A 72,089-nucleotide genomic window follows, 5' to 3' on the forward strand; every position below is an offset into this window, starting at 1 on the left:
GTGGTGCCACTTAAGTTGTCAACGCACGGGAGGGAAAGAGTCTACAGTCATCGGATTAGGATAGACAGTGAGCTGGAAATGTCGGTTCGTGCCAAAAATTTTAAATCACTTGTCATAAAAAAGACAGTGAAAGGAGGCCTACACTGGCAGTTGCCGAATTTCAAAAAGATAGCATGGAAAAGAACCTCCGTCCACTAGAAAGGAAGAAAAGCGGGTGCCGAAATCAGAGCAAACTTGCCAGGAATCCTTTGTTGAACGCAACGCCTATTGACAATAAATGCACAGGCCGGGAGACCAAACGCACAGTGACCAATTTTTATTGTAGTCACCAAGAAGATGAAACCCTCACTGGAAGATGGAAAAGGCGGGGCCAAAAGTTTTAATCATTGCGCGGGAGGTAACAGTCCATTGCTGAAAAACCAAGTCTGCGGGCCAGTAAAACCTGCTTGTCGATGGAACAAAATACACCCACCGGAAAAAGGTGAAGCATGGGTCGAGACTTATTAAAATAAATCCCTCATAGTTGTTGTGGTGAGTCTGCAGACTCTTAAAAGGAAAAAGGGTCGTGGCTTAAAACAAGTGAAGCCCGCGAGTGGAAATGAAAAGGGCAGTTGTAGGAAGGTGAATTCAGCCGTTAGTCCTAGTGTATGGTCGTCGAATTTTGTACTGCTCCCTCCGGTGAAAGGTATATGGTTCTTTGCGATTGTAGTATGGCCTGTGCACCCAATGTTTGTTGAAGCCCTATGAACACACAATACCCTCCAAATGGCAGATTTGGGGTGTCATTGCCTGGGTCTACTAAAAAAATATTTCTCTGTTGGGTGCCCAAAAGGGTGAATTTTTTTTGAAAATTTGTAGTTGAAAATAAAATTGCAGAGAAAGATAAAAAATGCAGATCCAAAAATAAATTAACAAGATTTGCGAATGACCATACCCGATCTGCAAATTGGGGCCTTTGAGTTTTGATTTGCAAATTTTTTTGCCTCACGGTCAACTTTGGGCCAAAGTAGGCATGTTTATGTTGATTTTCATCAGTTCAGCATTCCAGACGCAATGGCGAGGTCAGATCTGGCTCTAGACGCTTCCAATTTTTGCAATACTTCGAATTCGAGTTGAGGTGCTGAAGCAAGCGTGGTCTCGAACGACTATGTGATGAGAAAATCTCCAAAAAGCTCTAGTACCATGTAAGAATTTGCTTGAGGGCAAAATTCACCCAAGAACTAAGAACTCAAACACAAGCACATAATAGACCTAGAGAGAGAGTATGATGAGAATGATGATATATTCAATATGCCATTTAAGAGTACACTAGGAGTGCCTGTATATAAAGGCCTCTCAGGAAGCACCTAGAATGTTTCTAAAAACAACTAGGAGATAAGACAACTAAGCACCTTATCCAACATTCTAGATGAATGGATAAGAATGACAAAGTATCATATGTGTGTAGAAGATTCCTGTGTTGTAGACAACATGTGCTTAAAAGAGGTGCGGACCCTTGTGATGTCATCATGACAACTCACAAGAGTGCACATGCTCCTAGGTGCCTCACAAATAAAAATAATAAAATAATTTATTAACCTAAGTAAACTTAAGTGTCTTTTTTTTTGGGGGAGGTTTTCTCTCTTTCCTCACTTTACAAGAGATTGCATATCATTATATACATGGGTACCTACCATGGCCTAGTAGCCGGGACCCATTATGCATCTTCATCTTAGTTTTGTAAGCTTAAGGGCATTCCCCTAAGTTGCACTTAAGGGGGGGGGGGGGGGGTGTTGGTGTAAATAAGTATTTCACTTATTACACTTACTTAAGTTTACTTAGGTTAATGCATTATTTTATTATTTTTATTTGTGAGACACCTAGGAGTATGTGCACTCTTGTGAGTTGTCATGATGACATCATAGGGGTCCGCACCTCTTTTAAGCACATGTTGTCTACAACACAGGAATCTTCTACACACATATGACACTTTGTCATTCTTATCCATTCATCTAGAATGTTGGATAAGGTGCTTAGTTGTCTTATCTCCTGGTTGTTTCTAGAGACATTCTAGGTGCTTCCTGAGAGGCCTTCATATATAGACACTCTTAGTGTACTCTTAAAATGGCATATTGAATATATCGTCATTTTGATCATACTCTCTCTCTTGGTCTACTATGTGCTTGTGTTTGAGTTCTTAGTTCCTAGGTGAATTTTGCCCTTAGTCAGATTCTTACAAAAACAACGAGTTTACTGTGGAGAAATTCTAATTAGTATAGTGGAATATGTAATTTTTTTGGCCTGCAAATTGCATTCATCCAAACAAGGAAATCCTATGTTGACTTTTGTAAGAATTAATAGGAATCACTACTATAGCCATAGCTATGTCATTGGGGTACTCATAGAGTATGGATGAAGACATTTTAACCAAAACGGTCTTGTTCATTTTCTAGAATAGTCTCATTTTTTTAATGAAAAAAAAGAGATCTCAGACACGTCATTGATGATCCCAAAAATCAAAAGGTGTGAAATTATTCAGACATCTTATCCACTTGAGCAATTTTTCTATAAAGAAAGCACTTCTAGAGCTTTCTTCTACATAATGGACACAAATACACGTAAACTATTTATAGAGTGCCACATAAGCACCAAACCAAATTAGGAAATGCCCTAAGTTTTCTTGTTTACCGTACTTTTATATTAACTAAAATTTAAAACTTAAACTTTGGGAACAATTATGAGTATTAAATTTGTTTCTATATGTTCCATAAAACAAATTGCTTTGTTGAGGTAAATGTATCAAGGTATATATAGATTTTTGGGAGATTGTAAGACTTTTTATTAAATACTAATCATTTGAATTTCAATCATTTTTCAAACTTATCAATAATCGATTATCTTTTTAAAAGTTAAATTATATTTAATTCCTTACACCTTTCTGTGAAGAACCTCCTTATAGCAATATCGTGAGAATGCTCGAAATAACAGAATACAAAGTGATAGCAGAACTCAGAATGAATCTACTGATCGCAGGCCACTTCGAGGGGGTAACCTCCTTTGAGCAAGCTCAATACAATAAATTCGTCCGTGCCCATCAAGGGCCTCAACCTATTCTAATATACTGGGTACGATCTAGAAAAGTAATACTACCTATGCATGTGGGATAATAAAATATACTCACGGGACGACTTACAAAGCATATGCGTCCAACAACACTACTCTAACAAAATAAACAGAAGGAACACACAGGTTCCTAACATCCCCTCTCCCTTAGAAAAAAGCTTTGTCCTCAAAGCTTAAGGTGTGGAAATTGTTGTTGAATCTGAAGAAGGGGTTCCCAGGTAGCATCCTCTGGTTGCATGCCATGCTACTGAATCAAGACCTCAGAGATGGAGCGAGAGCGAAGCTGGCGAGTGCGCTGGTCAATGATTGCCACCGGCTCCAGGATAATGGATCCTTCCGTATCCATTTCAGGGAGAGTAGTTTGTGCTCTGACAGTGGTACCCAGAACTTTCTTTAGACAAGAAACATGAAAGACTGGATGAATGCGGGAAGAAGGAGGAAGTTCCAGTTTATAAGCAACTGAACCAATCTTCTGCAGAACCTTATAAGGCCCATAAAATTTTGGGGCCAGCTTATGACGCCCTTTCAGCTTTAGGGAGGATTGTTTGTATGGTTGTAGACGAAGAAAAACCATATCCCCAACTTGAAATGAGCGCTCAGAACGGTGTTGATCTGCTTGCTGTTTCATCCGATTACGGGCCATGTGAAGATTATCCTGTAAGGTACGAAGAATCTGATCCCTGCTGCAGAGAACTATGTCAACTGCCTGGACTGGTGAGCTGTTGGGAGTGTAGGGAAGGAGCACTGGAGGTGCCTGACCATAGACTGCTTCATATGGAGTCATTTTAGAGGCAGTGTGGTAAGAGGTATTGTACCACCATTCAGCTAAAGGGAGCCACTTGGCCCACTGATGTTGCTGTTCGGAAGTGAAGCAATGAAGATAAGTTTCCAAGCATTTATTGACAATTTCAGTTTGACCATTAGTTTGTGGGTGATAGCCCGAACTCATCTTCAGTTTGGTGCCAGTTTTCTGAAACAGTTCAGTCCAAAAATGACTGGTAAAAGTTGCATCACGATCAGAGACAATGGAAGAAGGGAGTCCATGAAGACGAAATATCTGGTCCATGAAGATTTGTGCAACAGAGGAGGCAGTATAGGGGTGGCTGAGGGCACAAAAGTGACTATATTTCGAGAGACGATCAACCACAACCAAGATCACTGTCTTGCCACCGGATTTAGGAAGCCCTTCAATGAAATCCATAGAAATATCAGTCCAAATCCGTGTAGGGATGGGCAATGGTTCGAGCAAGCCAGGAAGGAGGGTCGTTTCACCCTTGTGGCGTTGGCAAGTATCACATTCAGCCACCATCTGTTGAATCGTCTGTTTCATCCCTTTCCAAAAGAAGTTTCTCCTTGCTCGCTCATAAGTTTTGAGGAAGCCTGAGTGCCCTGCTGAAGGAGAAGCATGGAGTTCATAAAAAATAGCCTGATGTAGAGCTGGGTTCTGAGGAAGCACTAGCCGACCCTTGTAGCGAAGAGAAGCACCATCCCAAGAGTAATGTGGTATAGCAGAAGGATTATTGGCTAGCTGGTGAATGATTTGAGATAAAGAAGAGTCACTGTCATAGCCCTGCTGAACAGACGCTAACCAATTGGGAATGGGCATAGAAATAGCGGAAAGGGAAGCTTGATTATCAAATGTGCGAGAAAGAGCATCTGCCACAATATTCTCCTTACCCTTCTTGTAGGTGATCTCATAATCATACCCCATGAGTTTGCTGACCCATTTCTGTTGTGTAGGAGAGGATACCCGTTGTTCCAGGAAGTATTTCAGACTTTGGTGATCGGTTCTGATGCAAAAATGACTCCCTAAGAGGTATGGTCGCCACTTCTGTACAGCATGCAAAATAGCCATCATTTCTTTTTCATAAGTAGAGAGGGCTAGATTCTTACCAGAGAGGGCTTTGCTAGTGAACGCAATAGGATGGTCATCTTGCAGGAGAACAGCACCCAATCCATTGCCGCAAGCATCACTCTCAATAGTGAAGGGTTTGGAAAAATCTGGCATCGCGAGAACAGGTGTACTGCACATAGCCTGTTTCAGTTGTTCAAATGCAGTCTCAGCAACAGGGGTCCAGGAGAAGGCATCCTTTTTTAAGAGAGCTGTCAATGGTGCTGCAATTTTCCCGTAATCTTTGACAAACTTGCGGTAGTAGCCAGTCAACCCCAAAAAACCCCGAAGGCTCTTGAGAGTTTTAGGATGCGGCCAAGTTTTCATGGCATCTATTTTTGTAGGATCCACCCGCACTCCATGGTGTGCAACAATATGCCCGAGATACTCCACTTCCTCCTGGCCAAACACACATTTAGATAGTTTTGCACAGAGTTGATGATCAGAGAGAAGTTGCAAGACAAGCTCTAGATGATGGAGATGCTCAGCCCAAGTTTTGCTATATATGAGGATATCATCAAAGAAGACCAGAATGAATTTCCGGAGGTATGGTCGAAATATGTTATTCATCACTGCCTGAAATGTTGAAGGAGCATTCGTGAGGCCAAAGGGCATGACTAAAAATTCATAGTGACCATCATGTGTGCGGAAGGCAGTTTTAGGTATATCCTCCTCATTAACCCGAATTTGATGATACCCAGAACGAAGATCTAACTTGGAGAAAAAATGAGCCCCATGAAGTTCATCAAGAAGTTCATCAACAACTGGAATGGGAAACTTGTCCTTTATAGTGAGATGATTAAGTGCTCGGAAATCAATGCAGAGTCGCCATGACCCATCTTTTTTGCGAACAAGCAGAACTGGAGAAGAAAAGGAACTGGTACTAGGGCGAATAATGCCTTGCTTCAGTAAGTCACGGACAAGTATCTCGATTTCGGTCTTCTGATGAAATGGGTAGCGGTAGGGCCTGATGTTGGGCGGAACACTGCCAGGAAGGAGCTGAATACGGTGGTCCTCTGGACGAGAAGGAGGTAATCCCACAGGTTCAGCAAATATACCAGAATACTTGTCCAAAATGTGTTGGAGATTGGCAGGAGTGCTAGAGACTGCTGATGGCTGCATTTGAATGGAATGGAGCTGAGCGATGACACCATGTGAATTCTTCTTAAGAAGTTTTTCCATACGGTGGGAACTGATGATGCTGAGAGACCCTGGTTGTAAGCCTTTCAAAGTGTGTTGGTGCCCCTCGGCTGAAAACTGCATCCAAAGTTCAGCAAAATCCCAGAGAATGGGGCCAAGAGTGCGTAACCATTGGGCACCCAAAACCACATCACAGCCACCTAAGGGTAAGGCAAACATGTCAGAGCGCATGTTATAATTTCCAATAGAGAGACGCACATTGCGACATTTCCCTTTACAAGGTAAAGTGCCCCCATTGGCAATCATGACTTCAAAGCTAGAGCAGGGATGGATAAAGCAATCAGCCTGTTTGGCTATTCGTGGATCAATGAAGTTATGAGTGCTACCAGAATCAATGAGTATAGTAAGAGGGATCTTCTTGAAGAAACCCTGGACCCGCATGGTTTGTGGAGTAGTGACTCCTGCCAAAGCATGGACAGATATCTCTGGTGGAGCTTCTGGTGAAGGAGGTTCAGGCTGGTGAGGCTCAACCTCATCACCCACTGTTTCCTGAGCATCTACATATTCTTCCAGTTCCGGTGGAGAATCCACATCCAAGAGATAGAGCTTTTGCTGAACACATCTATGGCCCCGAGACCATTTCTCATCACAATTATAACAAAGCCCTTTGTCTCGCCTGACTCGCATCTCTGTTTCAGACAAGTGCTTGATCGGAGTAGTTCTGGGAGCTGGTATGATTGGAGGGTTGTGAGAACCTGTATTTTTGAATGGAACAAAATTAGATCTGGAGCGTTGTAGGGCACTAATCTTGTCTTCCGCTAACTTAGCCAACCCAAGGGCTTCCATCATTGTAGTAGGTCGAAACATTTTGACTTCTGAGCGAAGTGCATCCTTCAGACCACTGACAAAACAACTACGGAAGAATTCATCAGACAAGCCCTCTGTGTGATTAGCTAATTTTTCAAACTCTGTCTGGTATTCTCTTACAGTGCCTGTTTGATGCAGTTTAGTTAGTGCTCCTGTGAAATCATCAAAGGAACTAGGGCCAAAGCGCTCCAAAATGAGGGTGCACAATTCACTCCACGTTGGGCCTACATTAGCCTTGATGTACCAACGGAACCATTGAAGAGCTTCATGTTCCAAATGAAAAGATGCAAGGGGGACTTTGTGGTTATCCAAAGTATTATGCAAGCTGAAATACTGCTCTGCCCTATAGATCCATCCAGTCGGATCAGAACCATCGAAGCGTGGAAAATCAAGCTTTGGTCCACGGAAATTGCCAGAAGAGGACCCAGTATCTCCTGAATGGTTTCGGCTCATGGCTGACTGCTGAAAGTTAAGACCCAGAATTTTGTCATCCAGATCTTGAAGTTTGGTTTTGAGGGATGCAATTTCCTCTTCCATGATTTTTGCTCCTGTACGCGTAACAACCATAAAACAAGGTTTTTTTTTTTTTTTTTTTTTTTTTTGGAATGGGTAGAAGATGAGAAACAAAAACTTTTTTAGTTACGGCAAACTTGGATTTGGGTAAAACTCATAGAGGAAATGGGTGTTTGACGGGTGGTGGGAGACTATCTGGGGACAAGGGAAAAAGAAAAATGAGGGTTTCAAGGGTAGGGAGGCGAAATGAGGCGAACAGTCCAAGAGGGATAAGGGAGCAAAATGAGGAATTGAATCTTGTGGCTCAGTTTGGTGGCGATTGGATGAGAGGTGAAAAAGATAGGGCAAACCCTAAAATTAGATAAATGAGGGATTTAGGGCTTTGATATGTAAAATTTGGGGTTGGGTCGCCAAGGAAGGAAGTATGCGAAATGATATTGCAGACGTTCTGCAGAAGTATGAGCAGAAACAGAAAGCAAACAAGGAAGCTACGACTAAAAAACAGAAAAATTTTTACTCTTTTTTTTTATTTTTTTTTTTGAACAGTCGACTTAGAAAAATTCACTCACAGATAGAACAACTGAAAAGAGTTATTGCAATAACAAGAGATATTAGAAGTGAGAGGAACCTAAAGGCCACGACAGAAAAAAAAAATTTGATGTAATTTCCACCCAGCGAGCCCAAGAGAGTGCTCTGATACCAGATGTGAAGAACCTCCTTATAGCAATATCGTGAGAATGCTCGAAATAACAGAATACAAAGTGATAGCAGAACTCAGAATGAATCTACTGATCGCAGGCCACTTCGAGGGGGTAACCTCCTTTGAGCAAGCTCAATACAATAAATTCGTCCGTGCCCATCAAGGGCCTCAACCTATTCTAATATACTGGGTACGATCTAGAAAAGTAATACTACCTATGCATGTGGGATAATAAAATATACTCACGGGACGACTTACAAAGCATATGCGTCCAACAACACTACTCTAACAAAATAAACAGAAGGAACACACAGGTTCCTAACACTTTCATACTTTATAATTGTTTTGAAGTTATTATTTTTAACATTTCAACAATACATTTTATAATGCAATCTTTACAAAAGATTTAAATATTTACATAAAGAAATCCACCTGGCTAATTTCCATTTAACATTTAGTAAGTTTTTGTTTATTTTTTAATTCTCCAGTAAAAAAATCCATGACATGATTTCTTTATATAAGAAAAACTATGTTAAAATGTTGTAGAATCTTGTCTATACCTTTGTTACCTAAGGCCAATTAAACATAAATTTTAAATGATTCATTACAATATCTTTATATTCAATCATATTCATTTCATTCAATTTGTAAAAACAAGATTTCACTGCTATTCATATATTTATGCAAGTTGATCTATGATATAGAAAAAAATCATAAGGAATTTCAAAAATATAATTAGGCATAAATATCAAATTAATTTTTATTTTCATCTCAAAATTTTATAGAATCTAAATTTTGAATATACATAAATTTTCTTAATAACATAATTTGTTTAAAATAAAATAAAACAATAGTTGTAATTTTGTTGGAGAAAAGTTTTTCTCTCAGTTAAAATTTTTGTATGGTAAAATTTAATAAAATATATTTTTTTTGATTTAGATTAGTTATCATACATAATATTCTATATATCTATTTTCTAGAAAGACAGGAACTCGGGTTCAACAAGAGCTCTTGTTTGTGGATAATAGTTTTTTACAATCCATTAGAATGTTTAGCTGTGTTTTCTAGGTTGATTTTGTTAGAATTTTTGCATAACATTTCGGATTACATTTTTCGAATCACACTATGTGATCCATGATCCATCATCACCATGAGAGAGCTCTTGTTATATATTATGATTGGCTAGTTTAGCTGGGGATTTCTTGTAGGCCAAAATCGCTATTGGTAGGCACAGATGTTGAGATTTTAAGTTCATTTATTTCGTTAACAAGAAGGTGCAGTTAATGCAGCTGCAGCACGACCACCGACATTATAACAATAGAAGAAGGGCCATTCTAAACCACCAGGTGGGATTTTCCTCCCATATCTTCTCTCCCAATTTTTAACTTATCCAACTGAAACAAGCAAAATCCATTGACGGTGTTAAAGGAATTGAATGCAAAATTGGTTGAAACGCTCAGAATCTTTAAATCATGTGTCGTTTGCCTACGATTTACAAGCTTTCAGACTATCACAGAAATTAGGGAGAAGATCAGGGTGAGTGATTGGCTTTTGGGCTTGTCATCCGTTGCTGTTTCATTTTGAAATTGTGTATTAACCGATGAATTTTGTTTTTAATCTATTGAGTTCAGGACTTGGCGCAAATCTGGGTTTAAACGTGCATTTACAGCTCGGTGTTTTTGTTATGTGATATTCCATGTGTTGACTTCATTATGTGTTACCAGTGCCCTACCAAACATTTTTATTAGTTTCTCAGGTTTCCGGGCTTCAATAATAGGCAAATATCCCTTTTTTCATGGCTGTTGTGAGACTCTTTTCAACTTTTAAATGGACATAATGAACTTGTTGTCTGTTATTTTTGGATATCTTGGTCATTCAAAGCGGCCCTATTATCTGTCGCATTGTTCCACATCTCCATAATTTCAGCTGTCATCTTGTTAGAACGGAACAACACGAGTCTCAAAAATATCAAAGGCTCAAGACTTCAATATCAAATGGAATACTTGATTGAATACACACCCAATTTCTCATTCAATATGGATCTCCAAAATATCTGCCGCTCAAGAGTTAAAAATCTGCATCTTTTGAAAATTTCTGAAATGGGTTTCTTAACCACAGCATGTCTTGAATCCTGCACAAAAACAGAATTTAGATCCAACTTCTATCTCTGTGTTCTTAAAATATACAGAATGACATTGTCTGTAATTTTGATGACACAATCCTTGATTGAAATGGAACGGAACAACAATATTTTTCATGTGCTTATGCATGAATACCTTGATTTAGTTAATAACAAGGTTCTTTATGTTTGCCAATCTAAATATTATTTTGATACCATGGGTAGTTTTCTAGTTTGATTTTACAAAAATGCCCACAATATGCGTTTAGCATCCTCTCTTACAAATGAGGTATTCTGTCCTCAACCAGTGCAATAAACCTTATGTTACTACGCTGCTATACACTTGAAAACAATTTTGGGTGGATTGAAGCTTATATGGAATTGCGTTGCCAAGATTTGAAAACAAACGAGAATTGTGAATTTGGAACGCGACCCAAAAATCTCAAATCAAGAATTGTGAGTTTGGAACGCGACGCGAATAATTGGATTTAAATTTTCTTAGCAACATATATTATTTGCACCCATAGGATGGAGCTCAAGTAAGAAATACAATTACATTTAAATAAAAAAATATGTGTTCATACTAGCTAGGGAACCCGACAACTAAAATCTTCAAGATTGCTAGGGTTTTAGCGCAACAGCATAGAACTTGTGTGCATCTATGCCAAATTAACATAAAACTGTACAAATTGGTTCTATTTCAATAGATTTTATTTTTAACTGGTATATGCGAAACTCATAAATTTTGTTTCTCCCCCTTTTTCAACACTAGGTCTTGCTAAAATCTCATGAACACAAACCCAAACTAGCACAATTCCATATAAACGGGTTCTATATTATTTTGCAGATAGATGATGCTCGTGTTTAAATTAGTTTTAAAAAAAAAAAAATGTTACATACAAAACTAATAAATTTTATTTCTCTCATGTCTATGTCAGGCTAATATTTTATGAACGCCAGAAATTGTTATCAAGTTTGTTATTGATCCTGAAGCAATAAGGTGAAGCAAAGAAATCAAAGGTATGATACATTTTTTAAAGTGGTATTTATGAACTAGACTGCTTGATTTCACTCCAGTCAGTACTGTTAGGCACACAAAAATATATTAATAAAGACTTGTTTTTAATTTTGTTTCTGTTAAATAAAATAATTTTCGTGAATATTAGACAAGCAAATGTCTTAATCTCCCATGGCTGTTGTTTACAGGCAGTTCATTGTAGAAAAACAAAGCGTCCATATTAGAGTATACGATGGCAGATCCACCGTCTGAAGGTAGAAAGGCTCGAACAAGGATAGTTAAAGCTCCTTCTGCATCAAATGTGCCACCGCCTTCAGATGGACCGACAATATTGGATGCTGAAGCATTCACCCATGGGGGTGTTCCTAAGGTTTTACCTCCCTACTTTCTTTATCTTTTTCTATTAGTGTTGCTGTTTCTACACTAATGGAAATGCAATTTCTGTTTGTTTATAGTAGCATCTATTACAAGCACAAATGCTTTTAATGTCCCCTTCCTAATTTGCACTTAAATCACAATTGTAACAAATTACGATTATGGTTACATCTTATTGAATAAATATTTCCTCAACAATACAATCCTGGATTTGAATCCTGTGATCACGAGACACATGTATTATGCAATATACATATAAAGTTAATATTTAGGGTTAGTCTATTCGCATTATTTTCATAAACACATTTGGGGAAGAGAAATGATAGGTTCGCACAAATCTGTTTCTTCACCAAACTTAATAGTGGATGTCTACCACAGCTCTTTTGCTTGGCGGCTTGCAACTGCTTTCCCCAACTATGTTTCATCTCCCTACAGTCAGTTGCCATCTTGTGGAGTTGGATTGAGGTTGTAAGGGGTTACTTAACTCTGTAAGTGCCCTCGTTGTCCTAGGCCACAATGGTCCTGCTAGGACAACCTATTTACGAGCATACTTGCCATCCATCTCTTACATCTCAGGACCTTGGTTTCGTAAGGTGGATATCAGACGGCATGTATATCTATTCTCTATCAAGAGGCATACATTAATCTCACACAGAAAGAGGCATATATGTATTTATATATAGAATTGACAAACATGATGCCAGTATAACCAAGATGTTGAATGTATGGTTAGATTGCAATTCCTCAACTGCTATTTATTGATGGACTATATGCTCTTGTCTGATCTGATATCATCCACTAATACTTGATGCTGTGCTGGTAGTATGATCTGCCTTGGTGTTGATGAGCGTTTGAGGGTTGCTAATCTGCAGATCCCACACTTACATTTCAGCAGATGCTGTCTGATGCTTGTATCTTTTGAAGATGTGTTTGCTTACTGCTGTTGCTGATACTAAGATCTGAAGATATATTGGATTGATTCCTGATGATCAAAATTGATAGATGAAGATGTTGGTATGATGTACTGTCATGTGTTTTAGACTGCTGATTGTATTTTGTTTATTTGGATGGTTGCTTCTTCAAATGGTTTCGTGTCTTCTTCAATGTGATTTGCAAATTACAGTTGTGATGCATAACAACCGTGGAATTCAATCTGATATAACATGATTTGAAAATTACAGTTGTGATGCATAACAACTGTGGAACTCAATCTGATTTGTTATATCAGATTGATCTACCTACCTTCCTCTTCTACATCCTAGCCCTCTCTATATATATCTTAAGTGCCTCATGAAAGAGGGTGTCTCTTGGAAGTGATCATGTGGATCCCTTATATGGATACATGTTCTCTTGATTTTGGTGTGCTTTAGAATGTTATTTATTATAGACTGCTCCTTACATGATTCCATTGTTATCGTACTCATCAAAAGGTCTTAAACTATCACTTCATGGTATTTGAGCATTTGAACTCTGACAGCTTCCTTCCTATCCTTATATGTTTCCATGGCATTGTCATGTTCAACAATCCCTATGTTGTGTTTTACTAGTGTTGCCAATGTTATTTAGGGCACTCTGTGACTCATGTTTGGTATGATGTACTGTCATGTGTTTTAGACTGCTGATTGTATTTTGTTCTTTTGGATTGTTGCTTCTTCAAATGGTTTTCTGTCTTCTTCAATGTGATTTGCAAATTACAGTTGTGATGCATAACGACTGTGGAACTCAATTTGATTTGTTATATCAGATTGATCTACCTACCTTCCTCTTCTACATCCTAGCCCTCTCTCTATATATCTTAAGTGCCTCATGAAAGAGGGTGTCTCTTGGAAGTGATCACGTGGATCCTTTATATGGATACATGTTCTCTTGTCATTGGTGTGCTTTAGAATGTTATTTATTATAGACTGCTCCTTACATGATTCCATTGTTATTGTACTCATCAAAGGGTCTTAAACTATCACTTAATGGTATTTGAGCATTTGAAGTCTGACAGTTTCCTTCCTATCCTTATATGTTTCCATGGCATTGTCATGTTCAACAATCCCTATGTTGTGTTTTACTAGTGTTGCCAATGTTATTTAGGGCACTCTGCGACTCATGTTTGCAGAATAAGGGCATTTATAATCTGAAACATGCACCCCATTTGAATGCAAGCATATGACCTTTGAATTAGTTAAGAGTACTTATAAAACACACAAGGAGAAACATGCTGGAAACATATCAGTCATGATGTAAAGCATAGTCAAGACATAAGGCACGCATTAGTACATTGCGCACACCATGAAGTAATCATGGTGTAAATATGACATACATGGAACAAATATATAATTCTTAGAAGATGTGAAGCATGTCCATAAATATGCTTGAAGTAAAGCATGCAGTGTACACTTATGGCATGAAGCATCCTTGTAAAATATGCAAGGCATGCAAGCACACATGAAGCATGAAGTGTTAACACAATTATACGTAGGGCATGAACCATACACAAGAATATGCATAAGATATGAATCATACACATGAATTCATATAAGGAAAGAATCACAAATCTTGAATGCATGTAAGGTATAATCATACATATGAATACACATAAGGGATAATCATACACATGAATACATGCAAGGCATTAACACACGTAAAGCATGAATTGTAAACATGCATACACTTAGAGAATGAATCAAATCTAGAAGGCATGAATATACGTAAGGTATGATCCATAAACATGAATACACTTGAAGCATGAATCACAAACCTAAGGCATGAAACATAAACAATAATATATGTGAGGCATAAACCATAAACACAAAGACACTTAAAGCATAAGCTATAAACATAAGGCATGAAACATAAACATGAATACACTTAAAGCATGAATCATATACATAAGGCATGAAACATAAACATGAACACACTTAAAGCATAAAGTGCATATAAGTAATGAATTAGAGAATGCACTCAAGGCATGAATTGTACATAAGAATACATGAGAAACACGTGAAGCATAATGCAATACATTAAATACACATTAAACATGTAAGGGATGAAATAGTACAATAATGCATGTCGAAAATGTAAAGTATGAAGCAATCTATTTAAATACATGTCAGATATGTAAGGCATGAAGTAGTACATATATATACATCAGACATATAAAGCATGAAGGAATACACTCAAAACACATTAAAATATAAGGCATGAAGCAATGCATAAATACACGTCAAACATGTATAGCATGAAGCAATACATTTAAATACTTTTAAGACATGTAAGGCATGGAACAATACATAAATACTCGTCAAACACATACATGAAGCAGTATATAAATACACGTCAAACACATACATGAAGAATGTTCTCACGGAGTAAACATGTGAAAGCCCATTTGTTGTGAGGCACCCAAGGCATTGTAAACATGTGAAAGTCCATTTGTTGTGAAATACTCAAAGGATGTACGAGGAAAAATGCACATAGAGTAAGAATGCTTATGGAGTAGTTAAGGGTACAAAACTATGCAATGTTGACCTACTTTATTTTATTTTTGATCTACTTGGGTTGAATAGTTAACCCTAATTAGATGGAGATTAAAGTAGGTTTGTCCCACAGGTTGGCAAGATTATGCTCTGATACCAATTGTAATGTCTCCTTCCTAATTTGCCCTAGAATTTACCCTGATATCACAATTGCAACAACTTAGAGTTAGGGGTACATCTCATAGGATAAATCTTTCCTCAATAATACGATCTTGAATTTGGATCCTACAATTATAACATGAAAGACATATGCAATATACATATATAGGTAATCATAGGGTTAGCAAAGCCACATTATATACATAAACACATTGTGGGAAGAGACATGAGGGGTTTGCTTGAACCCGTTTCTACATCAAGCCTAAGAGTGGATGTCTACCACAACCCTCATGTTTGACAGCTTGTACCTGCTTCACCAACCATGTCTCACATCTGAACCAATAGTTGCCATCTTGTGGAGTCGAGCAGAGGTTGTAAGTATTAGAAATAGGAAATATTAAGAGTGGGGGGTGGGGGGGTGAATCAATATTTCACAAACTTTTGCCCAAAACTGGATATCATTAACAACTTTATAACTAGCATATGAAAGTAAACTAACTATGTGGAACAATCAACATAACCATGTAATAAAGTAACTCATAACACCATATTTTGTTAACTAGGGAAACCCTGGCCAAACCTCGGAGGGGATGGTACCCACAAAATAATCCACTAATCAAAAGTATCTAGTTAAAGATATTGACCTTGTTAGGAGTCTTTTACATTCGTATAATGTCTCGGACCTTGTTAGAAGCCTCAACCCTATTAGGAGTTGTTAAATACAATTACTAAATGTATGCAAGATGAGCCCATTGCCTAAACATGCAATGTACAATAAAGTTCTTCAATACAAAAGATAGATACAAAAACCTTTGCACTGCTGCTGATATCTTCAATATTTGATATTGCCTTTGTTGCTTTTGACAAAACTTTATCACAATTCACATTCCTCTGATCATACATCAGAATTCGCATCATACACAATTTCATTCGATCACACAATTCTTCTCATAACTTAGCATTTTGTAATCTTTCCTTTATACCTTGCTATTAAACAAATATTTGCGTAGTCAGCCTTCATACCTTTATACATTATCAATATACAAAATCTAATATTTTACGGTGACGCGTCCCCTATGCTTTTTGGCTCGTACCCGTCCTGGGGATGAAACGTGGGGATGGATTTTTGCCGTCCCCAACGTTGTCCCCTTTTTGCCAAATTCGGAAACGTCCCCGAAATGGCAAAAAAAATTGGGGAGGAAACTTGGGGACAGTTAGCAGTAGCCGTACTCGAAACTTCTAGCTGTCCCCCTTTTTCCAGCTAGTTGGATAAAGGCAAAACAATAAATTTTACTTTTTGTGCGGGTCCGTAGTTGTCTTAAAGACATAATAAAAATGTGAAAACCATATTTGTCCATTAAAACACTAAAACACTAACTCTTCTACCATTATTAAGATATGATGTACTTGCTAAGAGGGAAAATAACATAGAGCAACAGCAGTGAGGAAAGATTGCACTTAGTATTTCTATTTACTACTTACTATTTTAGTTGCACTTTTCTCTATTCGATTATGATTTCATCCATAATACTTGGAGACTTTAGGCATTTTGATTTTACTACGTATGTATGTGATATGTTATAATGGAGGTACTTAATATTTGTCATTTGATAATTTTTCATGTATTGATTTTCTAAAATGTCTATGGTGAATGGTTTATCAATGTTATGAAATGCATATTTGAATTTTGTCTCTCTATATAAAAAAATCCCCTATGTTTTTAATTGCCGTCCCTTAAGGTCCCGTCCCCTAAATTTTGGCTTTGACCCGTCCCCGTACCGGAAACACTTCCCCGTCCCCTAAAATGTCCCCATCCCAGAAACTCCGTGGAGCATAGACAAATTCAACTTTTGCCCACTTAGAGTTAACATCTAGGATGTCGTCCCTAATTAGTTAAGTAATTATTTTGTAAATAAAATAATTCCTTAACCCAAAATAGTTATTTCCTTATCATGCTCTGTTCTGTCTGTACAATACTGTAACCGGTATAATCAATATACTCTGTCCATACTAACTGTACTCCTCTGTGAATTTGCACACGTCATCATCATAGTCTTTGGTAGCCATACCTAACTCTGCACATGTCCATAATATGCCTATGACGCTCGCCAATCAAAACTCTATCTGTTTTGCCAAATAAACTGCATAACACTTGGACAATTTTCTAAATCTAACTGTCTTAGCTTCATCTTCATGCTCTGCTCACTTCACATGACTGATATGCTACCATAAATGACAACATCATAAGGTCTGACCTAACCAACTTGTCAACAGTAAGGGGTTACTTGATAGCTGAAAGGACCCCAACCAACCTTTTCCATACAACACTCGTGACATTGAAATTACGAAAAATAAGCACAAAAAGAGAGAAGAAATTCTTCTTACAATCCTAATCATTGTTCTTTCTAATGGAATGTGTAGCAGTAATATGTCAGGAAGCCAGCATCAAACCACTATTGCTGCAGACCAGATTTTGGGATTATTGCAAATGCAATCTAGCTCTAATGGAGCCTTCTCTCTTGTGCCACTATTAGCCCCAGAAGAAAATGATAGAAAGGGGAAATCAATCTTGATAAGAAACCTAGAATCTAAATACTTTTCTTTAAACCCAGAAACCTAGTATCTGACTATTGTTCTTTAAACCCTTAGTGAAATTTTGATCACTTTGGTTAAAACATTTTACAACTTACTTTTATTTTTATTTTTATTTATTGGTGAAATAATGGTTGCAATGCATTCCTCACCATTACATCAATTGTACTAGCCAAAATTAAATAGAATAGCTGCAATCCCATATTCAACAGAGCTGATCCATTCAGGACAAATTCAACCATGATGAATCAAAGTAAAACAAGATTCTATCTTTTGATCATACATTTCCAAAATTGGTTGAATGTCTGTAAGCCGCCATTCTGTATTTCCCAAAATGGATAGTGCATATAACTGCTGACCAAACAACTGTTACTGTTATCTAGTTAAAACTAATATTAAATCACCAGGTTCTGCCATATGTTTTAAAAAATATGGAAAAACAAAGCCAAAGAGCATTTTCCACCATCTACAATTCAGCACTGCCAAAATATGAGAGAAACCCACTAGTCGACATTTCAATTCTCACCACACACCCGTACGAGAATGTACTTTAATCACATATAGATCATCATTTTCACTTGACTTCAATCACTCTATTTGAATGATCACCAAGGGTTTTAGGCTTGCAATTTATTGTGTAGCCCTAAGTTACCGATTCGGATGTGGATTCCGGAAGCGGATACAGGATGCGAGGATTTTTTTTTTGGATGCAGATACGGGAGAAAACGTATATATATACACACACACACATATAATATATATCAATTATAATATTAACATATGCAAAGAAATGCAAGAAATATACAAAAACAAATCATTTGATAAATCATAATATGACTATGAATCTATGATACTTAACAGTTAACCGGAACCCTTTATGAAAATTCAAGATATTTCAAAATTCATATGATATTCATATATCAATATCAATATGTGCCTGTCCAACATTAGCGTTTAGTCTTGACTCTTAAACAATAAGTTCAAATAGGTCATGTTCAAGATTCCAACAAAATAAAATTTAAAAACATGGTAAATGATTGAAGTTTGAAGATTCAATCAATCAGAGTTTGACTCTGAATCATCGGGATTCGCAAGAAAATCCGCATTCTCATTGTTATCTCCAACTGCTGAAAGATCATTTGAACCAAGCATGGTTCCACTTATGCTAGATGCACCACGTGCCACACTATCATCATCACCGTGTCCAACTATAACAAGATCATGAAGTGTTGCATCCAAATCTGCACATTCAGGGGCTACATCCCAAAGCTTTGTTGCCCCTTCCTTGTAATGATCATTCTTACGTGACAAAAGACGCAAGTTGGTGTGGACAAAGACCAAGTCCTCAGCTTTCTTGGAGCCTAACCAGTTGCGCTTCACCGAATGGATAAAGGAGTATGTACTCTAATTCCTTTCAGCAGCAAAAGAACTAGCAACCTATATAGTTGTCACAAAACATACAAATGAAAAGCAAATTAATTTTATAGAATGTGTGAAACACTAAATTCTAGAATGCAAGTGTAAATATAAAATTTTAAAACTAATTTACAAAACAAAATAAAAAACTTACTTGTGATAGGACTTTGATTGCAAGAGGTTGAAGATGCTTGAAAGGTTGACCATACATGTACCACCATGTGATAGCTCCCATTCTATTTTGGTCCTTTAATGCAAATGGAGAATGCTTTAACCCCGAAGCAAACAACCTAAATTCTTCCCTCACTTTTTCATGCATTTCTTCCAGTGGGAAGAGTCTTGTAAGGTTTTTGTGGCACCCCTCAGCAACCTCCTCATCCGCAAATGGTGCAACTCTACCCGGCATACCATCTCCTCACTATAGTACCTAAGAGATAAGGCATATGCAATGAGGTGCAATGGAGTAGTCATCTTATTCCAGCGATGGTGGATAATTGCTTGCACTTGTTTGCATAAGGCTTTCACATTGTGTGGGGTCACTCTCATTATGCTTGTATAAATGTTTTACCTTCTCAACCATGGTGTCAATGCCATCATACACATCCCCCAAGCAAGGTGTATCTGTATTAGCAAAATGGAGCATAGTCATGATGGGCTCGGTGAAATCCAATACATATGCCACACGAGCCCACCAACTCTCATTCAAGATCAAATCCTTGATCCTTGGTACTCTTTTTGAATTTGAGATCTTCCATACACCCCATTGATTACCGATGACCATTTGACTTAATGCATCTTTTACCTTGAGGAGTCGTCTCATAATAATTGTATGAGATGCAAAACGGGTCTCAGCAACCTAAGCAAGTTAACAATATGTCAATTGACAATATAATTATAAATTTTAATTTTTAACTAAATTACACAACCATGAAACTTAGTAATTTAAAAAAATTAATTTACCTTAAGCAACTCCAATTTGGAGTATGTTCTAAAAATGGATTGTGACATGTGGTGGTTGGTCACAAACATCTGTATGTCCTCCCCCTCTTCATATATTTTCTTCACCCAATCTACTTCAGTGCCAATCCTCTGCATGATCAAGTTAAGCGAGTGAACAATGTATGGAGTCCAAAAAATATGGTCATACTGACTCTCAACTAAAGCACCCACACCCCTACAATTTTTGGCATTGTCAGTGACCACCTGTACCACATTCTCACTACCCACCATCTCAATGGCCTCAATGAGAATTCTAGAAATGAATTCCGAATCCTTCACTTGCCCCTCACAATGAATAGCCTTCAAAAACATTGCCCCTTTGGGGGAAATTGCAATCACATTAATCAGTGGCTGGTTTCTTGTATCCTTCCAACCATCTGACACAATAGTTAGACTCGAAGTTTTTAAAGATTTTTTTATTGGTTGAAGGTCTTTCTCTATATGTGCCTTCTCTTGTTGCAATAAAGTTGTACGCACCTTTTCATAGCCCGGGCTTGTGTAGTCAGCTAGCGATTCTTTGATTGCTGCCACCATTTCCTTCCAATATGGTGATCTCACCAAGTTGAAAGAAAGCCCATTCGCATAGAGACAATGTGCAATAGCTTCAGCAGCGCGGTCTCTTGCCTCCATTTTAAATGCGGTGTGCAATGGGCCTCTTTTGCGGGTTGAAATTCCCACTTCTTCCTCATCCTCTCTTGGCACAGGTACTTGCAAGAATGGGTGTTGGGAGGATGCAATTGGTTCAGTGGGTGTTTGTGGCTTGCTCTTTGAGGAAGGACCTTGATAGTAGCTTTTTTTTGATCTATTGATCAATGCATCAGCAGCTTCTTGTTCTCTTACAAATGAAAGTATTTCTGCGCTAGTCATCCTAGTACCATTTTTGCCTTTGTACATTCCAAATCCTTTGCCAGCAGGGCCCATAAAATGAAGCTTCACTCGGGAATATGAGCTATTGAAAGGTTTTCCTCTGTTACTTTGACAATAATTGCACTTCCAATAATATGAGCCATAGTTTTAAAACTTGGTATCGGCAATATCTCGGCGGGCCCAAATTTTTTGAAAAACTGGGAATCGGCAAAAACTCGACTAAAAATTCGGCAATAAATCGACACTTTTATCGAACATTTGAAATTATAAAATTTCTTAAAATATGCTTAAAAACGCATACATACACCAAATTTGTAGAATATATAATAATTTGAAAATTGAGATACCCACCATATATCATTCAAAGTTTAAGTTAAATAGTAATTTATACTTATAGCAAGAGGAACTTAGTAGATTAATCATTAACAATTTAACATACTACTAGAATCGTATACTAGAAAACAAGTAGAACCTCTGAATATAAATAAGTTCAATACATAAAGTCAAACTCTACAAAACTACTACTTCTGAATACATATTAAGTTCAAGTCTCGGTATCAATGAAAATTGAAAGTAACAATCATAAATTGCGTCTACGAGTAAAACTCAAAAGAGATCCTTGCTGCTGGGTGGGTGGTGTTGAAGTAGTTGCTGTAGCAACATCCTCAACAGGTGCCCTAATAGGTCCCTCACGCTCGATAGAAGCCTCTGATGGATGACCAAGCTCATGTTCCTCCTCACGTGCTGCCACATCTGCATCCCACTCATCTACTTCTCTCTCAAACTCAGCTAGCTGCTCATCTGTCAGTAAAGGTTCACCAACATCCGCATCCTCACCATCAAGAGGAGCAATCCAATCGGCTGAGTATGGATCAATATCATCCAAGTCTAGTGCTTCATATGAAGCTTGCCCTTTCACCTTCTTCTCATGCAAGAGAAGGTTGTACTTCACATAAACCAAATCATTCAGGCACTTTTGAGTCAACCTATTACGTTTCTTTGTGTGAATGTTTTGAAAAGTACTCCAATTTCTCTTGCAGCCAGAAGCACTACAAGGCTGCGATAAAATTCGGATGGCAAGCTTTCGAAGATTAGGCGTTGTGGCACCATAATCTTCCCACCACAGATCTGCAAGGATTAAAAAAAACCATTTATGATGTGGTAAAACTTCTAATAAACTTCACGAGGGAAATGAACGGTATGATAAAACAAAACACGTTCTTTTTTACCTGGCTGCAAGGTGTATCTCCTACGTTTGCAATCAGGAGAAGAAAACAATGGCCCCTCTTCCCTCTTGCAGCTTTGCAACTCATCAAGTATGAGGTCTCGGAGGTCGGTATCAGCAACCAATCTTCAAATGCATGTGTCCAAGCCAATTTGAACCTCTGCATCTGCTTTAAAAGTGTTGGAAAAATAGTACTTGGGGTTCAAGAAGTACGTAGCTGCATGAATGTGTTGGTGGAGTTGTTGGTTCCACCGATGATCAATGATGTTCCATATGGGTCTATATTTGGTCTCATTTGACCTATAAAAGTGTTGAATGGCCTCTTTTGCACTATCCATGGCCTCATATATAAACCCCATTGGGTTTTTATCCCCATTCACAATTTGTAGAACCTTCACCAACGGTTCTGATACCTAGACATAATAAATCATACAAAAATCAGGGAAGGACAATATTTCAAAATTGAATATTAATTCATCAATGAATGCTTGAAAACTTACTTTGAGGGTCTCTTTCATCAGCTTTTGAAAGCTACCATCAAACACAATCCTCGCAATCTTCTCTGCTTCAGGCTTCCTGGCATAAGGACTCTCTAACCATTTCTTAGAGAGAAACATGTGCCTGAGGTCTAGCAATGTCTCTGATATGCTTTGCAAGTTTAGAAAATTAGTAGTAAAGCATGTGACCCTTGCCCGTACAAGATCCTTACCACTAGTGTGCTCTCTTATAAGACTCAAGACCCATGTATGATTGTAGATGTACTTAGCAATATTCCCTCCATCTTCAACCACCGTCTCCACCCAGCTCAGTTTCCTTAGATCCTCAAGAAGCAAGTCAAGACAATGGGCAGCACAAGGGCTCGAAAATAATGTGGGATGTCTCTCCATGAGAAGTTTACCGGCAGCCACATATGCAGCTGCATTATCAGTCACAATTTGGATGACATTAGCGACTCCCACATCTATTACCACCTCATCCAGCATGTTACACAAATTTTCTGCATTTTTTACTTTATCGGAGGCATCAACTAATTTTAGAAATACCAACTGCCCCCCTGAAGCAACTAGAAAGTTGATGAGTGTCCTGTTCCTACCATCTGTCCACCCATCAGATATAATAGTGCAACCTTTCTGTTCTCAAACTTTTCTTTGCTCTTCTACAAGCTGATGAATATTTCTTACTTCATCCTATAACAATGGCCCACTCACCTCACAGGGAGTTGGGGGCTTGAACCCCTTACCAGACAAAGAAATGGAAGTTACCACTTGATCCCAATACAGACTGCATAAAGAATTGAAGTGAATATCATTGTGGATCCAAAATCTTGTAATTGCCACCTTTGTCTTCTCATGCATCTCTTTGTTCCACGCAGTGCCTAGCAAATTGGGTTGAGCACCAGGAGTGTTACGTGGAACCCAAAAGTTTGCTAGAGACCCACTTGTACTTCCTGATCCTCGTATTCGAGGCCCAATAGAAGAACCCTCTCCACTTGTTTCTGATCTTGTAGAACTAAAAGTCCCCATTGGGGCTGCCATGTCCTCTTTGTTCTGCCTTACTTTGTGAATATTTTTGTAGGCTTGTCAAAGCCTCTCTTGTAGCCTCTTCTGGACATTCTTCACACGTTGTAATATCCTTGCATGTAATCTTTGCAAGATGGTATTTCAATCGGCTTATCCCTGAAGTCATTTTCTTATGGCAATGGATACATTCGACATGTCCACTGATTACCCCCTGGATCCCATGTTTCCATAAAGGATCCTTAGTGCTACCACCACCAGTCATCTTGTAGACTTAGAGAACCTAATAAAAAATAAACGATGTATAGTTAGAAAGCATACATTATCTATTAAATATTCAAAAACTAAATTATAAATCTATTAAACAATACACTTAACGTTAATACTGCTATTATGTTATATACAAAATTATAAATTTCAATGAAACATTAAATTTAATTACAATAATTCTATTTTATTTAACAATTATAATTTTGAATTCATATATAACGGTAAGTCAATAACAAGTCTAATTTTTAAAAGATTTATAATTTAGTATTTTAAAATTTAAATATATTATAGTTTATTTATAAATTATAAATACTATTAATAGTAAATAATAAATATTATTAGTTTGTTAAATACTATAAATTCACTATCCATAATTAAATTTTTTGTCAAAACCAAAATATTAAAATTATAAATCATTTAATATATTTTAATTTGTAGTATTACTATTTAGATTTAAAATATAAGTAAGTTTTAATGATTTTTTACTAAATTACAAATAAATTAAAATATACTCCAATATTTACAAAAGGAAAAGTTATCCATACCTTGCCTGTGATGAATGCGAGACCCAGTCCTGAATAGTGAAGAAGGCGTAGTCAAATTGAACACTAGTCGATTTTGAACGCGGATTTGAAGACGCCGTCCGCAGAAAATCTGACTCCTCGCAAGTTTGTTTTCTCCTCGCAAATTCGATTCCTCAACAAGATCCGTGGCAGCAAGAAATCGCAACACAGTGAACACACGAAATCACAGGAAGATACAAACGAAAACACAACACGAAATCGCAGCAGGAAGACAAACGAAAACGCAAAAAATACGACTTTATCGGTGAGTGAAAACCTAATTTTTTTTTGGCGTTTTGCATTGACCTGGTCCACAATTTTAACTCGCGCTTTCAGCGGTATTTTGCGATTTTTACTAGATTTTAATGCCACATTTTTTTAATAATACCGGTGGCGATTGAATGGGCGTTTTAATCCTTTTCTTGGGCATCTCGCAAGATATCGCAGTTTTTCCCATTTAACACAGGTATTTTGAATTATGGTACGAGCCACCTCCTGAAACTTGTGATATCCGTGTTGTATGTCTCCACAAAGGAGAACCTAGATCAATTTTGAAATTATCAGTCCCTTCCCCTCCTTGGCCCCTTAGTGAACTTTGACTAGCACTACCACCGGTATCCATTCTTGCCTAGTTTTTTGCAACCTATTTTATAAGAAAATAAATAAATTTTAATTAGTTCCGAACAACTATGAACATCAATATTTATGCATACAAGTGGAAAGAAGTGAGGAAAACTACTAAAATAGATACCCAAAGTTGCTTCTACATATCTTTCAAAAAAAACAAATTGAAAAAAAACCTTAAAAAAAATCTTCAAGAACTTGAAAAAAATCATCAAAAACTCAAAAAAATTCATCTAAATACTCAAGAAAAGGATTGATCACTTACCTTGAATGGTTTAAATTTCTTTGAGAAAGCTATCTCTTCGTCTTCGATCGATCCTCTTCGAAAATGTTGAACTTAGCTTCACAATGAAGGAGTGGCTGTAGGTGCAAACAAAGTTCTAAAATGACTCTTCTGAATGCTTCTATATTGACTTTTAGGGTTGTTTTAGGGTTTCATAGTGAAAAAGCACTTTAAAAATGCTTTCCATCACATGTCTTAATGCAAGTTTAAGTGAAAAAAACACTTTAAAAATGCTTTCCATCACATGTCTTAATGCAAGTTTAAGTGAAAAAATATTATTTTGGGCTTAGCCGGTGTTGCGCCCGCGGATGCTCAGCTTCCCTGCGCATCCGGCTGCCTATGGCTGGCTTCCGGCCAGCACCCGCAGCGCATCTGGGCGCATCCAGCATCTGTCCACCTCGGATGCGGAAGCCACCCCTGATGCCCACGAATCGGTATCTTAGGTGTAGCATTGGCTATCTTTGCCACATGGGATGGCCCTGCTTCTGTCCCTGTGCTTGAGCTTCCTATAATGCACTGTCTCATTCTAGATGTTCCGTGGAATAAAAAAATTTACTATCCAGAGATTCCAAACTGACTAGTAAGCTTTCTTTTTCCTGAACAGCATTGGCCGAAAGTCATTTTCAATGGGGGCCATTGGTTTTTTTGTCAATGTATTATGCCACACTTGCTCCCATGTTTATCATTCCTAATTTACCAATCTAGAAGGTCTTCCTCTTTCTGTCACCCCACTATAGGGAATACCTGAGAGGCCATTCCACCATCATACACTCAGCTTGAACATTCTCACACCAAATGCTGTTGGCAACCAAAGCAAAATCCAAGAGGCAATGCATATTTTCCACTTTTATCACCTTACAGTGCATTGCTTGCCTAACTCGATCTTGTTTGCTGGAGATGACAATGGTGATGGTTGCCTGGACAGATGTACCTTCCATACATGCTTTAATGGGAAATGCATGGTTCTTTAAACATTAAATGACTTCTTTTTTATCATGTTACAGGATAACGTCCTTCAGATTGGTGATAGGAAATTGCTATTAGTCTATTTGATTAATTTGAATTTTGTGTAATAACTTGGCATTTTTCTTAGATGAACATTATGAATGCCTTCTCAAGAAGCAGTCCTTGTCAAATGTGGATTGAAGGAGGGTTGAATGTCCTTCACAGTCATTTGCCTTATTATCAAAAGAGGCCACAGATGGGAAGTAATCCATCCCTTCCTTGGCCAGGAAGTCAGCTGGGTGAGCGCTTTTGCCTAGGATGTTTTCTAATATCCAATGAAGAGTTCTATCCTTTATTGCCTTGATGATAATCATTGAGTTCTTCTACACTACACTATGAGTAGTTCCTTTTCTTTTTGACATTTGTAATCCTTTTATAGAGTGGAGTCTCCCAAGAGGTGAGATATCTGAAAATAATTAATTGACTAGCCGAGCAGAAAGACCAGCAATAAGAAAACATAGAGGGGACCAGGCCAACTGAAACAGAAAGACCGATTAATGGTTGCCCAGAAGCTTGAGGTCTTTGATGGCTTGCCACTCCTTGTGTAAGATCTCCAACTTGTCCTCAAAAGACAGATTGTTGGAAACACTGTTATCTGTAGCCTCTGGGGCAAGTGTTATTGGGCTGGGTGTTTTCTTTGACGTTTTCTTTCTTGCTGGAGCTATATGGGGAAATGGCAGCAGCTTCTTCCCTTTTTCACCTTGCATTCCTTTTCTCCAACTTCTTATTAGCATTGTTAGTGAAGCTGGAGAGTTGGTTGTTTATTTTAGTTTTTATTTCCTACAGTACAGAAACTGAAACATCATGAGATCGTGATTTAAGTCTAGATGTTTTCAGATCCTCAGCTAGCTTAACAGGATTCTTAATTCTAATATAGGTTTTATGGGTATAGTCTAGGAGTTCGTCCAAATGGGTCCCCAGACCAGCCACAGTCAAACTGGTCTGTGGTACTGGTCTGGTTCACTTGTGGTCTGGACAGGGTCTGTTCCACACTGGTCTGGTTCGAACCAAACCACAGGCCGGTCGAACTCGGGTGGACTAGACACAAAATATGCGGGCCCTGATTGATGCAAACGTGAATTTCGGTCTGCGGACGTTCAAGTGGCCAACACAATGTTTTTGCAAATTTAATAAAGATTTCTCCTTTACTCCACTTTTAAAGATTTTTCTCTTGGTAGCATGTTTCCATACTTAAGTAATTTTTCAGCTCAGGGCTCGGAGGATTTATACAATTATAACATTTAAGTATAAGTTATACTTAAAGCTATATTTGTATAAATAGGTTTTATCTTAATAGGAGTTAAAATGCAGATTCTAAATTCTAGGGGTTCTCAAGAAATTTCAGACTTGCCAAATTTCAGGATTCAGCCTGCCTTCAATAGTGTTATTTCCCACAACCTGTCCTGGCTTTTTGAGGTTGAAATGAAGCTGGAAAAAATATTTTCTAATGATTGTAACTCATTCTCTCACAAATCACTTGGTTTCAGTTCCTTAATTCCTGCTAAACTTAGCTCAACTCTTGCTCACACCCTAGATAGACATTACTTTCCAGCAGGCCAAAATTGCTCAAACTCAAGACTTGCTACCACCTAAGACCACCTAAGATTACCTCAAACTTGTTTCCAAGAGAAAAGATGAAGAAGAAGAATATCGATCAACTTAAATTCCAAGTTTTATATATTGCCTTTGGCTAAATTATACGTTTATACTGATTTTAAATTCTAATGATACACGCTTGTGGGTTGGACAGGGTCTGGTCCACACAGGTTTGGTTCGAACCAGACCACGGGCTGGTCAACTTCGGGTGGACTAGACACAAAATACGCGGGCCCTGATCGATGCAAACACGAATTTCAGCCTACAGACGTTCAAGTGGCCAACACAATGTTTTTTCAAATTTAATAAAGATTTCTCCTTCACTCCACTTTTAAAGATTTTTCTCTTGGTAGCATGTTTTCATGCTTAGTCATTTTTCAGCTTAGGGCTAGGAGGATTAATACAATTATAACATTTAAGTATAAGTTATACTATAAGTTAGATTTGTATAAATAGATTTCAGTTAAATAGGAGTTAAAATGCAGATTCTAGATTCTAGGGGTTTTCAAGAAATTCTAGACTTGCCAAATTTCAGGATTCAGCATCCCTTCAATAGTGTTGTCTCCCACAACCTATCCCGGCTTTTTGAGGTTGAAATGAAGTTGGGAAAGATATTTTCTAATGATTGTAACTCATTTTCTCACAAATCACTTGGTTTCAATTCTATATTCCTACCAAACTTAGCTCAACTCTTGCTCACATCCCAGATAGACATTACTTTCCAGCAGTTCAAAAATGCTCAAACTCAAGACTTGAAAATTGCTACCACCTAAGACTACTTAAGACTACCTCAAACATGTTTCCAAGAGAAAAATCTCTAAAAGGGAAGTGAAGAAGATGAAGAAGAATATCAATCAATTTTTAATCCAAGTTTTATATATTGCCTTAGGCTAAATTACACTTTTATACTGATTTTAAATTTTAATGATGTATTCAGAATTTCAGAGTCAAGAAAAGGTGCTTTTCTATGTCGTAACCATCTGATGATAGAATTGATGGTTTATAATCAATTCTTCATTAATTTGTTATTTACATTGTGGATATACCCTGATGCATAGCATACTCCTTTTGTTGAACTTTGACATGTGTGAGAGTTATGTTAACTGGGTTCCAGTTTATGATCAAAAATACATTTTTTGTTCAAAACGAGCAGGGTATGTTACCTACAAAAAATTATTGTCTTATGAGCCATGAAAGCAAAGCTTGAGATTAGATATAAATTATAATATCTTTGCTCTGGATAAAGGTTGATGGAATTGGTTAGAAGCTAGAATTGCAAAATCAAATCAAGCATTATTGTTTTGTTTCTATCCACAAAGGTTTGATATAATTATATTGATAAGTGTTGCTTGTCAAGTAATCTTAAATTCTTGAAAGTTTTGACTAATATGTTACAAGTGTGGTTGCCGTTGCACGAAAAGATCAACCTGTCAATGCTCGATACAACCACTAGGCTTATAAAATCCATAGGGAGTGGTTGGTCCCTTGTCACAAATCTTGAGGGGACTACTAACCATTTTGCCAACAATCTTCTCCTTAGTGTTGCTCGAGGGGATTTGAATATGTGACCAAGCTTTGATACCACTTGTTACAAGTGTGGTTGATGTTGCACCAAAAGATTGACTTGTCAATGCCCAATACAACTACTAGACTCATAGAATCCACAAGAGGCGGTTAGTCCCTTGTCACAAGTCATAGGGGAGCGCTGATCATTTTGCCAACATAATATTCCATTCTTCATTCTTATATTTGAATTCCTTACAATGCAAAGGCTGTAATTGCATCATGGCTAATGTGTGTAAGATTTTGTTAAAGAAGGTGTTGTCTTGAAGATGAAGGCATGTGTACTTTGTGATGACAAGCATATGTTCCGAGGACGATAGGGTTCTACCTCTCAAAACCATTGATATGTAGAATGCAAACATCCTAGCAATCTCAAAACCATTTAAGTTAATGGAAGAAAACAATTCCTTCGTGGAATGCTTTCATAAGGGGGATCTCTAAGTGACTGGTTCAAGTTCGGTTCCAAGTTCAAAGTTCGAGAACCGGTTCGCAAGTTCATCAAAATTTTGGAAAAGGGTTTGGGTTTTTTAGTATAAAAACATGTAAAAATTATATATGAGTTAAAATTAGAATGTAGCATAGTAGCAAAAACACATTTAAACAACAAAAACACCATAACTTGTAATCATAGTGATCGTGCCATCATATAGTTCAACATCAAAGATTCAAAACATTAAAAGTAAATCATAGCATCAAATTCAAGTATCATTGTTCAACTAATGGAATAAAAATCTATTAATATTCTAAGTTCTTCAATCTTCATCTTCTTCTTCTTTGGCATTAGTTGACTCAACAATAGAGCTAAGGCCAATGGGATCAACAGCAACAACAATGGTATTGGCATCTAGTTCTTCAAAAAAACATAATGACAATGAGAGGCCACAAAAAATGACAATGAGAGGCCACAAAAAATGACAATGAGAGGCCACCAATTGCATTTCATTGCAACCTTTTAGGGTTGTGGATGCCAAAAACTAATTAGAATTTGCAAAAAAATCACTTCATTGCCTTCTGTGGGGCCTAGAAAGCACGTGGTTCAAATTGCTATAAATTAGGTAAATAAAAGTTACCTAAACCTAAATATTGAACAAAATAATAATATGATGAACAACACAAATATACGTGGAAAACCCCAATTGGGTAAAAACCATGGGAAAAGGATTAGCAACCTTTTATTAATCACCAAAAATGTACATAAAAAATTCAGCTTACAAGTTTGAAAACAAGCTTATTATATAGACGTGGAAACTACCAGAGAAACTGTCCAAACCTAATCTCCCCATTAAAAAGATTTATTTAATTATTTGATCTCACAACTAACAATCTCCAACTTGAGATCAAATAGTGGACATTATTTATATTTTCTTGCTGCTGATCCAATTCTAGGCTATTTCATCATGTTTGTATCAAACCAATCAAGGCTCTACAAAGATATTGCTTATCCCTTGGTAAAATTTTTGCTAACATATTGGCCGGATTATCTTTGGTGTGTATTTTCTCAAATCGTAGAAGACCATCATTGAGCACTTGTTGAACCCAGTGATATCTAACATCAATATGTTTTGTTTTATCATGAAAGGCTGGATTTCTAGCAAGATGAATTGCACTTTGACTATCGCAATTCAATACATACCTTGTATCAAACCTAGTTCTTCCAAAGACCTTCTCATCCATAGCATTTCTTTTCTCGCTTCAGTCTGTGCAACATATTCAGCCTCTGTGGTAGATAAAGCCACTACTTTTTGTAACCTAGATACCCATGAGACCGCAGTTCCTGCAAATGCATAAATATATCTTGTCATAGATCTTCGAGAATCTATGTTCCCTGCCATATTAGCATCTGTATATCCTTCCAACAAGATATCAACATCCTGAAAACACAAACAATGATTCACTGATCCTTTGATGTATCTAAGAATCCATTCAACAGCAGCCCAATGTTCTTTGCCTGGATTTGCCAAAAACCTACTTACAACTCCCACTGAATATGCAATGTCAGGCCGTGTGCATAGCATAGCATACATAAGACTTCCTACTGCAAGGGATATGGAATTTTGACATTTCTTCCTTTTTTCAATAGTGGTAGGACATTGATTAGATGATAATTTAAAATGAGAAGCAAGTAGTGTACCTATACGCTTTGCATCAGACATATTAATTTTTTCCAATATTTTTTCAAGATAATGTTGTTGTGATAGACATAATTTTTTGTTCTCTCTATCCCGGGTAATTTGCATCCCCAAAATCTTTCTTGCTGGTCCCAAGTCTTTCATTGCTAAAGCCTGACTTAATTCTTCTTTTAACCTTTTAAATCATCAATTTATCTTTTCCAGCAATCAACATGTCATCAACATACAATAATAAGACAATGAAATTGCCATTTTCTTCTCTTTTAATATATACACAATGATCTGCATGTAATCTTTTAAAATTATTATTAATAAAAGAGTCAAATTTCTTATACCATTGTCGTGGGGCTTGTTTCAACCCATAAAGACTCCTTTTTAATTTGCAGACCAGACTCTCTTTACCTTTTCCAATAAATCCCTCTGACTGCTTCATAAAGATCTCTTCATTTAAATCTCCATGTAAGAAAGCTGTCTTGACATCTCTAATTGTAAATCTAGAGCGGCAACAAGACCAAGTACTACTCTTATTGATGTCATTTTGACAACAGGGGAAAATTTTTCTATAAAATCAATACTCAGTTCTTGTTCAAATCCTTTCACCACAAGTCGTGCTCCTTTCACCACAAGTCGTGCTTTGAATCTTTTCTGATTTTCTTTCCCTTAATGTTTTATGCAATACACCCATTTGTTCTTTAGAACTTTTCTTCCATTTGATCTTTCAACCAAATCCCATGTCTCATTATCATGTAGAGATTTTATCTCTTCTTGCATAGCCTCTTTCCATTTTACACAATCTTCATCTTCACTTGCTTCCTGAAAACAAGTAGGTTCACTTTCATCTGTTAGTAACACATATTTGGATGCAGGATATCTTTGTGAAGGCCAATGTGCCCTACTTGATCTGCGAGGTTGTTCTTATACTTCTTGTTGGCATCCCAGGTTTTCGTTTTGTTGCAAGAGTTGTTCATTGTTTGCTTGCAATGGTGGCTTATTTTCCTGTTGTTTTTCAATTGGAATTCCAATATATTGATTCTCCACACAATTTTTACTAATCTCAAACATTTTTTCTTCATTAAAAATAACATCCCTACTAATAATCCTCCTTTTTGAAGGATCCCACAACTGATAACCTAACTCATTATTAGCATATCCCAAGAAAATACATTTAAAAGACTTTTCATCCAACTTGGACCTTTTTTCATTAGGCATATGCACATATGCTTCACAGCCAAATACTTTCAAATGAGTATAGCATAGATCTTTACCAGTCCATACCTTTTCAGGAATACCACCATTCAGTGAAGTTGTGGAGAACAATTTATTAAGTAGCAAGCTGTATTGAGAGCCTTTGCCCAAAAATATTTTGGCAAACTAGAATTTGAAAGCATACTCCTTACTTTCTCCATTATGGTTCGGCTCATTCTTTCAGCTGTTCCATTTTGTTGTGGGGTACCAGGAACTGTTTTAATGTGCTTTATCCCATTTTTGCTGCAATACTCTTCAAATAATTTAGAACAGTATTCCCCATCATTATCTGTTTTAATACATCTCAACAATTTTTTAGCTTATCATTCAGCAGCCATATGAAATTTCTAGAAAATATCTAAAACTTGATTTTTGCTCTTATAGGATAAGCTCACACCTTCTTTGATGCATTGTCAATAAAAGTTACAAAATAAATTGCTCCTCCAAGAGATTTTACATCAATTGGGCCACATACATCAGAATGTATCAACTCTAATATGTGTGTATGTCTTATAAATGATACCCTTTTTTGTCTAACCATAACACAATGTTCACAAAAAATAAATTCTGTACCTTTTATTCCAGGTAAAAGTTTTTGTTGGGCAAGAATTTTCAAACCTTTGTTATTCACGTGGCCAAGTCCTTTGTGCAACAAATCAGCGCCAAAATCTTCCTCTGCAACAGAAATAGTGTTTGATCTTTGAATCTTTGGTTTTAATCTGTAGAGAGAGCCTGATTTCTGCCCTTTCGCAACAACCAATGAACCTTTTCTAATTTTCCATCCTCCTTTCCCAAAGGTTGTATGGTAGCCTTCATCGTCTAACTTACCAGATGAAATCAAATTCATTCCAAGTTCTGGTACATGCCTAACCTGTGTCAGCAATATACTACAACTCTCTTCTGTTTTTATTAGAATGTCTCCTATCCCTTCAATATTACAGAGACTTTTATCACCCAAGCAAACTTGACCCATATAACCAGATCTATAAGAAATAAAGTTTTCTTTGCTTGGTGTAACCTGATAGGAGGCTCCAGAATCTAAAATCCAATCATTATCATTATTTGAAGTAGAAAGACATACATCCTCATAAGGTACAGTAATTAATACCTCTCCTTCTGATAGAATAGCAGTAGTTTCCTCATTATTATTGGTTACCTTTTCCTCCTTTTGTTCCTCCTTTAATTTCCAACAATACTTTTTGATATGGCCAGGCTTTCCACAATGGTAGCAGGTTATTCTTCCATGCCTAGACTTTCACCTCCCTCTTGAAATTGATTGCTTGGAATTATTTCTATATGACTTTCTTCCACGATCAGATATGGTTAATGCCTCCATATTTGGCATTTCCTCTCCCATAGATCTCCTGTGCATTTCTTCATTCAACAAATTGTTAGAAACATTGTCAAAAGACAATTTACCTTTTTGCTGCATTACTTATGGTGACAACTAAGTTTTGCCAATTATCAGGCATAGAACTTAAAAAGTAGAAGTGCTTTAATTTCATCATAAAAAATAATTTTAAATGATGTCAATTGATTCAACACAGTGTGCAACTTATTTAAATGTTCAGCCACTGAACTTCCTTCCTTCATTTTGAGATTAAATAATCTTTTCATAAGAAATAATTTATTAAATGCCATGTCTCGTTCATATAAGTCATGGAGTTTCGTCCATAATGACGCAATTGTCTTTTCTTGTGAAACCTGAAAGTATACTGCGTCTGCCAAAAACTGCCGAATACTTATCATTGATTCCATTGAATCACCTGGAAATAAAACTTATGCACACCAAATCTGCAACAATGGCTTAGCAAGGCCCTGATACCAATTGATGTAAATTAGGTAAATAAAAGTTACCTAAATCTAAATATTGAACAAAATAACAATATGATGCACAACTCAAAATATCCGTGGAAAACCCCAACTCGGTAAAAACCACGGGAAAAGGATCAGCAGTCTTTCATTAATCACGAAAAATGTACATCAAAAACTCTGCTTACAAGTTTGAAAACAAGCTTATTATATAGATGTGGAAACTACCAGAGAAATTGTCCACCGAACCTCTTATGAAAGCTAAAATGGTTCCAAACCTAGTCTCCTCATAAAAAAGATTTATTAAACTATTTGATCTCACAACTAACATAAACTTGGTTTGATTTTTTTGGCCTGATAACCAGAAGGCAAAAATTGGAACCCTTCCCGAACTGGACTGTGAACTGGACCCGAACTTCGAACCAGTTCGAACTTCTGCGGGTCTGGGGGGTCCAGGGACGAACCATGGTAACTTGGGGATCTTATACCCAAAACTGTTGTCTTGCTTGACAGTAACCTATAAATCTACCTGTATCTTTCACCTTTCAGCATATATGGTGCTCCATCTCCCCCCCCACCAGGTAATTACTATCTTCTATAACTAGTATAAGTATATTCTATAACCTATGTAATATGGATAGAACATCCTAGCCTTCACCCTCTTGTTTAGAATCACTTGCAAGGACCTGTTGCAGTAGTATCATTTGAAGTTAGATAATGAAGGGAAAATCTGAGTTTGACAAATGCACAATGGTTTTAGTGACTGCAAGCATGTTTTATTGACTACAGGCAAAATTTGTTCCCAAAGTACCTCAAAGGAGAGTGAAGAAACTGGCAGCAGTTAAAAAGTATAATTAAAATCTCTTCCAAAATAATTATCTTAAATTTAACAATCTTGGTGCTCCATGTTTTTAAACTGTTTTTTTAATCTTCTCAATGCAGAGAGCCTGGAGAAAATTCTGAAGCAGAGCTGTTGGACTTTCTGAAACTTATGAAGGTACATGGTTCTAATTCTGAATATCCAAACTTCAGCCTTCATCTGATTTCTGCTTTATGATCATACCAGCTCTTAATCTTATTCTGGTCAATTAACTCTGCAGCAATCAAAAGAAGAACCTGGGCAGAGAGGACCTGGAATGAATAAAAAGGGTAAGTATTCCACTTCCTGTATTTCTCTACGATTTCACTTCCTGTATTTGTCTAAGGATTCCCTTGTACTCAGTTGCTTCAATATTTAATTTTTCCACAGGCAAGTGTAACAAGCAGACCTCTCATTATATCTCTGCCGGAGTCTCGTAAACAGATTTAACATCAATATACTAAAAAGTAAGGAATATAAGTGCGAGTTCAAAATGTAGCTATTCTGGAACAAGTTTGGAGATGCTATTTATTGAATCATTTGAATCATAAAATTGAAAAATTTAAATTATACAAACAAAAGAAATTTGTGAAACAAATGATTTTGGTTTCAAAACGAATCATCTTGTTGAATTTGGCTTGGGTTCTGTGTTTTTAGAATATAAATCTAGGGGGTTCTTTAGTGGCCTGTGGCCAAGAAAGAAGAAACCAGGAAACATACAAAATGAAGAGCTACAGAAAACCAGGGAAAGTGCCCGTGCCAGGGTTATAGAGAAGAAACCTAAACCATTGCTACGTTTAGTTATTGAAATTTGATTCAGCAAGAGGTAGACTAATTCCTTTGCTACCTGATCTCATTAAGAACTATAGTCAGATTAACTGGTCTTTTTCAGTTTAGGGACGTAATCTGCTTCTAAACAGAATAGAACCTGAAAGAATTATGTTTACCTGAAAGAATTATGTTTACTAAGCGAGAAAAAACACTGAATCAGAAACAAATAGATGTTGTTTGAGAAAAATAACAAGAGGAAAGCAAAACAGGAAATCAATTACAATAAAGAAGTTGGCTAAGAAATTGGGAGCTGGATTGGATGCTAGTCCCAAGTGTGGATGTTGGTATGACGGAATCAATCAGATTACAGATTTACTTTGAAAAATGAATCTAGGGACTCCCAAGATTACCAGGGATGAAGTAAAATAACAGAAACGAATTATGTTATTTAAGAAATTGATAGAAATGAGAAAAGAACAAAATGGAAGGATATTGCCAAACTGCCAAAAGATTTTCCAGGTGATAACGTGTAGCTAAAGAAGATGAGGGTTTTCTTTTGTGGCTAGACCTTTCCTTCAAGTCAAGTCCCCAAATTGTTTTTTCAACTCATTATGTAAAAGAGTTCAACCCCACTTGGGATCTTGACGAGAAAGATTACTTATGAGTGGCGAGTAAGTGTAAGGCTAGATTGTCAGTGGCACAACTCAGAAATGGGTCTCATCATCCAAGGACGACATAGGCGGATTGACAGTTCCCAAAGAGACTTGGGCAGAAAAAACATTTGTTTCAGCAACTAAGGAGTTGTTGAAACTGAATGTTAATTGTAGATCTTTTTTAGAGAATAAATCTGAACACCTGAAGAGCAGTTCGTAATATCCTATTTTATGAATCCTCTTGATGCCTTTTGCTTTGCTGATAATGTAGATCAGACGTTGTCTGATTTCTTTGCTATTATTGAAGACTGATGTACGACAGACTGAATGACTTTATGAGATTGATGACTGCTGGAAGAGATACGATGCTAATGTGATTGATTGTAGTCTCCCAGAGTCATCGGAGAGTATTTGTATTACAGCTGGGGGTCATGATCATGAATGGTTGAAGTGCCACGAGGAGTCACACCCATTCATGATCGTGACTCCTTTTAAACACAATCTATATAATTGCCGATTCATATTATGCATCGATTCAAAACAGCTGATACATATTAGTTAAGAACTTATATATAATGTGATAGACACACACACACACACACACACACACACACACATATATGTATGTGGCAAAATCACACTTATATATATGTTCATCCATCATTATTTATTTCAAGTGCATCATACAAATGCTTCAATTGGATGAAGCTATATTCTTAACACTCCCTCTTAGGAGGATTGAATGCATACTTCCTAGTAATGATGCATACTTCCTAGTAATAATGCATACTTCCTAGTAATGCACTTGAATCAACCATTATCACTATTCATATCTATTCCGGAACTGAATGCAGTGATAATCACCATATCAGGATATTCAATACATTCCTGGATTTTAACCCCAATGTAATCAACCTTGATACATAGCAACAGGTCAAATTATTGTTAAGATCGTCACCTTACAGTAGTGACCTCAAACACATGAAAGATCGTCACCTTTCTTGCCTCAACATATCCCCAATATTGCAAGTCATGTGTTCCAATCATTAGGAGACACATAGCAACAGATCAAATTATTGTTAAGATCGTCACCTTACAATAGTGACCTCAAACACATGAAAGATCGTCACCTTTCTTGCCTCAACATATCCCCAATATTGCAATATTGATTTTATTGAATATTCAATAATAAATTTACAAAATGTTGAATTGCATTTTGGTCATAACAAGTTTGTTCCTGAAGTAATCACATTTCAACCTAGCAAGAGGTTTAGTGAAGATGTCATCCTTTTATGAAAAACTGGGTTAACTGATAGTTTAATGCGACTTTGCTTGTCACAATGAATTATAGTGGAGTCCCGGTGCTTCACTCCTGTGAGCATCACCTAGATCCAATGAGTGCTAAGTGTTCCATTTATTATCATGAGAGATGGATTCATGTTGAATCACTACTCATGAAACATGGGTCATCGAGTTTGACTCAAAAATCACACAGTTAAATCCTGATATTCACATCACAACTTAATATGCTGTTTTCAATCTTGCTATGGAAGGAAGTACGTGATCCCTTACAACATCAATTATAATCTTTTTAACTTTATTGTTATGTCTTTTCCAAGTTGTTTTTTCTGATTCTTCTTTAGGCATTTTAATGTCTTCTTCTTTAAAAGACTCTAATTCGAGTTCTTCAAGTAAGGCTATAATTCAAATTTCCCATGAAGAGAAGTTTGCAGCCCCTTCCAATCTGTCTTCTACTTAGATTCCATTCACCATTTTGATTTAGATATAGTTTGATTTCTTTAAGGCAAAGAACAATCCTGAATACTTATTTTTCTCTAGTTAAGCTCTGATACCATGTTAATTGTAGATCTTTTCTAGTGAATAAATCTGAACACCCGAAGAGCAGTTATTAATATCCTATTTTATGAATGCTCTTGATGCCTTTTTCTTTGCTGATAATGTAGATCAGATGACATCTGATTTCTTTGCTATTATCGAAAACTGATGTAGGACAGACTGAATGACTTTATGAAATTGATGACTGCTGGAAGAAGAGATACGATGCCAATGTGATTGATTGTAGTCTCCCACAGTCATTGGAGAGTATTTGTATTACTGCTGGGGGTCCCCCGTGGCAAATGCCACGGGGAGTCATACCCATTCATGACTATGAATCCTGTCAAACTCAATCGATATAATTGCTGATGCATATTATGCATCGATCCAAAACAGCCGATACATATTAGTTAAGAACGTATGTAACATATAATGTGATCGATACTAGTATATATATGTGTGTGTGTGTGTGTGTGTGTGTGAAAATCACACTTAAATATATGTTCAACCATCATTATTAATTTCAAGTTCATGATACAAATGCTTCAATCCGATGAAGCTATATTCTTAATACTGAATGACGCTTCATTTTTGAGTGCACTGCTTACCAAGATATCCGTGGATGGTACAAGGACAACTTGAAGGAGGTTTGTCTAAATGAACTTTTTGAAGAGGAAAGACTTCACAAAACTGCTGGTTTCTTTATGAAGATTCATAACCGGAGAGCATATATCAAGAACATGGAGATGACATAAGCTTTGATACTGGATCCCTTAGACTGATGGTCTCATGCTTGTCATTAAGATTCCTTCATATATTCATTGAACCTCCATAGATAGCCAATACTTTGAAAATAATGAAAGAAAGTGTGTGTTCTTTAATACTAAGTGTATTAAGGAATGAGCGAACAGTAACAGTGCTAAAAAGAGTGCAATAAACTGAGAATAAGAATGCAAGTGAATGACAATGTATTCCCACAATAGCTAAGGCAATAGCATAAGGGGATCAATAGCGGTGACAACGGAAAAAACAAAGAATAAGTTAGAGCAAAGTGAAATGCAAATAACGTCATAAAGCTTTCAGCAAACAGAGGACTAAATAGTTTTTGCAATTATTGCCTCTACACTTCTCGTGAATCGGACAAAGTGCTGGATAACCTAGTATGAAATCACAGTGTTAGTATAGAGAGCTGTTCAATGATGGAGAATGATGGAAGAGCATTCAAGTTGCAAGAGGATTTAATGAATGAGGAATTGTTTGAAAATGAGTCAAAGAAGGGGTGAAGAGAAGGGCAATTGGTTGTTTAGGTTCTCTCCAAAGTGGTTACTTGCCAACTGGAAATATGACAGTGTTAAAATGCCTAGAAACAATCATAGAATGATGAATTGTTGCAGAATACTAGGGCATTGAGTGCACATCTGCAAGTTACACTAGTGCCTGAACAATTCTGGCTTATAAAAAGTCCAGCACATTAGAGATAATGCAAGACTGACACTTGTGACACAATGGAAATGCCAAGCTGTTGACAAGGAGAGGGGCAAAAGGTGGGAAAAAAGGCTAAAATACACTATGCAATTTTAGGCATTACATTTTGCCCTCACTTTAGCAGGCTTATGAACTATACTAAATATGCATGATCAAGTAAATAGAAATACTAGAAAGTAAATATATTGAAACGCCAAAAAAGAATACTGTAGAGGATGTAGAATCTATGAGTGGGTAATCATACTCCTTGTCTGAGAACCTACAAAATTAAATACATGAGATAATAAATTATAAAACCCTTGAGCAAGGAAAAAAGTTTGAACAGCATAAAACATTCACAAAACAATGGATTAGACCAATATAATTTGCGTAACAGATATGTTAGCAAAATTATATAGCCTAAAAATACATGTCAAATTGAAATTGGGCTTTCAACCTTTGATATTTCCTAGCATTGAATATGTAATATATAGTTTTTTTTGCCTCTGTTGGAATATGTTGGGATTATTTATGTGCATGTGGTGATGTCACTTAGTGGGAGTAGATTCGGAGTGGTGTCATCCTACATTTAAGGATGCAAGGATGACATGTCGCCTTTTTTAAGGAGATAGGTGTACCACTTTGTGTAAGTTATTCCTTGTCATTTGGTAGTTTAACTATGATAGGAATTATGGGAATGTAATGGTTGAAAATAGAAGTTGTCATGTCAGGTGAATGATTTGCTTGTGAATGTGATGTGCATGTTGAGTTTTACATATGCGCATGACTTACATAACAAGAAGGCATTTGAGTTTTGCATGTTGCATGAAAGGAGACACTCATGGATGCATTGTGGAATTTGGTATGCATGCAAGTGCTAAAGACTTGCCATGTGGTCTTTTTAGGTGTCCATTTCTAGTACCATCCCTTTTTGCTTTGTAAACTCTATAAATATGGATGTTTTCTGGAGGAGTGTACATAGAAAGACAAAGAGTGGGGGTAGTCGTATTTGTAGCTAATGAAGTGTAATGTCCCCTTCTAAAGCATGATCAGTTTTCAAACAATTGGTCCTTTTTTTGAGTTTTCTTGTAGGCTAATTGGCGAGTAAGGAGGACTCCAGATTTCTTGTAGAGCACAAGACGAGTCTTGTAGAGTTGTTGGCAGTGAGCTTAGTTAGCCTGGGTGTGCCTGGTGATGCTTTTAGACTTGATTTCTGACTTTTTGGGAGCTTTCCAAACTTTTTGGAGAAGTTTGCTATTTTTAGAAAGTCACCGAGTTTCTTTGCATCATTGCCCTAAGACTTGAAGTTCACTTTGATATGGTCAAAAATTGCAATGTTGTTTCAATTTGATATTTCCACATCTTGGTTAGATTATTGAGTTATTAATATTTAAGAAAACAACTTATTCTAATAGATTATTAAACATGTGTTAAGTTGTGCAGTAAATGGTTTGTGTTGGCAAAGGGGTCTTATTTTAGTGTCATGTTTTATTAAACAGGTGTTAAGTTGTGCAGTAAATGGGATGCATAGGCAAAGGGGTCTTTTTAGACATTGGGTTATAATTTCTTTTGAAAACAAGAACTTTGTGGATGAAAAACAGGATTGTCATTTATGTTTTCCCTCTAGAAAAGTTTTAAAGGAGGATGAGAGCTCATTTGGAAGGCTAGGCATGGTATACTATTTGCTTCTACATATGGAGAAAACCTGTGTTCACCTTGAAATTTCTTCAGGATCGAAACCTTTATGAGATTGCTGGGTTTGGGAATGAAAGCCCCCTTTAGCTGATTTTGAATCTTCAGTTTTTGTTGCAAGTATTGGCAATTTTGATGTGTTTTGATATTTTTCTGTTACTAGTGTGTAGTTATGTTTAGTTTTTTAGGAGTAAATTGGGAGTTAAATTGTTGTTGACTGTACATCCTTGTCAGGTTGTACCATTCATGACCTGGCCCCAATATTATGGAGCCTTCTTTATGGGCATCATGTTTCCCTCTCCCGGCTGTTTTCGCTGCTAACAGTAATATTGTGATGGCCATACAGTTTTAAAGGAGCAGATTGAAGTTGTGATTTGTGAGGGTTGTACTGTAAGTTGGAGTGTCCATGTGAGGGAGGTGTGAGTTATGGACTGAAGTGCTGCAATATTTGAAGGTTTCTAATGTTAATTTTTGGCATTCAGCTTGTTGGAGGAAAATCCTATCAAACATGAATTGAAATTTTGGTGATATGACAAGCTTAAGGGGGGCAGACGGTCCTATGTTCTTTCTGTAACAGCATTGTAGTTACTAGTTTCATATGTTCTTCTAATGTGATTTGGTGAAGCTTGGGTGTGTTTTGAGATGGTGTTTCAGCCTATTATCAATTTGAAATGCGGGGCATGAGTTTGTTGTGTTTTTGTGCAATTTCCTTGTTTATTAGATCTATTTGTAGTGTGGTACATTTGATATCAGACCTGCAACGTACTCTACTATCATTCATCAAAGGTACTCCACTGTTTGGGTTCTTCTTACATTGATTATACATGTTTACTCAGCTTATTATGAAGTGTTGTAGGAGTTACGTCTGTTGTATTGTATTTGATATATCATTGAAATACGTTGGAATTGGGTAATCAGAAATGACTTGGACATTGCAGTGTATGTCATTTTTTCTTGAAAATTTCCAAAAAAGGAGGTGATTATCCTATGAAGTGTTGCTAGAATAAAGATACAAAAGAAATGTTGGAAGTTAATTTATCGCAATCTTGCTATTGAAGATAATATATGCTAGGCCTCTTTTCTTGATGGAGTTTTTTTGCACAAAAGGTTCTCCAAATGCTGTGTTGTGAAACGTTCTTCTTATGTTGCTGATTTATATATCATTCTTTATGCTGCTATCTTATGGTGATATAATGCTAATTTTTTGGTATTTTATGTCCATCTAATATAGGTTTGTCAAGCATGTTGAAGTGGCTGATTTTAGCATGACAAAGAACTTAAATATCTCTCTGGTTTTTTTTATTAAGGTAACTTATTTTTCAGATTTACATACAAGCTCAGATATACATATTGTAATGGTCTAAGCCTTGAATCATTGGGTTAGAGATTGAAAAGTTCCCAACAATCCAGAGGCTCATAAAAGGAGACATATTGGGAATGATAAGAATAAGGGGTCCATTGATGGAGCCAGGACTATGTCAATCCTGCTGGGGTTCCTTTTTTGTGGAGCTGGAGGAAAGACAAAAGGGGTTTGAAAGTGGAAACTCTTAATGAGGAGAAGGGGTAACAAATCAAAAGGTCGTCACATAGAGGGATGCTCATGATCAGCATTCAATAAGGCAAACCCACTCTCGAGTTGTAGTCTGGTGGTGCTGCAGTGTGAGCTAAGGATAAGATGGTCTTCCAACATGGGTTGTTTTTCTTCCTTTGTTGGAGAGATAGGAGGGAAAAAATAAAGGCAAGAGGATAGGTAATTACAGGGGTAAAGGGAGGTTCACTTATCACGAGTTGTTTTCCTCAGGCTATTGAAGATGTAGTAGGAAGAAGTAAAGAAACGATAAAAAAGGTCTGGGGGAACATAATTCACTCTAGAGAACTTCAAAACCTCGGGGAATAGGGGGCCATCCTCGTATGGATTGCTTTCCTCGAGTTGTTGGAGGGGTGGAGGAACAAAAGCCATTGATGGAGGTTGAGATACCATTTGGAGGGAGTAGCTATGGAGTACGGGACAGCCTCTCAACAAGAAGGATGTGGTTCACTTTGAACTTGTAGCATCCGGTTACTCTGCACCTAGCTAAATTTAATATTCTAGTTATCTGTTTGTTTATCTAAATCTATTCTTTTAAAGTAAATCTCAAGTTTTGAAACTATTATTAATTACTGAATATCAAACTTTATTCTACCGTTTAAGATTTCTAATTTCAACCTTAATCTAAAATAATGTGAGAAAACTACTTCTAAGATACTTAAAGAATCTATTTTTGATACATCTATTTACATGGAAAGGAATCTTTCAGCAGAATAAAAAGAACCTAAATAAAACAGAGATACGTACTTTTATTTCTTGAGAGACTTTTCCATCTAATTGTCCAAGCTCTGACTTTGGTGAGAGGAAAGCATTATCATGGGCTTAACCTCCCAACCGCGGACCTTTTTACTTATCCCCACAGGTTCTAATTAAATAGAACAGCCCTCCCTACCCTGAGGTCAGGCTTGGGATGTTCATCGATCCAGTCATCGGAGTACTCAGGTGGGTTGAGGTCCCATCAGCTATTCAATTGAATGGCTGAAGTATCAGGACAACAACGCGATCTTTTTTTTTGTTGTGGCATGAATGCCCCTTTATTCGTCCTGGCCAGGGATTTCAGAGGTGGGTTTTGTAACCCGATCTCCACCGCTCAGCTTGACAATTAATTATCAAAGTGGTTTACATGAGCAAATCAGATTATTGAAATTAGTTATTAACATTTTTCCTTCTTTTCTTGTATCAGGTTCATCTACACCACCACCATTATCAAATCCTTAGATTGGTGATTCCTTGATGCCTGAACTCCTTAAATCTTATTCATAAGATTATGATTTTCATTCTTAGAGTTTCCCTGGTTGTTCAGTGTTAATCATATTACTGATTCTGATTGATTAAAAAAAACAATCCATGACACAATGCTACAGATTTAAGATACGGCCTGTCATTGCTATAGTTCTATATTCAGAATAGCAGTGAATATCAGATAAATAAAAGAAGATCAGAAGTCTTAATATTTGCCTAAGCATCATCTACTTGATTGCTAAACAGCGTTTACATCTCAGCTGATTTTCTATCATTACGATGAGCACAGATGTGATGATACAACTCAGTATTCATTCTGTTCTAATTCGACTCAGAAATAAAGAAGACATAAATAATGGAACCCGTGAGCAAGGAAATGTGAATGTTATTAAAACACCTTACTTGTCTATGCTTTTGCTGAGTGCTCTGCTTATTAAGTCTTCTATATAGTCTGGATCCTAACTCACAAAAATGGGCTTCACGTCTGCTTCAAAAAAAATGAATTCGTGACTCACCAAACAATACTGCAGACTAATGATACTTAGACGGAATTTTGGGAGATCTTTTAAAGGAAAACCAAAACTACGGCAGGGAGAGTTGCTTTCACTTATCCCACTCGGCTTTTGGTTAATTAATTCCGACTACCATGAAGAAGACGCGATCAGGCAGATGCATTGATACTCCCCTATAGAAAGTGACAAAGCCTGAATAAAAAGAATTGCGGGCTGGCTCTTCATCTCCTGCCGTTATAAGGTTGGAAGACGTTTAAAATTCCCACCGATTGAGAATATGAAACACTGGGACAAGAAAGTGAAAGGTTTTATTACGATTTAATGTTATATGGTTATTTTGGTTAAAATATAGTTGGATATATTCAAAGTGACATTATTGTTTTGGAGATCCCATTATAACGGTGCCACTTTGAAGTTATTTGATTGTGATTCTAACCAAGATAATGATATAATATCAAATGATATTATGTATTTAATAAATAAAGGTAAGAACTTATTTATTTGATTTAAAATCTTGCATCTTTATTATTATTATTATTATTTTTAGCTCATGTAATCATTCCACTTTGATCTTTAATTGTCAAGCCTATCAACCTTGCCAAGGCGTCTTTTGATCAAACCTGATATTCCTGATAACTAGGTCACATGATAGTCCCAATTTCCCGATGACCTCATTTCGTAATGCTTTCCCTTCCTTCTTGAGTCCTTATCCTGTAACCTTCAAGACAACATTCTCGCAAAAGAAAACTTCAATTGCACAATTAATAATTTACTAATGTAGTAGGAATTTCCATCATAAATAATAATTGATTGAATAATGGTTAAAACTATATTCTTTTCTCATGGCTACAAAACAGTATAAACTCAACGGCTATAAACTGTATTCACGACTAGAAACTTAAATCCATTTCACATGAATATAATGACCAAGTTAAATCCGTTTCACATGAATATAACGATTTATTGAATTTAACGACAAAATAAAAACTAAATCCATTTCACATGAATATAACGACTAAAAACTAAATCCTTTTCACATGAATATAACGATTTATTGAATTTAACAACAAAATAAAAACTAAATCCATTTCACATGAATATAACGACTAAAAACTAAATCCATTTCACATGAATATAACGACTAAGTGAATATAACGACTAAAAACTAAATCCTTTTCACATGAATATAACGACTAAAAACTAAATCCGTTTCACATGAATATAACGACTAAAAACTAAATCCGTTTCACATGAATATAACGACTAAAAACTAAATCCATTTCACATGAATATAACGACTAAAACTACTTCGATCATGAAAATCTTATTTTGGTTCAATGGCTATAAAAAAAAAAATTAGGGCAAGATTTGGGATGTAACAGAACTTCTCATAAGATCTGAAAAAATGTCTGCTCAGGGTTGAAGAGGCTGTCTGGGTGTACGCTAGAAACCTATAAGTAAGCCAAGTAAAAGATTTCATGTAATGAAAGTGATTTAAATCTAGTCCGGTGGATCGTATGTATTATGCACAATGGAGGGGATTGCTTGCATAGTTGCTAAACGCGAGTGGCCCAAATCCACATGAAAGTGATCTAAGGTAGGGATGACAGTGAAGGGGATGTCTACAATCTTTGGTTTAACCTGGATGGAAAGGATGATTGAGCCCAAGGTAAGCATGGAGTGGCCTTTGCACATTCATCTATAGACTTTCAATTGTTTGTCTTTATGCAGCTCTTGAACATATAGAAATTCCTCAATAATATTACCCGTACTAATGGGATCAATGGGAATTTTTTAAACAAGTTTTCCCTTGATTTTAGTTGGTATGCATAGAGGTTGTCATATATGTTCATGGACATGTCGACAAAAGAAAAGGAAATGATAGGTTTGGGGATAGATCACTCTAGATATTGAGGGTAGGAATCCACCATTCCGACCATGTCTTGGATAGCAGGCATATAATTGTGAATATCATGTCTGGGCAAAGGAAAAGCAAGGTCAACAAAGTTAAAAGAGCGTGTGAGAATGAATTGGCATATATTTGAGGTCTTGATTGAGTTTTATTATGGATTTACTACTTTTGTCATTTACACCAAGACTTGGATGGTGTTTGCATGAATGGGATCTTGCACTAGGTGCTGAAGGCACGAACATCTGTCTATGTCATGTCTAGGAGCTTTGTGATCTTTTTTAATATTAAATATAGAGTACAATACATGATACATTATGAGGAGCTGTGCTCCATTAGTCCAAACTGTTAGACATCATATAAAAAGATACAGATTACATAAACTACTATCCACCGAATCTGATGCCACAGTACCAAAATTAATTACATAGCATTGTAATTCCAATGACCCTTTAATATTTGAATTGGTTTCAGCATAGTCATACTTATATGTGCCATTAGGGGGCACATTATTGTCCTCAGGATCAACATCTTTGACAATGGGTTGGTAGTATGTTTTCTGTCCTTGGCTCGTCAGTCTCTAGAGGTTTGGTGATATTCTCTCTTTCCATGTACTCCTTTAACACAATCATCTCCTTTTCATTTAATTTATCTTTGCACTGGAGAAAAAAACTGGGTGCCCTTTATCTCTGTTTTGTACAAAACCATGATTCCCTCCAGAAGAACTATAAACCCATCCTTGGGGGTCTTCATAACAGCAAAAACCTGCAAAGCAATAGTAAGAGAGGTGAGTTTGCTCTTGAACTTAGTAAGGCATCTCTTTTTGCCTTGGAATACCTTCTTCCGGATGGTCCATAAGATTTCATCAGTCAGCAGAAAAGACTTTAACGTAATTAGCAAGAATTTAATTATAATCAATGTCATCTTTACAATTCCAACCAGAACAACTGCCTAAAGAAAGGACCACAAGCTTCTAGCAAAATGACGTACAAAAATAGGTGCTCAAAAGACCTAAACACACTACAAAAGTCACAATTCCTAGCAGGCAATCCAAGCGCAGTAAGCTCCTGATCAACATCAAGCTTTTGAAGCAAATAACCATCTAAAACAAGCCTTTTTGGCTGCCCCAGATATGCCCAAGCCTAGCAGCTCGAACATTTTCAGAACAATTTAAGTGCCAACATTTATTAATTTCATTCAGTTACAAATTTACAACCCTTGTATCAGAAAGAAGCAAATAAATCTTTATTACAGTGATCTCATGAAGGAAAGAACCATCTTTCCAGGAAACATAACTAAGAACATCGTCTTTGTCAGTCAATGCAATGCGGGGGAATATTTTAATGCTTTACACGTCACAGAAAAAGTTGTTCTTTGAGTCTTAGGAAGGTCAATTCTGACTCTGATTTTTTCCCAACTAAGTAGGTTCTTACCATTCAGAATGTATTGAAATTATTAAATTATTAATGCCTTTTGATTCTCAGAGCTTTGGAGAACAGCCTTTTGTTAAGGGAAAAGGCTTATCATTCCTTATACCTTCCCTTTTCTGAATGATCCAGGATTCCAAAACCATTGTTAGAACGATAGGGAGTTTTCAAGCTGAACTTTCCTTCAATTTTTTTGTCAAAAATCAATTTGGTTCATTAGTAATTGTAGTTCTGATTCTAGCATCCTCTCTAAAAGTTTTTACAATATTATGTCCAAGGTTCTAATTTAGGCTGTACTATAATAAACTATTTTTTGATATCCAAATCTTAGTGCCATGTTTGGCACAAGATTAAGCATGACTATTTTACTATTATCTAAAAGTAAATTGTTACAATTGTTGATATGTTAATTTTTCTAAATACTTGGTTTTGCTAGGTTGATTGTGTTTGGGACATACTATTTTTCTATATTTGATATTTATAAGTCTATAACACAAATAATTTATTGGGATAGTCTCAGACTATGTCAAACTGCTATGCTGTATTTTTAAATTGAGTAATGATTGAAGTTATTAATGTGTACCAGTTGCACCTGTACGAGTTGCATTTGGGTATGGATCAAGTGGCTCCTTTGGAAGACCAGTACCAGGCTTTTCCAGGGGAGGAGGTGGAGGTGGAGGTGGAGGTGGTGGTGGTGGAGGTGGTGCAGGAAGCTCTCGGGGAGTGGACAAAAAGCCATCAATCGATGGTATAAATGGATAACTCTATTTCAAAATTATTCTGCCTCTGAAAAATAATACAAGTTAGAATTTGTTTTTCTATTATGTTAGTGCTGCCCGTGTAAAATGGATATTTTCTTTTTCCTTTCTAAGGATCTGATATTTTTATTTGTTCATTCTGGCATTTGTTTGCTTAACTTTTCTGCTCAGATGATGCCTATGAAGGAATGCTTATAGATGACAAAACTGGAAAACGATCAAAGCAATATGATGAACCCATGGTAAGCTTCTATTATGTGTGAACCTACTATGGCAAATCTTTGAACTCCTCCAAATTAATGCTGGAACCTTTACAGAGTGACCTTTCAATTTTCTGATGGCTAGTTTGTCAACCTTATGTCCTGCAGGACTATTCTACGTACTATCCTATTTCTCTTCCTTTAAGAAAGCCATACTCTGGAAAATCTGGTAGTGTTCTTTTTACATGTTCTTAAAGAGTTCCTACAGCACATAAGAATAAAAATTTGTTGATGGAGATGTTATAGTTCTAGTTGTATTAATGGTTAATATGTGTATATTATTTACAGAGATGCTAGATGAAGAAGAATTTGGGGAAGGATCAACTAACACATTTGACGAGGATACCATAGTCCCGGCAGAAGAACTTGACTTATGGGTTTGTTACATGGGATTAATTATTTCTGCGAACACTCAACCTTGAACTGCAGATTTCCATCTGCAACTTATTCTTGTACTTCTGCGACCTTTCATGTTTAACACTTTTTTAATTGTTTGCTTGCAGAACCAGAGCACCGATGACAAAATTTTCTTTTTCCAGCTTCCAGGTTCACTACCATTAGGTAGGTTACCTGTTGTCAAGGCCGAGAATGCTACTGAAACTAGTACTGGTGCAAATGGTAAAGATGTTAGCCGGTCAGATGATAAGTCAGCTAGTAGCTCTGGTGGTTCAAGTACTAGTAATGAAGAAAGTTTTATCCTTGAAAGGCTGCCAGCGGGATTCATGGGGAAACTGCTTGTATATGAGAGTGGTGCAGTAAAGATGAAGCTTGGTGACATACTCTTAGATGTAAGTAACTGTTCCCATGCTGCTTTTTCTGTATTCAGGTACTTGAATTTGTTTTGTGCACGTTAGATCTGCTATGGACATAATATTCTTCTTCACGCATATATCTGGTTCAGCGTCCTGACTTTTTTCCCCACAAAATTGCTTCAGGCTGTACCTGGATCTGAGTGTGTTTTTGCTCAAGATGTTGCCGCTATCAATTCAGTTACCAAAGAGTGCTGTTTTTTAGGTGATATAAACAAGCGAATAACATTAGTTCCAGATGTGGACAGCCTTCTTGAAAACACAGTTGACGTAGGGTGAACCTGCTCTGCAGTATATGTGACACTTGGAAAAAAATTGCAGTTCAATATCTTGTGTGAATCTCAAACCAAAGGACACTTGAACTGCTGCTTGAAAGCAGGAATGCCTTTGACACAGATTAATTATAATCTATTCTCGAAGCATTGGATTTGCAGAGAAATCCAATCCAAGCCTATGCTGTGAGCTTGAAGCTAAAATATTTTTGTGCAACCCTTGTTTATTTCAATCAAAGGAATAGTTCATTATAATGATAGTTTCTCGAAATTGGTCTTCTGGTAACTGAACAGACCCCTTTGAAGAGCATCTAGAAAGCTCTTCTTCTTAACCAGTATTCTTAAGATGTGACCAGATGATTTGTGGTTTCCCTTTGACATGATGTATATTATTCTTATAAGCATTCTATTCAAAGCTAAGTAGTATGAATCATTGACAAGCAGAATAATCAATGAACAAGCAAAATAATCAATTTTTTGAGGCATTGACAAACCAAAGTTTACAACATTCTTTGAATTTTACAGGTTTCAGACAGGGAACGCCAACAGGTACAGAGTCCATCTATCCAGGAGTGCAACATTATCCAACAAAGAATCCTTGCACAGAGATCCCAAAATCTTAGTTTGACGGAAGTTATTTAACCTCAATCATAGAGTAACTTCCCGAGTTATATCTTGCAATATTACATTTCAGATGTTTCAGCTGCTATCATAGCTAAATCTTGTTGCAGGTTGTGAAAGCATTCACAATAGCAGAAACTTGAATTTAGAGAGATGCTATTTTCACAGTCACATATTAGTGACCATTAGTGTTTCTGGATCTAGCTGTGTCAAATTTTTGTATCACACTCTTCGTTGCATCATTAAGATTAGGAGAAGCTATATCCTAACACCAGACAAACCCACAGTTAAAAGTCCAAATCATTTATGATCAACTTGACTCTTTTATCCTGAGATTGGACAACAGTGCATCTTTGACAATTTAATTTACAATATAATGTAGCTTGGACCCCTCAAACAATTGTTTTCTTGAAATTCTATCTAACTGACCATCATTCTCCTACCCTAAATAATGATTACACTGCTTACATTAAGCACATGCCCTTGTCACCTAATAACATGCCATATTATTGAGAAAAAATCTTTCTTGCAATAAATCATGCTTAACTAGTGTGTTATGCCAACTCGTGGCCCGTCAGTTTTGAAATCCTTAATACAAATAATTTATGTTTCATCAGTGTCTCATGCAAACTGCAGACTATAATTTATCATAAGAGATTTTGAGTACTTCTTTTGTTTTATCCTTGGATGTTGATACAGAGGTTATTTTTTGGTCACTCCGCTAAAATAGAAGATAATCAAAAAACAATCAAAACTTTATTGTATCTTAATTCATTGAGTCATTGCATAAATAGGGCGGTCATGTAGCAATTCAACTGCTATAAAATAACTAACAAATATCAAAATAGATAACCTAAGTGTGTAACCCTAATGATTAATACGTTAACATCCCCCCTTGACCGGAAAGGGTCGTCTTGAAATTGGAGAGTATTTTGGACTCCTCAATCATCTTTTAAAATTCGGTTACCAAAACAGATTTTAGAATTTATTTGAACTTACAGGGTTCAGACTTTTATACTTGAGCCTACTGGCCATTGGTGGGCCTTAATTTTTTTTAAGAGTCTATTGCTTTGATTGGTATCAATTTGGTACTTATTTTGTCCATTTCAAATTAGCACAGTTCGGGTGCATAATCACTGAAAAATAGCACACATGGATGCAATGAACTTGTTTTGTTCATGTGTTACAATTTGATAATAACACACACACATTAGATTCAATAAAATAACATACATTGGATGTCGTGAACTTATTCTATCCATATTATGATTTGATAAAAGCACACATTTAAGTGCAATGGACTCATTTTGTCCATTTGTTTGAAAACAATATATATTGATTTGTTGTAATTGTCACTCACTTGAACTTGAACTTACAGATATCAAGAATAGAATTCATTTTTTTTGCAATAATGTTTCTGCAAAACATGCTTTGATTGCATAACAATTTCGAGCTTCCAAGTACACATCATCACCGTAATAAATTAAACTTTGATAAGGAATTTGATGCAAAACATCAAAGGGTTTCTAAAATCTGCATATTGAATGTCATTTATTGTTATCAAAATGACAGGATAGAGGCAAATTATATCATTCCTCAACATGTAATCTTCTCTAGTAAACGCAATACACCTGGTTAGCTAATTAAACTCAATTCAATAAAATCTCAGCGGTTCAAATATACCCATTTGCTAATCTGTAAGCATAGCCCAATAACAATATTCCTCACTATTACAAATAGGATAAATTTGTAATGAAAGTGATTCCTGAAATTGAAAAATTTACCAGCCCGCACACATGCACTCGATGCTCTTTGCAACTCAAATCATAAAACATGCTAACCAAACTGAAACAACATCACTATCTCTGTTATGTACCCCTGTCAACTGACTTCAAGTCACAAGCTCTTCACCAGCCAAATCGATTGGGTTTTATTAAACAATTCAATTTCCTTCAGTTTCAAGCAGTCTGCCAGTTAAGAAGGACCCGATATTATGCAAGAAATTGGGTTCTCTCAAATGAAATTCCAGAATTGATTTTTTCATCAATGAAAATAATTGCATTCTTTTATAAACAACAGTCACAATTAGTTTGGTGATAAAGGAGTCTGATACCATTATTTCTCAAATGGGAACTCAACTTAATATTGGTCAAGAAGAATCATTGAAACTTGTTTAATAACTAATCTTACAATCGATTAAGATTTCAACTCTAATAGAAAAGGAAAATTGAAACCACTTCATAACAAAAGCTTTAGAAAATTTGAAGCAAATGTACAAGGTATGTGTAAAGTCGTGGCTTGCTATTGTTTCAAATAATAGAAAATACTTTAACAACACATGAAAAATTAAGTCATCATACATAGAAATGAACATCACCAAATTGTAAAATAAGGAACAAAAATTAAAATGTATAACCTAACTGTTTAACCCTAACGATTAATACATTAACACACTCACACACAAGTATTTGTAATACATATGTAGAATTTTCATTTAACATATATTTGAATATGTCATGCATGCATATACGATATATGCATAGTATATATATAATTTAGCTGATAGGCTATTTGTGGGAACTTTGTTCCCATAATTTGAATAATTTGAAATTTTGATGGAAGAGTTGTGAGTTGATCGGAAAAGTTGTGAGTTCGCTGGAAAATTTGTTAGTTTGGCTGAACAATTGTAAATCCTTGCCGTTATTTATTTACCAATCAGTTTTTATCTCTCTACTTTTACCTCTTGTTTTGATATTTATTAATTGTTATATCTACTTAACTATTGTTTTGATTAAGTACAAACAGGTTATGAAAAGACTCGAAATCTTGTACAAAGGGACAAGAAAGATATAACAATGAGAATCTTAAAACGACTGTGGAGAACCTCCCGACAAACTAGAGGGACACACTAATGTTCCCACCATGAGGGCAAACAATCCAAGTAAAACATAGACCATCAAGATTTACATTTTGGTCCCTTCTTTTGAGAACGTAAAGCCATATCAAATGAAGGTTTGGAGGACTTTCATTTTTTTTCCTTTAATTGAAGTCCAACCATCCTCCACCTTCCTCGCAGCTTTCTGCCAGTCTGCACTAACCCCCAAAACCCCCACAACCAAAAGCCAACAACAGTGTTATGGAAAGAGTCAGCAACATAAGGGACAACAACAAAATTCTGACTGAAAGTAGGCAAAAGGTTCGGAACCGCAGAGTCAACAGGAGACAAATCATGAACAACATTGAGAGTCAAAACCGTTGTAGGGACAACATGCGAACATAAGAGACATCAACAAAATCTTCATCCAAAGTGAAATTAGTATGCGAAGAACTATCCAACCCATCCACAACCCAAGCAACTTTCTAAACCGTATAATGATCATTTGAAACCCTCAACCACCAAGAAGGTGATTTCTTCAATCTAACCTTATTAGAGGAGCATTGAGCAACAAGATGGCCAGTATTATGACACTTCCTACATCTAAAGGGAATACCTTCATAATCAAGAAGCTGAATCTAGGAACCACTTGAAGAAGCCAACTTTATCATAGCAGGGAGCCCTTTAGAGATATCCATCTCCACAAGGATGTGAGCATACATTGTCCTAATGACATTGGAGGAAACCAAATCAACCATTAAGAATTCCCCAAGGGCTTCTCCCATAGCCTCCAAGACTGAGTCCTGCCAGAGGTGAAGGGGAAGATTCAACAATCTAACCCAAAGAGGAATCTTATCAAAAGACTTGGTAGTCGAGTTAAATGCTAGATACCAAGGTTTGGCCATCAAGGGGAATCGTTCCTCCCAAGAGAAACCACGACACATGATGAAATCCCTATTATCAACATTAGCAAATCTCACAATAAAAAAACCCCTTGCCACAAGGTAGATCTAGACTAAATCTAAAATTATTGGTTCCCAAAATTTGGAGACCCAAACATGCAGGTCCGAGAGAGATGGCCAAAAGCCCCTAAAATGAAAGATAGTACCAGTAGTAGAGAAATCATCCACATATGATCTCATCAATAATGTCTGAATCATGCTTAAGCAAAAGCGGCTTACATACAGGAACAGGCACAACCTCACGGTTAGCCATAGTTGAATGAGACCCCTTCCTCAGAACCAGAGCATTAATACCTGCTTCAAACGCTGCCACATTTGCACAAGAGATATCAGATAGGCCCCCAACCACTCGAGAAACAACAGGAAAGGTGTCCACAACAGGAATAACAATATCAGCTCCAGCGACAACCACAATAGGAGGGGGCACAGGAACCCTGACAGAGGAAGCCGTAACAACATTTGCTGCAGGGAGTCGTGTCATAGCAGAGGCAACCACCACACCATGAGCCTCCCTCACACCATTGCAGGAATAGTGAGCGAGAGCCAAAGCGAGGAACTCACGGGCATGAGGTGAAATTTCAAAAGCACAAGCGAGAGCCATTTTTTGACCTCCACTTAACTATTGTTTTTCTTTCTATTTATTTATTTTAAAAATAATTACTTGTTATCTTCACATTACCTAACTTTTGATTTTTAAAATTGATTTAGATTTTAGCTTTTATATTATTTTACATTTTTTTTTTTATATTAGTTTAGTTTTTTCTTTAAATATTATTTTTTAGTTTCTATAATTTATTGACTCAATAGAATATTTGTTAGAGACATTGCTATTTTTTCATATTATTTTTTTGTATTTCTCTTATTAATTTTTCATAATAGATTTTCTGATGGAATTTTTGAAATGATTTTTTTTCATATTCGATAAAATGAATTTAAATAAGTAATATTTATTAATCTATTTATAAGATTCTAGTAGATATTATGTTATTTAAATTGAAAATTATTAATAATCAATTTTTTTCACATAAGATTATATTTTGAATCCCCACTTTTAACTATTGTTTTTCTTTTCCTATTTATTAAAAAATAATTATAACTCATGTTGTCATCTCTATTTTGATTTAGGTTTTAGTTTTTAAATTATTTTAATTTTTATATTAGTTTTTTCTTTAAATATTATTTTTTAGTTTCTATAATTTATTTAGTCAATAGAATATTTGTTAGAGATGTCGTTATATATATATATTCTCTTATTAATTTTTCATAATAGATTTTTTGATGAAGTTTTTTAAATGATTTTTTTTTCATAGTTAATAAATTGAATTCCAATAAATAATATTTATTAATCTATTTAAAATATTTTAATAAATATTATGTTATTTAAGTTGAAAATTATTAATAATCTAATTTGTTCAAATAAGATTATATTTTAAAAATAATTTTATTATCGGGCACCCATTGGCTTATCATTGCAAGTACAAAACTGTGCAACTACTAGAAATATATGTGTGTGTTAATGCATGCTTAGGTGGTACATTTACATAAAATATAGTATACATTTATATATATCTTGATTTTTTGTGTTGATTGTGTCCTTTTGGTTTATACAATTTATTTTGCTTTTTGGTGTAGTTTCTTGGGTTAGATTTTCTTTAGCATATATGTGGATGTAACACAACCACAAACACACAGATTATCTAGTATATATAATTATCACATAATTTTGTCTTTTTATTATTATTATATTTTGGTTATTATTGTTTTATTTTTATTATTATATCTTTTCTTTGGTTGGTAACCAATTTTATTCTTATATTTTATATTAATTCTTTATCATTAATATTGTTGGTATTTTCTTAGTTTCCATTTTTGTATTTATTTTTATTATTCGTTCTCTTTTATTTATTTGTTTTTACACATTTTTTCACTTAGTTCTTCCTCAATCCACATGCTCATCCACTTTCTTTCTTATATCTTTTGAGACTGACCTTGTTTGCATCTCTTATTATTTTATACATCTGTTTCACTTGCATTCTGATGAAGGCTCACAAAGTATGATCCGAAACATTGATGTTAAAAAGCTCACACACAATCTAAACCAGAAGCTATTGGTTCAAAATTCTAATAGACAGTGGAAATTTGATAACACAAAACTTCATTTAACTAAAGTCGAACAAGGATGATCCACACATTCTGCAAGATATGATTGAAGTTCTCTTTGGTTTCAAAACATTGAAATTAAAACTGTATCAATTTTCATGAATGAGGAAAAACGACCAATGTGACTCAAGCATAGGTTATAATAGGTGTTGATGAGACGTTTTGGAATTTAAGAGGTGCTTGTTTTTGCATTTATCTCAAATATTTTTTCAAGATGGTCTACAAACTCATGAGCTTTTTTTTTTTGGATAGATAAAAGGCCCCGAGGCCCGTAATTGCTTTTACAATGATTTATGAGTTATTAAATTCTAATTGCCAAGTTATGTGAAGTGAATCTTCTTCTATTTTAAGCTCATACATCTATTCACTTATTTAATATATCACTAAACCTACAATCCAACTTGATCAAGATTAAATTATTAATTAAATTATTTACAAAACTTTCATGATAACTACATACAACATATATTATTTCTGAAATAAAATTTAATCATATAACTATTTATAGACAAATTCAATCAAGGTTTAACTTTTGTATTAATAATGATCAAAGGACTAGTAGCAAAGAATTGACAGGAATCTAAAAGGCTAAAATAAGAAAAAAAAGGAAAATGACATAATGAAAAAGAGATAGGGAAACCTGATCAGGAGGTTAAAATACATAACTCGAAAGATCAGAGGCACGGTAAATGAAAACAAACCTTAAAAAAGAAACCAACATTCAAGAGAATCTAAATAACAAACAAACTAGAAGGGAAATTAACAAATAAAAGAAAGGACCTAAAACATGAAATGAAGGAGACATACACATAAAACAAGAAGAAGAGGACTCGGTTTTAAAAGATAGAGGTTAAGACTAAGAAAATTTGAAAAGAGAAAAGACAACGATAAGCAAGCTAAACCTAGTTTTTGAATCTAATCAGTTTATCTAAATAAACTTATACAAGCAAAACTTCAACAAATGAAGAGATATTGTATTGTTAGCTAAAATAGTATTGTTAAGGCTATTGTTGAGCCTTTCGAAATATTTTATTAGAAATTTGGGGCTTTTTGTAGTTTTCATGTCATTATCGAGTCAATAGGGATTCTGGTGGACATTTTTATTTTTATAAAAGGTACTTGTTTAAAATGAAAAAATGACACTTAAAGAATCATTTTTTCAATTTGTCTAATTTTAATGTTTTTTATTAATTAATCCATTGATGGTTTAGCTTAAATCATTATCCACTGAGATGAATTATTCTTTTAAGAACCTATTAAGAAAAGAATAGGTTTTTACTAGATTCGACAAAACCTATAGCTACTTTGATGGATGAAACTTATGTAGAATTTTTTCCTATTTATTTGGCAAGAATTTAAAATCAAATATATAGAAATAAGAAGAAACATGCTTAAAAAATTCAATCTCATGTTGAGCTACTAATTCAATATCAAACCATCCTTTGAATACTTTAACAATATATAAGGAAGCAGAATCTACTTAGATGACAAATAATATTCTTAAATTAATGGACAAAGCAAATCAAAAGAAAATGGAAAACAAATAAATATATCTTAATATCCAACATAGTATATAAAGAGTATAGAGTAGTTATCTACACATCTGTTGAAAGATAATAAAAGAATATTTACAAGACTTGCGCTGGTATTGTAAATAGCGTGAAACCCTTAGTCTTGTAGTCTTATAGTGACAAGATAGCCAAAAAAAACCAAAATAAAATGCCTAGGAATTAGAAATCAGATTTCAGGGTGGCGAGTGACTATCAGTTCTTCATCCATTTCGTCTCCATCCTTCTCCTTGTCAACAACTGAAGGAGTTACATTCTTACCCTTTTTTGGATAGTTGGATCTTTTCAATTGAGGCAATTAGAAACTAAACACATTATGGTCATCATTGATTAAATCAGAGAAGGGTTCAATTTGGAGTTCTTGAAGAGAGGGAGAAGCTAGAAATTATTTATTTCTGTTATGATATTGCACCAACGAACTAGGAAATGGATATTAGCTTTCATCTCAGGCCAAACTTTATCAAATGCCAACTGATCTCTAATGGTTAGAACTTGTCTCTTGGGAACCTTTGCCCATTTTAATTTGCCTATAGGATAATCCATGTACAATTTTGGGAAATGGATTTATATTTTAAGGTTTATACTAAAGATCGCATGGTGAAGCCCTTTTAACTAGGTCGGCTCAAAAATAACCTCACAAATCTTAAGTGTATCAGACTGGGTGATACCCGCTTTCAAGGCAATCGCAATGAAGCACCCTACAATGTCACTGTTATTTCTCTAGGAATTACAATAGTTAAAATGTTTCTCTCTTAAGACTCTACCAACGACAAACCAAACCAAATCCTCTTGATTTTTTAGAATAATATTCCATCTTTAATCAGGATTAACTACGCCCAAAAATGCCATACTCTTATTTTCATACCGGTGAAAGAGAATAATACCACCATCCACGACGATCTAACAGAGAAGAACCTAGCATGACGAATAGAAAAACAAACTAAAAACTAAAAACTAGAAAAGCTTAATTCTCATAGAAATTAACTTTAAAGGAGGTGCTTCTAGATTTTAATGAAAATAAATTGATGATGCAACATAAAGTACATCAAAGTTGGCATAATTACCAGATGAACTGATGTGGCAACAGTTATCTCCTTCAGGCAAAATAAAGAGATCTTTGATTTATGATATCACACTTCTTTATGTTATTTTGTGGAAATAAGGTAAAATTAAAGATCAATTATTTGATTCTTATAGATACAGATAATCTTTCTCAACACAAAATTGATTCATTATTAATAGTAATGCGACTACCAAGATTGAAATGATGATAATGTTGGAAACTACAATTGGAACAATTGTTAAAACTTATTGGTAAGAAAATTTTCTATCTCATTTGAGTGTCATATCTAGATGATTGATGAAGAGGATTTGAAAATTGGACATAACAATAGCACCTAGAGGAAAGGTTGAGTTATGAGAAGAAACTACAATAGGAACTTGATTAGTTACTTTGACAAGATAAACTGATTGTTTAAATCATGCTAGAAGTGAAGAAGACAATTGTACTAAGCCTTGAAAGAGTGATCAAAGATTGACCAAATGCATAGGCTTGACCAAGCAAAAGAGCAGAAGATTGAGGAACTTGAAGTGTATGTTGAGTAATGCTAGTGTCAACCGAGTGCCATTTGTTGAAGTTGATGAAAGATCAACCCCACAGCTCCCAAGAATCACCTGCATGCAAACACCCGTTACAAAAAAGAGAAGCAAAAAACTACGGAGGCTGAAATTGCTAGATCCATAGACGAGACATTTTTGATGAGCAAAAAAGTAGATTGCTATAATCAACAATGAATAATATGTTTGCAATGAGAGATTGTACTTATAAAGGAGATCAAAACCCTAAAAGGTCTAAACTAGGTTTGCATCAAAATAATTAATAAAAGCAATTAATTATTAGATGCATAAAGTTTAGCTTAAGCAACTAGAGTTAATTAGGAAATATCTCATTACTCTAATACCCCCCCTTAAGATAAACAGAGGGAGTGGCTAAAAACCTAGAAACTACTACTAAAACTAGAATTGGGTCCTAACAAATAAGTCTTGAGGTACCCAAACACAACCAAATCTCTGGAAAGAGAAAAAATAGAGAAAACCACATGGAAAAAACTCTACTCCAAAAAGAGATAGAAAAATATGCTGAAAGAAACTAGTGAAGGACTGAAGAAGCCTCCAAACTAGGGAATGTCCCAGAAGATAGGAACAAAAGAAGATCATGTATAACACCACTGAAGCATGTAGAAGCTGCAAAGATCTGTCAAAAGTAACTGCTAATCTGAAGAACCTTCATTGAAATAGAAACTAATTGGGTAGAGAAGATTGTAGTCTACATCGAATCAGGAGGTACACAAAAGAAAACAACTGAACTTGAAGATACATATGGCATGAAACACCAAAGCCTGAAGAACTGATCAATTGAACCAAGGAAGCATGAAAAATAACAAAAGAACCTTCCCTAATGCAGACAAGGGTGAGGTGACAAGAAATTAGAAAAGTGAGCCAAAAGAGCTGCATGTCAAGGAACCATGATCATGATGCACAAAAGAGTACATATTATGTACTAAGGTGATCAATCTCATACACGTCATGATGCTAATGTCATGGAAGGGACACTCACTGGACAAAGGAAGATGGCAAACAAAGGAAAAACATCAACCCCTTCATGATACTTTATCAGAGTAGTGCATGTACAGTAAGGCTCAAGATATGGTGAATCCAAAGAATACAATAATTTGCATGAGTGCCCTCAGATGAAACTGCTTGAATCAGAAGGAAAAATAAGGCAAACAACTGAAACAAAAATACAGATGCAATATGACACTTTATCTTAGTGTGTTTGTAGAAATGCATAAAAAAGATGTCTAAATAGACTAGAAGAGACATAAGACTAATATAATAGATAATACAAGTCATGATGAATCATTTGAAGCAACAGAATCGATCCCTGGACTTGAAACAACCTAGTTATCCACCAGAATGCAAAAATGCAAAAGACTGAATAGAATGTGCCTGGAGTAGAATTTGGAAAAAATAACCATCATCAATGGAAATATCTCAGAAAGACCTCTCCAACAATATAAAGAATTTTGAAATTAGAGATCGAATGCTCAAGATATGTCTCCTGGACTGCAAAAATATACCCCTAATTTTGATATTAGAAAAAGCCTTAAAAATGTATCAAAACAAAAAACTAACTATACAATTGTGTCGGGCTCGGAACTAGCTTTTAAGTGATATATCATTTTTGGAAAATAGAGTCTATATGTTCGAGATATGAGCAAAAATGCAAAGGTAGGTCCAAACAGAGGTCGAGGAGGTGATAGTAAGTGGTGATGCAATATTGATGTGATGTTGACGTCAGCAAGTGATGAGCCAAAATTTGATAGTCAAACTACCGTGGAGGCAAAAAAAATCCTAAAAATGACCCCTATCGAAAAAAATATCCAACCACTGGTAACATAATGCTAGACAAAGGGCCGGTGCTAGATAAAAATCTGATGGCCAAAAAAATATCAAAATAGTCAAATTGTTGGGAATAAATTTGCTAGTGCCAGAAACAAAGATGGTGGCAAATAAAATTTCCATGTTTTAAAATTAAAACATCAAACTTGACTTTAAAAAAAATGCAAAAAAAACATTGTCCATTTTTTGATACATACACGTGTTCTCCAAGGCATAACCGAGACAATCCAAAAATCACGCCCAATATCCATCCAATGAATTACGGCTTGGAGAACCTATGATTTTTGAAGGCAGAGTCAAGAGTTGATGGCTGAGGCCCAAGTAGGATTGGTGTTCCAAAAAATATGGCACATAATTAGTGCCAAATCAACACAATCTCTAAAAATAAAGGCTTGAGCTCCCATAAAATGCAAGTACCTTTGGAGTAAATTCCTCCTGAGAGGTACATCTCACATTTACACTAGACCCAAGTCCAACATGTGTGTTGGAAATATAAGAGGAGTAACTGAGGGGGGGGGGGGGGGTGAATCAGTTCTAAAATAAATCCAGATCCCTTAGATGTCAATTATAAAATTTAGACTAATAAATCTGATTATTTCTGATACTCGGTAAACACACATAAACACACATAAATTGTTGTAACTCGATAAATGCAGAGTGTGAGTTACTTTGGTAAATCTTAAGATGTTATCAGTAATTACTTACAAGCATGAAAGAAATAACATGAACACATGAGACACCATGATTTAACATGGAAACCCAATTTGGAAAAAACCACCAATGTAACTAGTTACTGTTTTTCACTTTTTTGAAGTGAGCCCTGTTAGGAGCCAACCCTGTTAAAGGTTACAAAACACACTATTAGGTGTGACCCTGTTAAAGGATTTAATTACCCTGTTAGGAGTGGCCTTACAAAAGGTCTTGAAACAATTCAATGGAATTTCTGCCTTGTTAGAAGATTTACAAATGGATGTTAAACCAACTCTATTAAGATAATTTAGTTCACTGCTACAATGGTTAAAGAGTAACAATGAAATGACCTGATTGCGATGCAACTAAATTGTTGATTATAAATCTTTGCTCAGGTTCATACTTGATCCTTTACTAATTGAATAATACTTTTCTGCTCCACAAGGATATCTGCTTATCCTTCAAGTTCGCTTCCTCTTCTTATCTCTTTCAACTCATTCAACTTGCATCTCATATACACTTTGAAATCACAACTTGACCTTTTACTTATACCTTTCAGATTGCTAAGTTAGCTCAAATACAAATTAGAATAACCAATATTCATCACCTCAGTCAGATAGAGTAAGAAAATCCTTTGGTAGCTGACCCAACTCAGTAGAAACTAATTTTGAAGCGATTTCCTGTGTTAACCAACATAATCTCAGTTAACACTACGAACTTACAAAATTCCTTTGGTAACCGAGTAAAATCAGTTAACACTGAATCTGTTCAACTTTCCTTTTGTTAATTGAGCGAGCTTGGTTAACACTCTTTTTTGCTTAACTTCCTTTGACGCCCGAGTGAGCTTGGTAGAAATTGCCTTCTGCACAAAGTAAACTTAGAAATGCTTGGTAGACTTGGAAAACTATCTTCATTGACCAAGTGAGCTTGACATGCATTGAATGTCAACTGATATGACATCTATGTAACATCAAAGACAACACACAATTAATCAATTGTATCCAACAATCTCCCTCTTTGGCATTGATGGCAACACAACATGTCATAGAACAATGAAATTTTAAGAATAAGACTCCCTCTGTCAGAAAGTTTCTCCCTCTTTGATTTTATGCAAAAAAATTCTCTTTTTAGTATTCTCCCTCTATGAATGAACTCCTTAACTTCTCCTTTCTACCGAATTTCAGAAAGATACGACAGTAAACTTCTCCCTCTTTGACAACACATGCCAAAGACAATTCTGATTAGTGCCAATGTACCTTGAGTATAGATTCATGCACAATATGTCCTTGTTAATACTGCATCAAACTGGTTGATCTTCAACTTGGTTCTTGTTGATGCATCGCAAAACTTTATTTAGTGAGCTTTAGATAGGGGAATGACCCCTAGCTTACCTCTTAGATATAGAAATGCATCCTTAGGTAATGACTCTGTGAATATATCTATAATTTGTTCTTTTGTATGCACATATTGCAATCTGATTTCTTTGTCTTGTACTACTTCTCTTACAAAGTGATATTTTATAGCAATGTGCTTTGTTTTGGAATGCATCACTAGGTTCTTTGATATGTTAATTGCACTGGTGTTATCACAATACATCACTATTGGCTCTTTGATTTCAACCTTCATTCCTTCCAACAACTGTTTGAACCAATCAATGTTAGAGCAATTCACTATTGCTACTACATATTCTGCTTCTGCTATGGATTGAGATGTGTAATTTTGCTTCTTTCTTATCCAAGATACCAACCTTTTACCAAGAAAGAATGCTCCACCACTGGTGCTCTTTTTTCCGTCAAGATTTCTTTCCCAATCAGAATCAATAAATACTTTTAAGTCAAGGTTGCCTCCAAATTTGTACCATAAGCCATAATCTTCAATTCCTTTCAGATATCTCAAGATTCTTTTTATTGCCATCATCTAGTTTTCTCTAGGTTTAGCTGAGAATCTTGCTACTATCCCAACTGCTAAGGTAATATCAGGCCTTGTATGTACCACATACTATAATTTTCCAATCATTGATCTGTATAAGGTTTGATCTACTTCTTTGGAGTCATTATCCTTTGTAAGCTTGAGTCTAGTAAACATGGGGTTTCCAACTAGTTTTTAACCCTCCATTCCAAATTCCTTGAGTATCTCTTTGATGTACTTAGATTGAGTGATATAGATACCATTTCTATTCTGCTGTATCTACAATCAAACAAAGAATTTTATTTCACCAAACATGGACATCTCAAATTCCTTATTGTTAGAAGTTGTAATCTTTCCTTGGTTTGTTTATAAACCAAGGTTAGAACTCCTTTCTTTATTGTTATAATATATTAGGATATAAGCCAAGGTATCCTAATATATATATATTTTTGTCTTTTTTCCACTACATCTTATTTTGTCCTCTAGTGGAATATGTGAGGACAAATATTTATTGTAATTTGTAATTTAGATTATTCCTCCTTAAGAGGAATTTCACACTTGGCCTCATACACTTATGAATGGTGGCATTCATAGACATGGGAGTTACATTCTAACTCCTCTCTATCATCTCTATTTAAGAGATGACCCTCCCCTCTCATTTCTTAAGAATGAGGTTTCTTCCTCTTCTCAATTATTGTATGAGCATTGCTCTCTCTCTCTCTCTCTCTCTCTCACTCTCTCTCTTCTTAGGCTTTTCATGCCTCATTCATAATGTCACAAGGGGTTTTCTTTGCTTTCCCCTTTCCAAATACCTTGTCTCATGGTGTTGGAGCTTGAAGCTTTCTCTCTCCTATCTTAAGGTAATATCTTTTCATGCATTAACTCACTTAGATTCTTTCCTAGTTTTTGCTTATTTTCATATTTCTTTTTCCATTTCTAACATGGTATCAGAGCAGGTTAATCTTTGTTTTGAGTGTTTACATGAAGGTATGATTCGAAGGAGACTCTTGAGAGAGATTTCACTAATTTCTTCTTTAATCTTCTTAAAGATGGAAGAAATTGAATTTTTTTTGAGTTTGGCTGGTTTACCGCCAAACCTGATTAACTTTTGTGTGCTCTAATTTGTGCAGGTTACTTCTTATTTTCTATTAGTTTTCATCTAACCCCCTTTGGAAGGCTTGCCGCCAAAGGGTTTTCCTTATAAGCCACTCTGTGCTCTTTTGATATCTATCTTGCCTGTCCTCCCTCCTGCTTTTCCCTTTTATTAGCATTCTACTTTCCTAAAGATACATTATTTTATGTGCTCCAGAAGTCTCTTTCTTCCATATAAGAAACCCCCATATTGTAAACGGTCATCAGAGAACGTTCCCAAGTTCATCTGGGAGGACCGACCTTAAATTTTGGTTGTGATTTCAGATATGAGAGTGTTTTTGGGTTTAGAGCATAAACATAGTTTTTTTTGGCTCAGAGGGAATACAAAGTGGTGGAAATGAAGATCTCTGTTAGGATGAACAAACAATGGCTTCTAGCGCTGACTGGCTTTGTGCTCTGCATGTCTCTGTCAGAAGCCATAGGTGTTAACTATGGAATGCTTGGAGATAATCTGCCACCTCCTAGCCAGGTGTTGAAGTTTCTTCAGACCACCACTATTGATAGAGTGAAGCTTTTTGGTGTAGATCCCGCTGCACCATATATAGATACATTTTTTTTTGAAAATACAACATATGATTGCTGATTATTTTGCGTTGGACTCGGTGGAGCATGCGCGGGCTGATTGTGAGGTTCTTGTTACCAGCTGTTGCCGGTGCCCATGGGGTTGTATTGTTGTCCTCGTCTATAACGCCTATGGGCGACGTGGCGGCGGATCCCGTGCACCACCCTTTGGATGAGGTCCACGTGTGTGCCCAGGTGGAGTTTAGTTTTTGGGCCTGTTGGTTTCTCTATAATGTTAAGTTTATCTGCCACTTTGTTGTATTTATCTGTGAGAAATGACAACGATTTTGAATATCTCTGGGCATCATTATGAAGTTTCAATATTCCCACTCTGTAGTTTATAACAACTGTTCTGACAGTATCTATTTTTGAAAATTTTGTTTGATTCTTTATTTTAAATTTTGGAGCCCTATTTCAAGCATACTCTCAGCAGAAGCCTCGCTATTAGAGTAGATAATCCAAGCAACATCATTAATGGTGTTTTTTGGGGCTAAGTGGTTGAACTGTGTTTTTTAATTGATGATAAATGAAGTGGTTGGGAGAGATGGATTTTAAAAGGTTTTTTTGTTGTTGATGCAGAATGCATGCTGTGCCTACCTTAGTTTTGGTGAAGTTTTGTGTTCTGATGAGTTTTTTTTATTTGAGATTTTGGGGCTTTGTTGTGTTGCCTCTGGAATCGAGATTTCATTTGAGTGTGTTTGTTCGATAGGAAATTTTTTGGTCAGTGAGTAGGGCCGTGTGAAATTTTGTGCAGCAGTCAAGGTAGAAAGTAATAGGAAATGAAATTCATTTCCCGTTGTTTTAGCTGATACCATTCCTCTTGTTCTTATGGTTTGGATCTCTGTCTTGTACGTATTCAAAGAATTCGATTCCGTGGGTCCATCTGAATCTTCGCATTCGTCGAATGCTAAGTTGCTTTTGGCCCTGAAATTGACCATTAATGATCCATCTGGTTTTCTCTATGGCTGGACTGAGGCAAATTCTAGTAACCATTGTTCCTGGGATGGGGTTAAATGTGATGCTTTTGAGGCGCTGCAATTTTGAGGAATGAGAAGGATGGGAGGATTATTATTAGAATATTTGAGATTCTAATTTTGCTTATATTAATATTTCTTTTAAGTAACATCTTCTTTAAATTATTTTTTATTCTTTTCTTTTGCCATCAAAATTGTGGTGTAAAAATGATATGACTGAATTACTATTTAAGACACTTTGTCTTTATTCATCATATTCATTCTTCTTGATATATTTTTTATAGAAGTATCTTCTCAATGTTTTTTGTTATCGTATATTTATTTAAGTATATATGTGTGCACAAATATATATCCAAATAAATATATAATTTTATTTATGACTATTATGATTGAGAACTTGTTATATACCTTCACAAAATGAATTGAGTACTCATGTTTACCCTCAATGGAGTTTTATACCTGATATCTATATTTAGTTGATCTTCCTTAAATCTCTTCATTTTACTTAATTCTTATTGGATTATGAGTAATCTTACACATTTGCCTTCATTGTGATATTTTGATGTGCCCATAGTTGCACTTTTATGCTTTTATAGCATCGTTCTATGCCCATGTTGGCACTTTATGGTTTTATACCATTGATCTACATGATTTATATGATATTTTTTTCGAGTTGCATAGGGAGCTTAATAATTTTTCAAGGTTAACTATGTAGGTCCCCTCAGTATAATTGATGCATAGTTTCCTTATCTGGCCCATGGAGTATCCCTCCATCCTATATTGGTGTGCACTCATTTTATATGGAGTTTGATCTTATCTGTTCCATTTTGATAGGATAATATTTTTATGGAGTTTCCCTCCATTTGGTTCTATTGGTTCCATTTTGAAAGATTGATATTTATATGAAATTTCCCTCCTTTTGATTCTATATGCTCTACTTTGAAAGGTTTATATTTATGGAGTTTCCCTCCATTTTGTTCCATTTTTGTTCCTCAATAAAGAGGATGTTATTATTGGAGTTTTCCCCTCCAAATTCAGATAATTTGATCCAATTTGAAGGCAATATGTTGTTCTATCCTCATAATCCATTCTTTTGATTATCCTAACACAAATCATGATAATTCTACTTTGATCAACATGTCTCTCCTTTATGTTATTTTCATATATTAATGTGATAATGATCTGCATACATTATTGCTTAGATCATGAGTCATGCATGTTATGGAGGGACGCCCCCATTAGCTTGCAGTGGGATGATTCAGTAAGTGGACTGTCTATATCGACGTGATTAATGCAATATTGATGCAAGTATCATGTCAGCCTTGTCTATGGTCATTTGTGCATTAGTATAATATATTTTTCATGAGAGCACTGATCAAAATTTTTTCATATTGCTTATATTTTGATCATATAATTTAACTTGATATCAGGTTATCTCCATTGTTTTGTCGTAACATGTTTTACTCATTGTTTCTCTATGAGAGTTTTATTGTCCTTATTCAAAAGGATTTCAAATTTGCATATATGATGGCATTCTACTTGTGGATAGTTGTCTTGTTTTTTGTTCTCTACTTTTTCAGGTGATCCATCAAGGAACCTTCTCAATTTTTCACATATGAAGATGTGTCTATGCTTCCACTTGATCACATTCAAAGGACTCATGTACTTCTCTTGGATCTGCAAATGTACCATATGGCTTGAAGACAATCAAATTACTTCATATTGAAGATTAAGTTCTAGATTTTTGTAAATTATGGGTTTAATACCCTTTGATGTAATTACCCCAAGTAAAGATTAAAGGGGGGTGTTAGAAGTTGTAATCTTTCCTTGGTGTGTTTATAAACCAAGGTTAGAACTCCTTTCTTTATTGTTATAATATATTAGGATATAAGCCAAGGTATCCTAATATATTTCTTTTTTTGTCCTTTTTCCACTACATCTTATTTTGTCCTCTAGTGGAATATGTGAGGACAAATATTTATTGTAATTTTTAATTTAGATTATTCCTCCTTAAGAGGAATCTCACACTTGGCCTCACACACTTATGAATGGTGGCATTCATAGACATGGGAGTTACATTCTAACTCCTCTCTATCATCTCTATTTAAGAGACGACCCTCCTCTCTCATTTCTTAAGAATGAGGTTTCTTCCTCTTCTCAATTATTGTATGAGCATTGCTCTCTCTCTCTCTCTCTCTCTCTCTCTCTCTTCTTAGGCTTTTCATGCCTCATTCATAATGTCACAAGGGGTTTTCTTTGCTTTCCCCTTTCCAAATATCTTGTCTCATGGTGTTGGAGCTTGAAGCTTTCTCTCTCCTATCTTAAGGTAATATCTTTTCATGCATTAACTCACTTAGATTCTTTCCTGGTTTTTGCTTATTTCCATATTTCTTTTTCCATTTCCAACACTTATTCATTTGTTCTGAAAATGCTTTGCATAAGTCATCATTTCTTGTGAATAGAGTATCATCTACAAATATTTCTACCAATACAATCTTCTTATCTGGTCCTTCCTTGATGTATAGGCCACTATTATTATTTTTTCTTTGAAAACCAATATGTATCAAATAGTTATGTAGTTTTTCATACCATGCTCTAGGAGCTTTCTTTGAGACCATATAGGGCTTTGTATAATTTGCAGACTATGTCCCTTTTGTTTGGATCAAAAAAATCTTCTGGTTGTTCAATGTAGACTTCCTCATCAAGAATTCCATTCAAGAATGCAAATTTAACATCCATATGATATACTTTAAATCCTTTGTGAGCTACATAAGCAAGTAAAGTCCTAACACCTAGTCTTGTAATAGGGGCAAAAGTTTCACTGTAATCAATACCTTCTTTTTGAGAATAGCCTTTACATACTAATCTTGCTTTTTTTATTCACACTTTTCCATCTCCATTCAGCTTATTTTTGAATACCCATTTTGTACCAATCACATTTTTATTTTTGGGCCTAGATACAAGATTCCAAGTTTTATTCTTTTCTATCTATTCTATTTCTTCATTCATAGCTTTAATCCAACTTTCATTTTCCAATGCATCTTTAACATTTCTAGGTTCAAATTTAGCAAGTAAACATGTACTTTTTATTTTGCTTCTTGTCATTGTTCCATCATATTTGTCTCCAATAATCTGATTAGGTGCATGATGCCTTCTGACATATTTAGCCAATATAGGTTCTTTAACTTTTGAATGAACTATACTATCTTCATTTTGAATTTCAACTTCTGGCTTAGGTCCTTCTATCTGTGGCTTGGGTTCTTCAGACTTAGTATGCACTAACTCGGTATCCTCTGAATGTGAATTGGGTCCCTGTGACTCAGTTTGAACTTGCTGCAACTCAATAACTGATGGAGATTTGAGGAGAGCTCACGAGATGAAGTCTCCTTTTTGTCAAATGTGTTTGGCAATGTATCAGGTTCATATTAGACAAATCTTTTGTAATCTTCTAGTTCCTTTTTGCTTTCTTCTTTAGTCTTTTCTGCAAACTCATCAATTCTCACATGTGCACTTTCTATGATTTTGTGAGTGGATAAATTTAGACATTTGTATGCTTTACTTCTACAGGAATATCCTAAAAATATACTTTCATCACCTTTTACATCAAATTTTCCTTTTCTAGATTCCTCCATGATATAACATTTGCTGCCAAATACTTTCAGGTAACTTACATTAGGTTTGTAGCCATACCATAGTTCATAGGGAGTTTTGTTTGAGTCCTTCTTGAACTGAACTCGGTTCAAAGTATGAACTGCAGTACTGATAGCTTCCTTCCAATATTTGATAGAAACATTCTTTTCAATCATTAGTGTCCTTGCACAATCCATAATGGATCTGTTTCTTCTTTCAACTATTCCATTCTGCTCAGGAGTACCAAGGGCTAATACCTGTCTTTTGATTCCTCTTTTAATGTAGAAATTGTTGAATTCATTTGAGATGAATTCACCATCTCTATCTGATCTTAAGAATTTCAATCTTTTTCTAATTTCCTTTTCTACTCTAGCTAGATATCATTTGAATTTCTCAAAAGCTTCTGATTTTTCTTTG

The 72,089-nt window shown here is 35.7% G+C and overlaps 1 protein-coding gene across 2 annotated transcripts; it reads left to right on the forward strand.

Annotated features, from left to right (window-relative positions):
- Positions 1 to 9,176: 9,176 nt before the first annotated feature.
- LOC149541362 (uncharacterized) lies at positions 9,177 to 51,529 on the forward strand. 2 transcript variants are annotated; one of them, XM_089796627.1, is made up of 12 exons: positions 9,177 to 9,559; positions 11,271 to 11,352; positions 11,539 to 11,720; positions 35,847 to 35,905; positions 36,000 to 36,054; positions 36,158 to 36,206; positions 49,597 to 49,758; positions 49,940 to 50,010; positions 50,137 to 50,197; positions 50,317 to 50,405; positions 50,532 to 50,816; positions 50,964 to 51,529. In XM_089796627.1, exons 3-12 carry the CDS (start codon positions 11,583 to 11,585, stop codon positions 51,114 to 51,116), a joined length of 1,122 nt encoding a protein of 373 aa, XP_089652753.1. In that variant the 5' UTR covers positions 9,177 to 9,559; positions 11,271 to 11,352; positions 11,539 to 11,582; the 3' UTR covers positions 51,117 to 51,529. The 2 variants fall into 2 exon arrangements, with proteins under 2 accessions (XP_089652753.1, XP_089652752.1); XM_089796626.1 differs by having other exon boundaries at positions 9,479 to 9,749.
- The last annotated feature ends 20,560 nt before the right edge of the window (positions 51,530 to 72,089 follow it).

This window comes from Cupressus sempervirens, chromosome 8 (assembly GCF_028749045.1).
Source record: "Cupressus sempervirens isolate cs-2001-9-10 chromosome 8, ASM2874904v1, whole genome shotgun sequence".
Lineage (NCBI taxonomy): Eukaryota > Viridiplantae > Streptophyta > Pinopsida > Cupressales > Cupressaceae > Cupressus > Cupressus sempervirens.

Bases quoted from the DNA above. Each gene is read 5' to 3' on its own strand.
- LOC149541362 (XM_089796627.1), top strand. From the start codon at position 11,583: ATGGCAGATCCACCGTCTGAAGGTAGAAAGGCTCGAACAAGGATAGTT. The intron at 36,207-49,596 runs GTAAGTATTCCA...AATGTGTACCAG, and splicing joins ACCTGGAATGAATAAAAAGG to TTGCACCTGTACGAGTTGCA. The intron at 50,198-50,316 runs GTAGTGTTCTTT...TATTATTTACAG, and splicing joins GCCATACTCTGGAAAATCTG to AGATGCTAGATGAAGAAGAA.